Source organism: Schistocerca piceifrons, chromosome 7 (assembly GCF_021461385.2).
Source record: "Schistocerca piceifrons isolate TAMUIC-IGC-003096 chromosome 7, iqSchPice1.1, whole genome shotgun sequence".
In the NCBI taxonomy this organism is placed as follows: Eukaryota; Metazoa; Arthropoda; class Insecta; order Orthoptera; family Acrididae; genus Schistocerca; species Schistocerca piceifrons.
In genome coordinates this window covers 305,817,126-305,889,214 of record NC_060144.1, presented here as the reverse complement: position 1 = coordinate 305,889,214, position 72,089 = coordinate 305,817,126, and the positions used below count along the sequence as shown (strand labels likewise).

Genomic DNA, 72,089 nt, shown 5'->3' with positions numbered 1-72,089 from the left:
GTAACGTGAAGTGAAAAATTTTATATCAAAGACTAAGTTAAAAAACAGATTATCTCCCAATAAACGGTTTTACATGTGAAATGTGGTGCAATCCTTTACTCTTCCTAGTACGCAGAGTTTCAACTTCAACGCAAATATCATGTGGTATACCTCGGATTCTGTAAGGTCCACTGTAAATCAGAAAGAATTTGTGACTCAAGTGTTTCTTCTTATGTGACAATGAATGAGCTTTAGGGTCGCAATATGAAACGTCCCGTTAGAAAAAATTATGAATGACTGTGCTGATAAACCTCTTACGTTATTTGATTTTCAAACACCTGAGCAGAACTGAACGTACTCAGACATTTCTCTCTTTACTTATTCTGATCACCACTAAACTGACACACAATATTTTTAGCGCAACGCAATCTGACTTCTATTAATCCCTACAAAAGAATGGCACTGACTAACAATAACCTATACCTTTCATGAATCACTTACCTCACAAAAATCTTCGTTACCCGAACTACTGCAACACAGCGAGCGCCACTACTGCCAGCTAAATAAAAGATTCTAACTACTGAAGGCACTAATTGCTGATAGGCATAGTCAGCAACTGAAAGATTTTGATAGAGAACAAACAATGCATTTACCTTAATAATGTTCCAAAGTCATATATATATCAGTTCATGATATCCAATAATACAAATTTACTCTTTCTGGCGGACACACGTCCAGATCGTCCGCTCTTAAAATTCTGCCATCTCTCTCCCCACATCCACCACTGCTGGCGGCTCACCTCCAACTGCGCAACGCTACGCGCTGTTCACATCCAACTGCCCAACACTACAATGGCGAATATTCCAACAATGCCAACCAGCCGCAGACTGCGCACAGCACAGCCAGCGATTTTCATACAGAGCGCTAGGTGATGTTACCAACATAAAAACCTAAACAGCCTACTTAGATGGTCTGAAAGTGTGAGTAGGTGTTCACTTGTGTGTCCAGTGATATTTCAAATTACGTGTTAAAACTGACTTTAACAGCCTCGTACGTGTAGCTGAGTAGTAGTTGCGTTTTTGAAGGGGGAGGGGTGGGCCTACTGCGATAAAAGATATTTTCATGGTATAATTTTCCTAGCATGAGCCGGGGTAAACTGCATTTTGTGGAATTGTGTAAGTGGTAATAGAGTTTGTCAAATACGCCGGAGTACAGCTTGGCTATGTTATTACAGCTGTAGGCAGTATTCGTTAGTCCTGAGGGCTTAAAGTCTGTGCATGTTGTTAAACATAGCGCATAAGTAACACGTGTTAAGTGAATACGTAGCCACGTGATATTACAGTTTCATTTATTACACTTTTGTTACAATTTTTATTAATCTAAATCGTTGTTAAGACAACTCATGTTAAACCACGACACATCTGGCATGAATTATTCTATTTTAGTAATTGCTGGTCGGCTAACGACTATTAATGTTAAATGTGATTTATGCAAATTGATGCGGATATGTGCAAGAGGCACACACTATATCATTAAGGGTTAAATAACTTTTGGGTAAGTAAAGTTGTTGTATGAACTTCTAGCTTTCAACGATGAAATTCCATGCATGAGCCATAGACAATAAGTCAAATTTGTTATTTCCTTGAGTTTTCTTGTCATTGATGTGCCTTTTTTATACAACAATTTTTTGTGAAAAAAATTTGTTCAGAACAATTGTAAAGTTTTCATTATATTTTCTGCCATCGTAAGTAATTCCTGTTTACCGTACTGGGACAAAGAGGGATGAGCGCGCTGCAGGAGTAGTGAATAAGATCCTCGAGCGTATTTGTAAGTTTATATGTGGTTAGCTTGCGCACCTGTCAGTCATGCAGCTCTGGGACATTCATATTTGAGGCACAGTAGCCAGTAGTTGAGATTTTACAAAAGTAGATTTGATACTTGTGAACCTGAGAGAAATTATGTGGGATACTTTGCTATGCAGATGTAAACTTGTTTGTAAACATGTGTTTTTGATTTTATTAACGGAAAAGATTTATGGAGTTTTTCGAGGTAACCAGTGATGGTGCAAGAATGAAATGTTGATTTGTCAGAACCATTAAATGAAGAAATCTTTGTCCCTCAGGTAACAAATGACAGTCATGATTGGCGTTAATTTTATCCCTTTGTTTTCATTATTTCATAAGTGACACATTTGGTTTGAATGTCTGTAATTTTTATATCCAGAAAATTTCGTAATCATTAGGATCTTCTTATGCTGTACAGCCTTTTTTGTCAGTAAAAAGTGTTTAATTTTTCTAGAAAGACTTTCCTTAATGTAAAATCCGCCTCCACCATTCTTAGCAAGGTAATGAATATTTTGTCAGATATGCATTGCACCTTACGCCGCACGAAGCCACAGATTGTATTCTGACGAGCAAAAAACAAATTTTATAGTGACTAGTTTATTTTTCCTTTAGCTTGCATTCTGATGAGGAAATAGTTCGCAGTCAAAATTATCAGATGCTGTGTTAAGCAAGCACATTAATTAGCAGTGAACACTGTAGGTAATCTCAAACAATTATTTTTTTTCTTCTGAGTAGAGCAGGTTGTGGACATTTCAGGTCAGTAACTCTACGAGAGTAAATCAATTATTATCCTCAACGTAGTTACAAAATTTTATTGTAATCAAATAGGAAACTTACAAGAATATCATTTTTCGACATAGTCTCCTTGCGTTTCAACGCACTTGGTCCATCGTCGAACAAGCTTCCTGATGCCCTCATAAAAATGGTTCAAATGGCTCTGAGCACTATGGGACTTAACATCCCAGGTCATCAGTCCCCTAAAACTTAGAACTACTTAAACCTAACTAACCTAAGGACATCACACACATCCATGCCCGAGGCAGGATTCGAACCTGCGACCGTAGCGGTCACGCGGTTCCAGACTGAAGCGCCTAGAACCGCACGGCCACACCGGCCGGCCCCTCATAAAAGAAGTTTCGCAGTTGAGCTGTGAGCCAAGAATGCACCGCTTCTTTCACCGCTTCGTCCGAAGCAAATCGACGGTCCCTTAATGCCTATTTGAGTAGACCAAACAAGTGATAATCAGAAGTGGCAAGATCGGGACTATATGGAGGAAGATAAATTATTTCCAATTTGAGTTTCTGGAGCGTTTCAGCAGTGTGGGCAGCAGTATGTGAACGGGCATTGTTGTGCAACAACACAACACTTTTTGGCACCAATCCTCGGTGTATGCTTAGAAGTGCAGGCTTTAGCCTGGCAGTAAGCATCTCACTGGAACGTACACGGTTTATTGTTGTGTCCCTAAATTCAAATAGCTCTGAGCACAATGGGACTTAACATCTCAGGTCATCAGTCCCCTAGAACTTAGAACTACTTAAACCTAACTAACCTAAGGACATCACACACATCCATGCCCGAGGCAGGATTCGAACCTGCGACCGTAGCAGTCCCGCGGTTCCGGACTGCAGCGCCTAGAACCGCACGGCCACGGCGGCCGGCTGTTGTGTCCCTTTCCCCATAATGTTCCAGTACTGGACCCTGTGCGTCCCAAAAAACCATAAGCATCAGTGTTCCTGTGAACGGTTGGGTTTTGAACTTTTTCTTGCACGGCGAATTTGGATGTTTCCATTCCGTACTCCGCCGTTTACTCTCCGGCTCGTTATGATGGATCCATGTTTCGTCACCAGTAATGATCCTGTCTATGAAGTTGTCCCCTTCGTTACCATAGCGATCCAAATGTTTTTTGCAGATGTCCAAGCGCGTTTGTTTATGCAACTGTGTGAGTTGTTTTGGGAACCATCTTGCACATACTTTATGTAACCGAAGTCTGTTGTGGATGATTTGGTAGGCAGAACCGTGACTAATTTGTAGATGATGTGCCACTTCGTCAATAGTTAATCGTCTGTCTAAGAGAATCATTTCACGTGAACGCTCAATGGTTTCTTCATTTGTGGCAGTAAACGGTCGTCCGGCTCCTTCATCGTGCGTAACACTTGTGCGACCGTTTCGGATTTCTTCAATCCATTTGTAGACACTCCGTTGTGGCAAAACACTGTTCCCGTACTATACCGAAAGTCTTAGATGAATTTCGGCCCCTGATGCGCCTTCCGACCACAAAAAATGGATCTTCTTTGGTGCAAATAGCGGAGCAGCCATGATTAACAGCACGGCAGCGATAGCGAAAGTAACCTAGCAGCTTGAAAATTGCAAAGATGTAACAACAAATAAACAAATCGTGCGTCATCAACGTACAAAGGCAGTACTACCAAAATAAACAAAAATATAACTAAATTGCGGATAATAATGGACTTACCCTCGTAATTCATCTCATCCAACTTTCATAATGTACTTCAGAACTGAGTTTCAGTAAAATAATTTTCACTCACAACACCGTTACTTCGGCATTTAATCAGATTAGATTTCATCATTTCAAAATTCATGTACTTCACTAAGTTTAAAGCTTTGTTTCATGACACTACTCACATGCGCAGCACAGGGCCAACCAACAACATGGCTCTAAGCATTATGGGACTTAACATCTGAGGTCATCAGTCCCCTTGACTTAGAACTACTTAAACCTAACTAACCTAGGACATCATCCACATCCATACATCCATGCCTGAGGCAAGATTGGAACCTGCGACCGTAGCAGGTTCAGGACTGAAGCGTCTAGAACCGCTCGGCCACAGCGGCCGGTTGGCCAAGCAACAGTCAGTACTGCTCAGCAGCTAAATACGACATCTAAAGCACACGTATCGCGGGAAAAAAAGTAGTCAGTATTTTCATTTACAGATAAATTTTTGTAGAGAGCTTACACAGTGTTCACTCACGGCTCAACCCATCATTATCACTCCCAAGCTTTATACTAGATTTTAGTTAAGTATTATGCAATTTTCCATTCATAAACTATTGGTAAGTTAATATCCAGACTAAAGAGACGAATGAAAATTTGTACCAGGTGGTGGAGTCGAACCCGTTACGCCCTGTTCACAAGGCAAATACGCTGACCACTACGCCACCCTGGCACAGTGGCTTTGCGCAACTGCAAGGGGCTACCCGCACGCGCCTCCGGCCTCAGTCCAATTTCCATTCACGCCTCAGCCCACGTCTTATTCCCTGTAAACTTGAACAGCACTGGAGAGCCGTCCAGCTTTATTGGGATAGCACCTGAGCATCGAGTGAAATCCTGCCTGAAGCCCAGGTAGAGGTGCTTTAATCCAATGAAACTAAATTATCTAGGGACCATTTCCAGACTCAGACATGTACAACGTTTAGATGCAGACTAAAGCGTCGAATGAAAATTTGTACCAAGACCAAGATTCGAATCCCAGCCTTGGTACAAATTTTCATTCGTCGCTTTAGTCTGCGCATATACATCATAGCTGTTTGAGACTTGAAAAGGTCTCTGGAACCACGTAGTTTTATTTGCTCATAAGTGTTTCTGACGGGTGTTGCCTTCCATAATCTGTCCAAAGCTATCTGACCCTGTGACGACGCTGTTTAGTTGCTGCGTTCTAGCAAGCCACTTCAATAACAGCAACTACTTTTGGTGGCAGGGAACTCTACTTCCGCCACATTTATGTTGGAACACCACAAACAAATATAACTATCACAGGCGTCTGCCACTGGATTCAGGGGGAGGGATGGAGGGGGATGAGGGAGAAAATTACATTTTTCTCCTGCTTGAATTGGGTCCGCAAATACAGACGAGCTCGCGATTGACTGGCTACAGAGGGCATTCCAGCCAGGAAAACGCGCCCTTCCACAGGCTGAATCTATTTGCTGCCAACAAATAAACCGATACGATGCGTGAGGCCAAAGGCAGGACAGGCAAACCACAGGCAGTTTAATGAGGTAAGACATAAAGGGAAAGTCACCCCACTAAGAAAAAAATAACAGAAAAACTGACTTACCTGAGCCGGCCAGTGTGGCCGAGCGGTTCTAGGCGCTTCAGTCTGGTACCGCGTGACCGCAACGGTCGCAGGTTCGAATCCTGCCTCGGGTATGGATGTGTGTGATGTCCTTAGGTTAGTTGGGTTTAAGTAGTTCTGAGTTCTAGGGGACTGATGACCTCAGATGTTAACTCCCATAGTGCTCAGAGCCATTTGAACCATTTGTGACTTACCTGACCACAGTCGGAGACCACTGAGACAATTATCATTCCTTTCAGTTATACGTTCGCATAGCCATAGGCTACAAACCTAAGTGATCTATTGATAATGCTGAGTGCCTACTTGGCTTTTAAATCGTGTAAATTAACATTCGTGCAAGCTATTTTAAAGTGGTGTTTAAGTACTCTGTCCAGTCACATAAAAATTATCATTCGTCAAAAGCATGAATAATCATTGTTTGCAGCGCGGACCGTTGCAAGGCGTACATGCAGAGATTCAGTGAAGTTCTGGAAGGTACTGGCAGGGATGTGGAGCCATGCAGCTCCAATGCCACGTCCAGATACACTAGGTTTCTCAGTTGAGGATCCATGGTAAGAACAGTCCGATCGATGTGGTTTCAAAGATTGTCGAGCGTGTTTAAAGCTGCGGACTCGGTGACCAGGTTAGTATGGTAAGCTCGTCCTGGCGCCCTTCGAACCACGCACTTTCACTGCGAGCTGTGTGGCATGTTGCATTGTCCTGCTGGTAAGTGCCATCGTGCCGAGGGAAAACAAGCTACATGTAGGGGTGGATATGATCCCCAAGAATAGGTGCATTCTTGTTTTGATCTACTGTGCCTTCCAGAATGAGGAGATCACTCAGGGAATGCCACGAAAACATTCCCGAGCCCATAACACTCCCTTCTCCGGCCTGGAAGCTTCCGACGGTTGTTGCAGGGTGTTTGCTTTCAGACGGTTGACGCCGCACACACCAATGGCCATCAGTCTGATGGAATAAGTGGACGTCCAGTTATGATATTTGCGTACAACTTCCAGCCTTTGTCACCGATGAAAAACAGTTAGCAAGGATGCATGAACCAGGACCCTGCTGCGGAGACCCATATGGCGCAATGTTCGCTGAACGGTCGTTGAGGAGACACTGTTGGTAGCCAGTTGGTACATTAGAGAAGCCAGTTGCTCAACAACTGCACATCTACTCGCTGTCGTTCATCCTTGTGTTCTATGGCCCGAAAGCCAATGGCCATGACTTTTTGTAAGCCAAATAAACCGCTCCATTTCCGCGTTACGACAACTGCATTGGTTTCCGTGTTGTTGTTATCTGTACGCAGTACCTTGGAAGCACCACAGGGCTTTGCCGTCTAACTTCCACAGCATCTTGATGAGTTTTAAAATTGAGTTTTTAAATTGAGGTATTTTCCTCTGAGAATCGAGGATTTTTCCAAGCTTGCCAGGCAGCGCTGGAAAGTTGAGGAGATCGATAGTTAGATGACGGAAGGTCAGGAATAACGGCCGGACTGGTGAAAGAGAGGGCAAGGTCTACTGCTCAGGATCGTTTAAGGTGTCTATCATCTGCGGGAGTTAGACGTAGCTCATAATCAGGAGCAGGATATAGGATGCTTCGTTGTACCAGTCATCTTTAGAGATGTACTGAGACAATAAATCGAGTTTTCTGATCTTCTCATCGCCGACCTGTGTGGCCGTGCGGTTCTAGGCGCTTCAGTCTGGAACCGCGTGACCGCTACGGTCGCAGGTTCGAATCCTGCCTCGGGCATGGATGTGTGTGATGTCCTTAGGTTAGTTAGGTTTCAGTAGTTCTAAGTTCTAGGGGACTGGTGACCACAGATGTTAAGTCCCATAGTGCTCAGAGCCATTTGAACCATTTTTTTGATCTTCTCATCGATTTCTCGTAACTCCTATCTAGTATTGGCGACCTGTAGACAAGTTGTCTGGGTGCCCGCATCGTAGACTTCCCATTCTTCTTCGGCTCTCTCAGTTTAATCGACACCATCGGTTATCTCCGGCGTCTCAGTAGCGACGGCGACGGGGACGGAACTGGTTGGTCAGTCTGTCCACTATTTTCCGTGTACCTTCGACACTCTCTTTGCCCTCCACTGACATTGCTGCCACCCGCCGTCTGTGAGAGGTTATTGCACGTTGACGTCGAACATAAGTGGTGGTCACATTAATGTGACTCGGTCGTTTATTAATGTAAACAAGTTGTTGCTATACACTGAAGAGCCAAAGAAACTGGTACACCTGTCTAATTTCGTGTAGGGACCCAGCGAGCACGCAGAAGTGCCGCAACACGACGTGGCATGGACTCGACTAATGTCTGAAGTAGTGCTGGAGGGAATCGACATCATGAATCCTACGGGACTCCCCATAAATCCGAAAGAGTACGAGAGGGTGGAGATCTCTTGTGAATAGCATATTGCAAGGCATCCAAGGCATTCCAGATATGCTTAATAATGTTCATGTCTGGGAAGTTTGGTAGCCAGCGGAAGTGTTTAAACTTTGAAGAGTGTTCCTGCAGCCACTCTGTGGCAATTCTGGACGTGTGGGATGTCGCATTGTTCTACTGAAGTGCCCAAGTCTGTTGGAATGCACAATGAACATTAATGGATGCAGATGATCAGACAGCATGACTATGTACGTGTCACCTGTCAGAATCGTATCTAGACGTATCAGGGGTCCCATATCAGTTCAACTGAACACGCCCCACACCATTACAGCGCCTCCACCAGCGGCAACATTCCCCTGCTGACACGCAGAGTCCATGGATTCATGAGGTTGTCTCCAAAGTCATTCGGTACAATTTGAAACGAGACTCGTCCGATCAGGTAACGTGTTTCCATTCAAAAGCAGTCCAATGTTGGTGTTGACGGGTCCAGGAGAGGCATAAAGCTTTCTGTCATGCAGACATCATGGGTACACGAATGGGCCTTCGGCTCCGAAAGCCCATATCAATTATGTTTCGTTGAATGGTTAGCACGCTGACACTTGTTGGTGGCCCAGCACTGAAATCTCTTCAGTCGCCGTTCTTGCAGGATCTTTTCCCGGCCGGAGAGATGTTGGAGATATGATGTTTTACCGGATTCCTGATATTCACGGTCCACTCTTGAAATGGTCCTACGGGAAAATCCCCACTTGATCGCTACCTCTGAGATGCCGAATCCCATTACTCGTGCGCCGACTATAACACCACGTTCAAACTCACTTAAATCTTGATACCCTGCCATTGTAGCAGTAGTAACCGATCTAACAATAACGACACTTCTATCTCCTACTGATGTAGTAACAATATGGTGTGTTTTAAGAAAAAATAGCAACAAACTTATTACCAACAGACCGAATTCGCCAGACTTTACTAGGCTTTGGGAGAAACCCACTGAGTCGCTTGACATTTCTTTCCAGGGTCATAACAACTAGAATCCAAGAATCATCAGCTGTAGCAGTATTCCAAAGTTTGAGGTGCCGCCTTGGAATTTTTCCAAAGTTTTTCTGCACCGATCAGAGCGCCGCTGTTTTTGATCGGACGTCAGGTTATGTTGAATCAATCGACAACAAACTTTTCTCACATCTAACCTTAGATGTAAAATGTTTTGGACTGTATTCATACCAATGCCTAATGTCGCCCAAATAAATTCATAGGATGTCCATCTGTTTTCTTCAGAAATTGCCTGAACAGCGGTAATATTTTCATTAAGTAACAACAGTTCCAAGGCGCCCTTCACAAGATTCGTCATTAAGAGGACACCGATCTCTTTTGAATGCTCTGTACCAACTATAATTGTTGGTTTAGACGGTGTTTCTTCACCAAATGCATTTCCAAGCTGATCTTTTCGTGTTGTTTATGTGTTAATGCGATTTAAAATCGAAAAACTTAATAGCCCAGAAATGTTCTCTAATCAGATTCTTTTGTCTGTGCACATAAAAACTTTAAGGGGTGATTATTAATGAACTACTAGAGCAAACTTGACAAACCATACAGCCATCAACTCACAAACGGTTGTAAGTGATGTCAAATATAAACAAATTTCATTTGTTTTTAGAACCATGGCATTCTAAATACGGTATTTTGAGGGTATCCCTCGTAATGTCTGTTCATAAATGAACTACCACAATATCTAATCCCGCAATGAGTTAACGATGAAATATGTTTAATAGATAATTTTATCAATCGAAGAGTTACAATGGCTCGGCACATATAGGCGTGAGTGGTGGCAGGGAGTGGGGGTGGGTGTGGGTTGGGTGTATAACTAGAGACACTTTCCCTACTGGGATCTGGAGTACAGAATTATCATACGCATCTAGGTGGTTTCTCGTGGCTCTGTTAAACCCATTTACTTCAAACACGGCAGTTTTAGAATCTTGCCTCTCCACTTGCATAAATTTCTACCGACGTCCACGTCGGCATATATTAGGATTTAAGGGATGATTTAAGAAAAAATCGCAGGAGAGGGCACAGATATGCATACATATGTGCAAATCGTTGATGATGAAGAGCACAGCTGACGGGCTACGCTAAACCAATCTTAGGGTTGATGAGCAAAATGCCAGCAGAACATCACTGAAAGAAAATAAACATAGTATCTTAATTTACGGATTTGTTTCTCTGTAAGCCTTGCAGTGGTGCAAAGTGAAAAAGAGCTCACTCACGATGTACAAGAAATCTGACAATTTGTTGTCTTTTGTCATTTAAATCATCAGTGTGTTAGCACGAAACTTCTGAAATTGTGCCATAATCTGTTCTTGTCCTCTTGTATTATCTTTGTTTCCAACTCTGGACGAAGCAGGGAGTGCCCTGGAGTTCTGCCGTTAACTCCGGAGAGTCCTATATACAGGTAACGGTATCTTTCAAAACCTTTAAACACAGTTACTGCAGTAAGAATGACATCGCTAAAAGACACATAAAATCCTTTATTAGTGTTTCGTAGTATCTGGCATTCCGTGACTGGGAAGTTAGGTGATGAGCTAGCAGGAAAGACAAATGATTTACACAAACTTACCTTAAAAATTACACCTACCTATTTATGGTACATCAAATCAATCTTCCGGTATTTTAAGGCTGCAAACTTGTCGGTCATGTCTCCATAGAATGACGTGTTTTTATTAACTGCATCAGAAGTTGTTTCTCAGTTGAGATATTCGCTAAAGAAGAAAGTCTCTCTCCTGAAACAGCAGTCCTCAAATACGTTTTTATATGCTTCAGGCAAGTAAAGCTTTGTTCCACAGATGCTGTAGTAGAAGAGATGGACAGAGTAAGGGAGAACAGTTTATAAGTATCTGTAAAAATATCATTTTCCTCACTTTCTGTACTTCTCATCGGCATACAAAATAGAGAGTTCGATTCTTAAGCGCCGTGTCTTGGAGAACACTGGCTCAAACAAAACTTGTAAATTTTCTGATGCACCAGAAAGAAAAGATGTGTGGTATTCTTCAGATTTTGTGGTATCGGCAAGGCAAATAAACAATTTTTCACTGTCACGAAATCTTTCATTCATTTACATCAAAACGTGATCCAAAATTTCGTAATACAAGGGTCGATACAACGCGAAAACACACCCTGTTTCATCAGTAGCATTCATATTTACAACATACAGCACAATACGCACTCCTGATGGGAGTGTGCTCCAAGCACACAACAACCAGCGCATTGCAGTGTGGAACTGGAAGCAGACGGGAATAAAATTTCCATTCGTCTCACTGCATGCCTCCTCCACAGGAAAAATTACGCGGATGACGTCATCTCACTGCATGCCTCCTCCACAGGAAAAATTACGCGGATAACGTCATCTCACTGCATGCCTCCTCCACAGGAAAAATTACGCGGATGACGTCACGTTGCTATAGCAACCATACTGTTATGCTCGGCCTGTGGCACCGTCAATGAGGTTGAGCTTCCAGAAAGAGGAAAGATACGTCACTTCCCTGGTCAGAATTGCGCACTTGCCGCTACAAAAAAGTTCCGAGCACTAAAAAACAGAGACATCCATTTGGTGTGAAGCCAGCATATGTTGTGGGACAAATAAACTTTTAAAGCATGGCAAGATAAGCCAAACTGCATGTCTGAGGAAACAGAATAACTGGAACGACGAAATCAAGAGCTTCAGGACTACGATGTATCGTGGTACTTTGACTAAAATTTATAAGTTCCCAGTGTGCCAGTTGAATCTGTATTTGAATTGTCCTATTTCAGAGCCGAGCATCCAGCTAACGTCTGAACCTAAGCTTTTACTTGTTTCGTGAGAGCTAGTGTGTTGGTCAGAAGATAACAGAGCTATTACAAAGCACCTGTATTAACACAAATAACAAGCTCTTCTCGGAGGCAGGAAGGACGTAAAGCTACTGACGTAACTTTCTGACTTGTGTGCTAATTAGGCAGAAATAGTGTTTATATCTATCGTTCCAGTTAGCCTGAAGTCTCGCTTTACTTAAGGAGAGTTGCTGAAGTCCACCAACGCAGAAAAATGATACGCATACTTTGGAACTATATTGTTGTTGTTGTTGCGTTCTTCAGTCCTGAGACTGGTTTGATGCAGCTCTCCATGCTACTCTATCCTGTGCAAGCTTCTTCATCTCCCAGTACCTACTGCAACCTACATCCTTCTGAATCTGCTTGGTGTACTCATCTCTTGGTCTCCCTCTACGATTTTACCCTCCACGCTGCCCTCCAATACTAAATTGGTGATCCCTTGATGCTTCAGAACATGTCCTACCAACCGATCCCTTCTTCTAGTCAAGTTGTGCCACAAACTTCTCTTCTCCCCAACCCTATTCAACACCTCCTTATTAGTTATGTGATCTACCCATCTAATCTTCAGCATTCTTCTGTAGCACCACGTTTCGAAAGCTTCTATTCTCTTCTTGTCTAAACTATTTATCGTCCATGTTTCACTTCCATACATGGCTACACTCTATACAAATACTTTCAGAAACGACTTCCTGACACTTAAATCTATACTCGATGTTAACAAATTTCTCTTCTTCAGAAACGCTTTCCTTGCCATTGCCGGTCTACATTTTATATCCTCTCTACTTCGACCATCATCAGTTATATTGCTCCCCAAATATCAAAACTCCTTTAGTACTTTAAGTGTCTCATTTCCTAATCTAATACCCTCAACATCACCCGACTTAATTCGACTACATTCCATTATCCTCGTTTTGCTTTTGTTGATGTTTATCTTATATCCTCCCTTCAAGACACTATCCATTCCGTTCAACTGCCATTTGGTTTCTATACAAATTGTAAATAGCCTTTCGCTCCCTGTATTTTACCCCTGCCACCTTCAGAATTAACGTAGGTTTGCCTTTCCTTAATCTAGCTTCTAAGATAAGCCGTAGGGTCAGTATTGCCTCACGTGTTCCAGTATTTCTTCGGAATCCAAACTGATCTTCCCCAAGGTCGGCTTCTACTAGTTTTTCCATTCGTCTGTAAAGAATTCGCGTTAGTATTTTGCAGCCGTGACTTATTAAACTGATTGTTCGGTAATTTTCACATCTGTCAACGCTTGCTCTCATTGGGATTGGAATTATTATATTCTTCTTAAAGTCTGAGGGTATTTCACCTGTCTCATACATCTTGCTCACCAGATGGAAGAGTTTTGTTAGGACTGGCTCTCCCAAGGCCGTCAGTAGTTCTAATGGAATGTTGTCTACTCCCGGGGCCTTGTTTCGACTCAGGTCTTTCAGTGCTCTGTCAAACTCTTCACGCAGTATCATATCTCCCGTTTCATCTTCATCTACATCCTCTTCCATTTCCATAATATTGTCCTCAAGTACATCGCCCTTGTACAGACCCTCTATATACTCCTTCCACCTTTCTGCTTTCCCTTCTTTGCTTAGAACTGGTTTTCTATCTGAGCTCTTGATATTTATACAAGTGGTTCTCTTTTCTCCAAAGGTCTCTTTAATTTACCTGTAGGCAGTATCTATCTTACCCCTAGTGAGATAAGCCTCTACATCCTTACATTTATCCTGTAGCCATGCCTGCTTAGCCATTTTGCACTTCCTGTCGATCTCATTTTTGAGACGTTAGTATTCCTTTTTGCCTGCTTCATTTACTGAATTTTTATATTTTCTCCTTTCATCGATTAAATTCAATATTTCTTCTGTTACCCAAGGATTTTTACTAGCCCTCGTCTTTTAACCTACTTGATCCTCTGCTGCCGTCACTACTTCATCCCTCAAAGCTACCCATTCTTCTTTTACTGTATTTCTTTCCCCCATTCCTGCCATTTGTTCCCTTACGCTCTCCCTGAAACTCTGTACAGCCTCTGGTTTAGTCAGTTTATCCAGGTCCCATCGCCTTAAATTCCCACCTTTTTGCAGTTTCTTCAGTTTTAATCTACAGTTCATAACCAACAGATTGTGGTCAGAGTCCACGTCTACCGCTGGAAATGTCTTGTAATTTAAAACCCGGTTCCTAAATCTTTGTCTTACCATTGTATAATCTATCTGATACCTTTTAGTATCTCCAGGGTTCTTCCATGTATACAACCTTCTTTCATGATTCTTGAACCAAGTGTTAGCTATGATTAAGTTGTGCTCTGTGCGAAATTCTACCAGGCGGCTTCCTCTTTCATTTCTTAGCCCCAATCCATATTCACCTACTACGTTTCCTTCTCTCCCTTTTCCTACCACCGAATTCCAGTCACCCATGACTATTAAATTTCCGTCTCCCTTCACTATCTGAATAATTTATTTTATTTCATCATACATGTCTTCAATTTCTTCGTCATCTGCACGGTATTAATGTGGCCAAATTTTGTCTCAGTTGCGAATATTTTTGACATCAGCTGAAGTAGGTATAGTGACACATGAAACTTGTACCGGACCGGGTCTAGAATACGGATTTCCTGCTTATGGTGAGCGGTCGCCTTAATCATCTCGACTGTCCACGCACGCTACTAGGACCGATCCAAACCTCCATATGCCACTGCTCTCAGCTTACCTGAATTCCCACAACAGGATTAATAAGACAAATATGTTCCACGTCAGTACTATAGTCTTTTTGCCCTTCTAGGCTGTAATACTCATTTTTACAATATCTGATCCTTCAGACAAGGCTAATGAACAACGGACACTTACTAAGGAACAAGTGCTACGGAACAACCTGCAATTGCTAAGGAACACCATAACAATGATAGCAAAAGTCATTGTAGAGAGCGTGACATATTAACTGCAGCGAAGCCTGTGCAGGAGCGCTTCGTACACATTCGGCAGTCCATGCAGCACCGGGGACGAAGGTTGTTGTATGTGATACGGCAACATGTCTGCAAGACGTCATTTGAGTGCTTACGACCGTGGACGAGCGGTTGAAAGGCTCGAAGCCGGTAACGCCACAGCAATCGCCATTTAAAAAAGGCCGCTGGAAGTGGTAATGCTATGCGAAAGCATGCCGGTGGTCATAAACAGACAACCACACCACAAGAGACTCGATATGTGGGGCGAAAGGGAAAAGACATCTCACACCTAGGCAGATCGCTGCAGATATTGCAGCCGATACCGGTACATACGTCTTGCCAGACCATTTCGCGGCGATTAAATTGGGCTATTTTGTATGCTCGGAAGCCTGTTAAATGCATCTCAGTGCAACCGAGCCACCATCAAGAAAGAGTTTGTTGATGTAGGCAGCACTGCGGTTGGGGTCGACAAAAGTGGTCCAGGGCGATTTTCTCCGACGAACTCTGCTTCACTTTGGCAAGTGATTCTGGCCACCAATTAGTGTGGAGAGTGGGAGAATCACGTTACACCACAAAATAGCCATGAACGTCATCGGTATTGCCTAGGCGTTATGTACCGTGTTCCATGTCGTCCATCGTTGCCTGTGATTATATCTGTACAACAATGCAACTGCTCTTAGCAATTGTCAAGCAGTGTATGTTAAAAGGTTTCCAATTAAAAACAAGGAGGTATTGTCGATAGAGAAGTCTATAGAATCGGAACTGCTCTACTGGAGAAAAACACTGCGTTCGTGTCGGACGAACCACTCCGTCTAAAGTGATTTAGCAGATGGGAAAGTTCGTTTGAATATTCCCGCTGCCAGCCATCGGATCCAAGCTGCAAGCAGGCACGTAGTTCCCGGTTACACCGCTAGATGACAGCACGGTACGAGCGTAGCCTACCGCTGCGACTACAAGCACAGGCGCTTGGTTACAGTTCTTACCAATGTTGGGACAATAAGCCACAGGCATCGCAAAATGGAACACACACACACACACACACACACACACACACACACACACTCTAAAAGGTTTCCCATTATTTACAGCTGACTGCTTCTTCTCGGTTTTCCTGACGTGTTTTAATACACAGAACGCTAACGGAAATCCAAATCAGTTAGTTTCATGGCAAAAAGATTGATTGATTAGTGCACAAAAGACAATAATTAAAAATGAAATCAGAGTTTTCGGATGAGTGACAGTTTAGGCATACGTAAACCTGGCTATTTACAGAAGGTAACTGGCATGTCGGTTCGGCATAATAAATTGTGACTATCACCGGTGTACAATTTAGAGGTCGTTTTCCACAGCAGATTTATAATGCGTACGTCCTTTTAAGGTAAATAAATGATCTGGAATCAGTAGAACAGAAAGTCAACAAAATTAAATCAGCATATATTCAACTTCAGGTGAAAGCAAGACAAAATCTGTTATTTACAACCAAAACGCCTGACATTTCAGCTTGGAAAATATGTTTCTTTTAAACGGTTCATCCACACCGGACTAAGTTTGTAACGCTATCTGTACGATAAACTGTCAGAACAACAAATGAAAAATAACGAGTCATTAGATTTTACCTTTACTAATAAAGATGCGTTTCGGAGCTCTGAGTGACTTACAGAACCCAAAATTATTGTAGCAAATTATACGACTTTATAAACTAAAATATACAAATTGCCAAGATCCCAAAACGCGACGTGACAGAAGTGTGGTGAATCGTGCTTTCGTTGCTCAAACAGGCTGTTCATTTATTTTCTAGATACATACTGCTCAGAAGAGAATAATATTTGCAACTGGTATGATCACTGTTAACGGAGGATATTCGCAGAGAAATGACAGACGGGCACATATGCTCCGCCCGATTGCTCGTCACCGCTCGCTGTCCTCCGTCACGCGCTCTTCTGCGTGGTTTCTTTCTGTGCAGCAAAGCTGTGCGGGTGACTTGTGACGTCAACTTTCCCCTCCACGCCGCGTCTTCCCCACCACAGCACTGTGGCGACCACTTCGCAGCCACTCTATTGGTCAACTCGAAAATACGATGAAGCAAGACGCTGCTGCTGCTGCCGTCCCCCCCTCCCCCCTGCCGCACGAGCGTTCGCCGCACTACGAACGCACACGGTTGTGCTCTGATTGCGTAGTAGCAGCGGCGCGAGGGGAAGCAGAGATACAGCACTGCCTCCACCGAGGCGGCGGAGAGGCGATCGCTGGGAAGGCGTGGTGGGGGAAGTGCTGCTCGCCCGCTATCACGCAGGCGCGCTGAGCGGGAAAGCAGTCGGCGTGTCGGTCCCCATGAGGTGAGTGCTTGGGACGCGGGAGTGGGCGGAGGCGCAGAGTTTGGCGGAGCGGACTGCAGCAGAACGTGTGCGGCGTGGCGTGTGTGTGTGTGTGTCGAAACGAACAGAAGCTTGACCCGACTGCTCCTTCTGCGCTGTGACCGACAAAGTTTACTGACAGAGAAGTACCGCCTGCTACCGAGGAGGCGTGCCGGCTTTTTCTTAAGTTTTTGGGAACTTGTGTGATAAACGCTGGAAGTGCCGAGTGGCAAGAAGAGGAAAGTTGCGAGGAGGCGGAGTGTGCGTCGCCAGACAGCATTACTGCCACAGAAGAAGAGAGGCGCGATAACGCAAAAGAAGTGCAAGTACTGTTGGCGTGCCCCCGTGCGGTGTAGTCGAGCGATGAGTGCCCGCGTGTACAATCCGTTGTTCCTGTCCGAGATGCGGAGGATGCTCAGGGGCGGCGGAGTAGCCGGCGGCGCCGGCAGCGCGGCGTCGGCAGCGGCCACGGCGGGCTGCGGCGGCGAGGCGGCGGCGGCGTCCTCCGGAGGAGGCGGCGGCGGCTATTCGCCCCCGCCGCCCCCGGTAGCCGGCCTGGACCGCGTGCGCCGGCAGCTGTTCGGCCCCGTGGACCACGAGGAGACGCGGCGCTTCGTGCAGGACGAGCTGCAGGCGATGCGCCGTCGCGACACCGAGCACTACGGCTTCGACTTCGAGCGCGAGGCACCCTTGCCCGGCAGCCGGCTGGTGTGGGAGAAGGTGCAGCCGGAGGCGGCGGTGCCCGCGTCCTACGCGCTGCGCCGCCTCCCGTACCTGGCGACGCACGCCGACGCGGCGACAGCCGTAGCGGCGGCGTCGGTGGCGGAGGCTGCGGCGGACGGAGACGACGCCCCCAGGGGGACGGAGGAGAAGGCCGTGCAGACGGCGTCTCCAGCGCCGTTCGCCGTCAGCGCGACGTCGGCCGAAACGACGCCTGTCGCCGCCGCACCGGCGCTTGCCAAAGCGTCGAACAACAACAACAACAACAACAGCGTCAGCACCCCAAAGCAGACTTGCATTTCTGGTGAGTATCGCTTCTGCATCTTTTCGAGTTACATTGCTGTGATCTCGGTACTACTCACAGACCACGAATACCGCACAAGCACCCCATTACTTAGACACGTATAAAATTAATGTAGTGACAGCCTTATGCATAAACAAATAAAATAGTCTCGAATTGCGTAACCACTTCTTCGTTCCCTCTTCAACACTCAATGATTCAATTCCACTGCTAGATTGTGATTCTCGGGATTTCCAGAATATGTTCCGTTTCGAACATCTAATTACGTCAAATTTACTGAAAGGACGCGATTCGAAGGCAGCGAATCTGATATGCCAAACAAAGCCTGTGGTAATAGATTAGTCTGCAGCTTTGCTTAATGTTTCCCTCGCGCAATATTTAACTCATATTTCGACGTAAAAATGCAACCGCGAGGTAAATTCGGAAAACATGTATTAGGTAATGGTCGAGTCTGCGATGAGTATTTTGTTGCATTTAGAACCACATATCGTGTATGAACTGCGTAACTTTTATTCTATACTTGAAGCACCACGCATCCAGTCCTACAGCCCCTGTATTGGTAATCCAGATATGTTTCCGCAGCCGTGTAATACTTTTTATAGATATCTATTGTCAAAGTCCATCATTTTTACCGGTATGTCCTCATGGGCCTTTAGCTGATGGTACGAGTCAATTTTCTTTCGTAAGGAAGTTACGTGTGTTCTGCAAATACTACTTTTGTACGTTTTTTTCCAGACGGATGTTGATTCAGTATCTCGATTTATCATAAATCAACGGAAAATCACTATACAACCGAGATTGTCTATTGGCGTGATTAGTGAAACACTTACTATAGCTCAATTGCGTACGACTGTATACCGGCTCATTAGGAATGTCATGCAGCAGCTGTGTAGACTAAGTCGAATACTTAGCAACCCTCGCTAATTTGGCTTGCAGACTTGACAGCATTTTGTCCGTTCAAAGTATTTCTGTTCGTAGCTTCATTGCAGCAAAGTACCTCATGCAGTTAAAAGAAAATGTACATGTCAGAGTGTATTTCATACCCGCGTCTCCTGGGCCTCGCTTCGCGTTTTATACGTTACGGCGTTGTCGCTTAGCAATCCCGGCTCAGATGTCCTTCGTGCGTCTGCAATAGCGAGCGGCACGCCTCTGCTTGTTGTGTGAAGTTATTTGGCGCGAAAAATGCGAGCCAAGGTCGGCTTCCACGCGCGTCGTGTGTGTGTGTCTGTGTGTGTGTGTGGCGATCTGAGAGACACACTCGCTACCTGCATTGGAAGCAAGTCTGGACTTGAAGAGACACGCTACTCGTCCATCGCGCAATTTTCATAGTTTAATGCGCCTCACCGGTGCAGTTTTCTCTCTAGATTGTGCAGTCGTCGTTCTATAAAGTCGAATATTGCCACTCGTGCTGAGTAGGTAGCTGGTTCGTGCTCATTGGCGCAGTATATTCCTGATTAAGTGCTAGCAGATAATAAAAGTGATTATCGAATTTAATACTGGCGGTTTCAGGTAAATAGCGCTTTTTTGTGGGAAGAAACGACTTTGGACGATTGATTTTGTCTACCATATTTACGTCAGTACCTTTAATTTCATTTTATCTAGCAAGGTTATCTGACACTCGAAAGTTCGCTAGCAAAATGTTGAATTCATAGGCGAATGACGTTGTTGTGGTACCCTTACGTTGGTTGTAATGGGCTGCTTTACTGATGACCCTCGATTTAAAGAGCATTTACGTTTTCAGCACCAATCCTTAAAATAACTCCGCCTGTCATGTTAAAAGGACTGACCAACGCAAAAAGTTAAACTGGTATTCTTCCATTTGAAAAACTGTGGTGAAAGCAATTTCTGTTTGACGTTTTTTCTGTGGAATATTTTACCTATCAATATTTTTTGACATGCAAAAAGCTAGGAGCTTCATTTACTCATCTCTTGGTAGTTTTTGCGTATAATGTAATTCGCTTTCATTTGTTTGTTTCCCACTGAGAACGGCTGTTGGCATTCTATTCGATTTCCAACAGTGGAATAATTTTGCGTTTTCTTGTCGTCAGTGATTGCGATTTTAAACCCATTCCGCTATAAACTGCCTTATTCCCCACCGTTTGTAGTGTAAGGCCAAATCACAACAATGGGAGAAATTAACGGACGAGTGTGACCGCTGAACAATAGCTGCTTGAAGAATTGTGTTGCCGTATTGTTATAAATCGCAAGTCGCTCACCCGGTATGGCTGGCCTGTTTGCTACGTAATTTCGCGCGCATGAGGTGATGAGCGCCTCACGAACTATCGGGCTCGGTTGGCTAGGTGTCCACCACGGAAGGCTGTTGCTTTGCTCGCCTGTGCCTGTGCTAGGCGAGCTGCCTCCGAGCTCGGCGGCCGAGATGGTGCCAAACCTCTGCCAGCGAGCAGCAGCACAGCCTCGCTGGAGCCCTGTTGCCACATCTCTGAGCCACAATTATCAAGGCGCGCTGTTACGAAACGGCTGCGCGCCACGGCGTCGCGAAACTGCCACCGCAGTTCCCCGATCTCCTCTGCAATCACTGTAACTGTATCTGCACTAACGAATTCTCGAGAGCCTCTCCGACATGAATGCATATTATAAGCGCGCCGTCGACGGCTTGTTATGCAGTTGCGTAAATTTTGTTATTACAATCTACGGTGATTTAATAATATAGTCATTGTCTTCCGGTATATAGAAACTATCTCTGCCTGTGATATATGTCATCGCGGTGTGCTTCGCGATTCTCGGAGATCTCGTACTATGCGTTAAAATGTCAAAATATCACGTTGCCGCTAAAAAAAAGTGAAACCGATCGAGAGAGCTGTAATGTGTCATTTCCTTGTGTATTCTTTGAACCGGGCTTCATTAAAATAAAACAACTCTTAGGTGCTGTACGAATTCGCATTTAAAGGTACCAGAATCAATTTTTCAGTCTTCCCAGCTCCAGACTTAAAACCTTTTGGTTTGCTGTGTAAATAAACTGTACGTTAATAAATTAAAGCCTCGTAAGTGAAAACCCTTTCATCCGATTAAAATTCTGTGATGTTTTTGTTTGGACATTGTATCGAAGCTGTATGGAAATCACGTATTCGTTCTACTTTTATTAACAGTTAGTTCTAAAAGCATCTGCGTACTCCTGATGATGTCACCACAAATCAAATGCTTAAACTGAAGCAAATCCTTGTTAGGAAGATTGATCGAGATTTTGCTGGTTAAGCTCTTAGCTGCGCTAGCAAACTGGATATTGAAATACCAGAAATACAAAAGTAAAGAACAGAAACTCCCTTTCAACAAAATGGTTCAAATAGCTCTGAGCGTTACGGGGCATAACCTCTAAGGTCATCAGCCCACTAGAACTTAGAACTACTTAAATCTAACTAACCTAAGGACATCACACACATCCATGCCCGAGGCAGGATTCGAACCTGCGGCCGTAGCGGTCGCGCGGTTCCAGACTGTAGCGCTTAGAACCGCTCTTGAACCCCGGCCGGCTCCCGTTCAACAGAATTGTAGGTCAATCTGTAACAGTACTTTTTTTTCGTAGTTAATGTTTTACTGCAGTTGTAGTTGACCAATCACAACCCATACTGATTGTACTTCGAAATACTGTTCGTATAAAGGATACAGTTAAGATTCAGTCGTCGTAAGAAGAAGGAAATGATACATTTACGAACTCAATTTGACAGAAACATTATTTACTGATGATAATAGCCTGCTTAACATAAGTTTAATTAAGGACTGCCCTTGACAGGAACTTGTAAGGTTAGGAATATATATTTTTAGTAATGCTGCCTCTTGTCACAATACTTTTTTCCTGTTTTAGTCCAATGCGTTTCGAAGCTACAACTCCAGTTTCAGGGACTGCATCTGTTTCAGTTTATCATTTTCATGTGGCCACAAAATGTTCTTAACACTTCGAATACACTAACATTATTATAGTCGTACTACATTCTAATATACAACCTAAGTAGTACACCAAATGAAGTGAGTACAGTGCGACTTCCATTTCCGACATGCGTTGGGCTACAACAAAATAATGTGATCGAACGCAAAGAATCACTAACATTCCTAACCAGTAATGTATTTGTGTGCGGATAACTGCAGCGCCAACTAGCCTTCGGGCTGATGACTAATGTTCGTGCAAATGACTGCAGCAAGTTTGTAACGATGACTGTCTTCATTGTTCTTCCTGCATTTATTACTGACTGGTTATTAGTATTTTGCGGAATCACTCTAAGGGTAGGACGCTCTGATGTAAACTGCTCGGGGAATGAAAGTTTAAAAGGTCCATCACATGCCTCCTTGTTTTGTTAATCGATAAAATGATTGAGCACAGCTTAGTCGTTGTCTCAAAAGATTATCTCCACTGTTTCGTAAGACTGATAACGGTCAAAGCTGGGACTGCAAGAAAATAAAAAATAAAGCATCTGCGCTCGTGGCTCATTCCTTTTAACTAAGACAAGAGTGTGGACCATCGTTAAATATTGTCTTTGCGAGGACGAGCGCCTCGTGTCCTCGGCAGGGAGCGGTTATCTTATCAAGAGAAAGAGAGTTAGTCTCCAAATAACTTGGTGGAGGACAAACTTTGCGGCGTGACTGTCTCAAGAAAGGCCGGTAGCACACATACAAAGCTAACGTTTCGTAATAAAGATGGCCAGGCTTCTTGTCTCAAACTTAGGGTCGTCGGGAGATCAGTGTAGGGGGCCAAGCCAAATTTCGGTTGCGAAGGGGCGAAGTGGCTACTATTAAGGATGTAATTAGATGATTTCAGGGTTGTATTTGATCGCGGGGAATTGCCTAGCTTTCCCATCCACACCAGGCTCTTCGTTCTGCGCGCGAAAGTGTAGACAGATGTAGGGAAGCGCACAAATTGTGTCATTAATTGACACTACGCTACACGTGCTACAGCAGTCGAAAAACGAATGCAGCGTCGCATTGGGCGCTATTGTGCTGTCTGCAAACAAGCCTGTATTGTTTATACGTTTATGTGACGCGTGTTTCTTGTATAACAAATCAAACAGGTCATGGCAACATTTTCTGCTTCCATGGCGTTCCAAGGCAATTTCTGGATTATGTTTTTCCTCTCTGGTTTTCTTCCAAAAGGATAAACAGAGTTTCATATTCTTCAAATTCCCAGCCAACGATGCTGTGTTACAAAGTGTTCCGCTAGGCGAGTGATAAGATCTGTGGTAGGAGTCCGTGCATATCAGACTGGTTGCGGGATGCTACATGTAACGTTGTCTAATCACTGTACTGGTTGAACTAGTCCTTCTCGTATTTCCTCACAATTTCTTTGATTTATTTTATTATACCAACCTAATCTTGCAGTTTGATTTCTCATTAAGATATAACCTCAGAGTTTTTAGTTGTGTGCAAATATTTTGTGACCATTTCATTAGCAGTATTGCTGTTCTAGCTCTCCAGTTTGTATCACAGTTTCATGCTACCTGCGGGACAACCTTTTTTTGGGGAAGTTTGCGAGACTAAATTCAGAATGCCATTATTTTTACCCCGCTACGATTCTTTCTGCGGTTTTCTCACGTTGATTTGCGAACTTTTTCCTTCCCTCCACCCCCCCTGTCTAGATATAAAAAAATCGAAAAAAATGGGAGCTTGGCTTAGAATCATAGTGCTTCGCTTGAAATAATGGGGACGAGGTTTGCTTGTTCAAGGATTACAGCCATGAAAGAAAGCTGTGTCGAATCCATGAACGTCGTTATTCTTAGTTTCTCATAGAGAGCCAAGGCACGCCATGTAACCGTTAAAACGCTATCATGAAACATCCCTAGTGGGTGATGTACGTTGTGATTTCGGTTAACGGTGTTTTTTAATCTCGTCTGTGAGCGGGACGTTCGCACGGGGAAGGGGAAAAGAATTCAAAAATGGTGCAGCCGCGCGTCGGTTAGATTTAAAGGGGCGGAGCAACCCCCATGTGCAGGGTGTGTGCGCCGTTACGTGGGCCCATTGTGTGCCACGGGGTGAGTTGCGCTCACACATGTGGTCGCGACCCTCCCCGCCGTGGGTCCTCACGAAAGCCCGCCACCAGCCGTAACGGTCGTTTCCCCATAGACTTCGGTGCGCCAGTTGGCAAGACCTCTATCACGGTAACCAAGTTTCCCTTCGTGTTCCGAAATTTTGTTTTGCCGCCTTTCATTCTTTTAATAATATACCAGTGTACTCATACAGCGGTCCTTCCGTTGGTAAGAGTAATTAGAGCGGGAAGTGTCCGCACACATTTTACTCTTTAGTGACTGTGTCTTAAGGTCCTCACACAAACTGCCACCGAGCGAGGTGGCGCAGTGGTTAGCACACTGGACTCGCATTCGGGAGGACGACGGTTCAATCCCGCGTCCGGCCATCCTGATTTAGGTTTTCCGTGATTTCCCTAAATCACTCGAGGCAAATGCCGGGATGGTTCCTCTGAAAGGGCACGGCCGACTTCCTTCCACATCCTTCCCCATTCCGATGAGACCGATGACCACGCTGTCTGGTCTCCTTCCCCAAAAACAACCAACCAACCAACAAACTGCCGCATCGTTTTTTTGTATCACAGCTTAGTTAAATAAACAATAACTACAAAATAATTTTCCAGACAGGAGGGATAAAACTACGCTACGGCGGCCGAGTAAGTGATTGTTAGATAATATGAAAATGATCTAATTTTTTTTTGCAAATTGACGGTTGGGGAGATCGGTGTAAAGCCAGGAATTTTTCGTAAAATATTGTCACATCAGAAGCAGACATCTGTTTTTCGCCCCCTCCTACTCATCTTCCCTCCTATTCCCCCCCCCCCCCCCCCCCCAACTCCAGTATTTCGTGTCTTCCGTAAAAAAATAAATAAATATGAAATAGTGGCTATATGACGAGTGAGGAACACATCAAATGCGCATCAAACTCTAGTGACTGACAATACGACAGAGACGTTGTGCATCACGATGTGTTCTACTGTTAAAATTGTTAGAAGAGTCAACGAATGTATTGCTTCTCCTCCAGCACCGAGCGAGGTGGCGCAGTGGTTTAGCACGCTGGACTCGCATTCGGGAGGACGACGGTTCAATCCCGTCTCCAGCCATCCTGATTTAGGTTTTCCGTGATTTCCCTAAATCGTTTCAGGCAAATGCCGGGATGGTTCCTTTGAAGGGGCACGGCCGATTTCCTTCCCCATCCTTCCCTAACCCGAGCTTGCGCTCCATCTCTAATGACCTCGTTGTCGACGGGACGTTAAAACCCACTAACCTAACCTAACCTTCTCCTCCAGCGCATTCCTCGCGAAATGACCATGACGTTAAAATAAGAAAGATTCGAGGTAGCACAGAGGCTGTCCAAACAATCTTCCTTGCCGCACAACTTTCGCAACTGGGTGAAGTCACAGTGTCACAAGAAGTATCCTCTAGCACACACCATAAGGTGGCTTGTGGGATACAGGTTTAAACGTAAATTAGGATAGTTCGCACTCCCTGGCTGTTCATTTCAGGGTCATCCGGTGTGAATCACCGCTCCCGGCGTCCTAGGAACGAAGAAGAACCACAAACAGCTGCAGTTGGTCGCCTACTGGTCTCAGTGGCTATCGGAAAAGATGCAATTATATTGTGCGCAGAGACAAGTAGGCGAGCTGCCGCTTTATCAGCACCTGAGGAAATCTCTTTTACATCGCTAACGTTAACTAATATCACCTTAATCTCCCCTATGATAATATTATTTCGTAATATGTCATAGCTCTCTCGAGTGTGTACTTTGCTTCATCTGGTGTCTTTTCCTCGATTAAACCGGATAAGATACTTGCTCTTTCACTGTTTTACACGTAACATACACACACACATTCACACACATATACGGCAGGCAGCATAGAATCTAATGAAGCATTTGAGAGAGTACTGGCGAACGAATTCATGTTATACACGGAGTTTTGGGTGCCTCAGGTTAAATAAACACAATGGTTACATTAAGCATCTGACAGCCGAACAGTTAGAAATGCCCCATTGCACTGCCTCTCAACTGCCTTATTGCGGGTTGATTGGCTTTTGTGGACCAATAACGGAATGTATGTGGAATACACTACTCCACGAAAAGACGATACCTGTAACAAGACTTATGTTCAAGTTCGTTACTTTCTTCAACTCTGTGCAGTCGGGCGAATAGTTTCTCGTATTTCGCCCAAGTGCTTGGGAACCTGCTTGGCGTAAAAGACGTATATATACAGTGTCGCAAGAGGAATGGTCAATATTCAGGTATATGACAGGAACGATAATTTGAAGCAAAACATCTGGTAAACATGGGCTCTAAAATGCATACCGTAAGTGCTATGAGCAATTCATCTTCGATATTGCGAAGCATAATCTCTCCTACAGCAATTTCCTTGCGTTCCATATTTTGAGATGTGACTGTACGGACCAAATGAAGAAACAAAAGTTCAGTAACCATGGACACTTTGAAGTGCATACATCAAGAGCCATGAGCACCTATTCAGCTTCGCTACTGTGAAGCGGTTCTACTGAAGAAGGGCTCATTGCTCTTAAGACATGCATTTTGAGTGTATGTTTACAAAATACAATTTTTTTGTTTTGTTTTCAGCCGTACTACTTCCTTCCACAATATGAAAAGCAAAGAGATTGCAGTAGAAGAGATTACTTTCACAATACCAAAGTTCGAGAAGTGCTCATAGGTCTTAAGGCACACAGTTTAGAGCCCATGTTTGCTAGACTTTTTTTTCCCGAATGATCTTACCTGTCATATCCTGCGACGCCCTGTATAATGATAGGTTCGAAACGTTGTTGTGTTCTCATAGACAAAACTGTTTATTCCTGTTAGTTATTGCTCGGTTCTCGTCGTAGGTAATCGTGAAATACAGTCACTATGTGAACGCATTAAGTATAGCCGCCTAGGTTACATCTGCATAATTTTGGTAGCATGTGTTTGCATATCACTGTGGACTGAAGACACACTGTATTCACGCCCGACACTTGGCCGGCGGCTACTGGCGCAGCGAAGTACACACACACACACACAGCAGCCATGACCACATATGCAGACCTGCTAATTGGTCGGACCGACCTGAGTCACAACATGGCGGCACAGTTTACAGAAGCGAGCGAGGGACAACTTCCAGCAGCGCAGATGGAATAGCCCTGTTACGGTACCGCAAGCTCGCAGCGCGCGCGAATGAAGTTCGCACGAGGATGGCGCGCGACTCGACTTAATGCTTACTGGGAAGCGGCGGGTTGTGAGGAGGGGAAAGGTGACAAAACAGCAGCGAGCAGTCACGAGTCGCGTATTGCGCTTTTGAGTTGGGGTGCTATTTTGAGGCCGTTTCCAGCATTCGTTTGAGCCAGTTAAGACTCGATTCTAACATCGCGAACTTTGGTGAAGACTACTGAGGCTCCGTCAAAATTACCTGCCTTGCCAATCCCTTATCTCGATTTATTCTTTTCACAGAAACTATAACACCGAGTATACCTAGGCTACTTCATTACAAACCTTCGAAGAAACAAAACGTTGCACGTATCTGTTTCAGCACTGGCAGTTAAGTATTCGTCCACTAGAGAGCAACCAGTCCTACATACCTGTATGTAGCCTGGCTGTCGTGTTTTGGTTGAGGTGGTTGCCATCAGACATCGCCTTTACTGTGTGCAGCTTTGGATATTCTGCAACAAAATATCGGCTTTCGGCATCTGTCCTGTACTGTCAGTTTGACACTGAATTTAGCGGCTCAGAAAGTTAAAGAAGAATGTGATAGTCCTTCACGGGATACTGATATTGATGACAATTTGGGACCAATGCTCGCCTGTTATAGAATATAAAACGTCTACTGTGCTCCAGCAAACTCCTCCAAGATTTCTGTTCACAGGAAACGATTGTGAAATACATGATCCGACTTTATACCCTGATAAAAATTTAAAAAAAAGTGTAATTTCAGGATACTTTTGTCAAAGTACGATGCATGAATATATTCGGAATTTTGTTGTTGGTGATCTTAAAAAAAATTAACTCATAATTTAAGCTTTAAAAGGCATATTTATATACCTATATGCAATTTTAGTCATTAAAGTACGGTTTTCATAAATAAAAATTCTGTTGTTTTGGAACAGAATTTGTAATAAAGAAATCAGTACCATATGTTTAGGGGTCAGGCCTGCTGTTAATTTCTGGTCGTTGTGTGGAGTGGTAGATGAAACACTGGCTTCATGTTGAAATCTGTTCATTTTACCCAGTAGCCAAGAAAATGAGCTAAAACACTACACTGAATTTTTTTACTTTCAGAAAACTGTATCCAACCTTATATTTAGTCTTACACTACTTTTATTCGCACTTTCAACATTTCCTTTCTTCAGTGCAATTGAGAGTGAGAAGTGTTTTGTGTTGGGGTAAGAACTTGTTTGTTTCTGCTTCCCCTGAGTAGCAGTTCAACACCCTACGCAGGATGTGCTGAAACTGCTTTGGCTAGTGGACTGAGTTTCGTCAGTCTTCTACAGTGAACTGCTTTATTTCTCTTATTATTTCATATACTTTTGCATCAGCAAGCAGCTAGCACATCAGTCCATCTTTTATTGTTCCATAAGCGGTTATAAAATACTTTACCATGTTTTCCTCAACAGCACAGTGCGAAACTACAAGTTGAGTGAAATTTTAGTTCCATAGCGTGGCGTGTCGCCTGATCTTCACTCAAGCGACGTTCAGAAAAAGAAGTTTAAACCTTTCAAAAGGAAAGGTTATCGCATCGGAGATTTTGCGTGCGATTGTTCTTATCTTGTGGAGTAAGGTATCGATAACGTAAAACATGGTCGGTGATAAAAACAGTATTACCTTCCAGTGAACAAACGTGTTTTGTACGCGAATGTTGATTAAGGGTCTATATATAAAAAAATTATAAATATACTGAAAAACGTTTTCCCCTGTTTGGTAGTGGAGTTGCGGTTCGGTGTAGATTAAGCTGTGTATAAAGAGACGAGGAAGGACAGGATACTTTACGTATTCTTCAAGCAGACTTAACAGCGTCGTACGCTGTTTACGCGATACAGAAGAGTCGTTGGCTCTCGGGTCGCGGCAGCAGCTGCCACCTATCGGCACAGTGGCAAACTACTAGGAAGTGCTCGGTAGCCGGTAGAGTCAACGTGGCACTGCGCTCTGCAATGAAGCACTGCTGACGACATAAGTGCGCGATCGGAAACCGAAGTTGTTGACATAAAATCCAGTCGCGGAAAGTCCTTGAAGAAGCACGTGACAGTTTCAGGTCACACTGTCTGGAAGCAAGATGACCTACAGTGAACAGTTTGGCATCTATCAACCTGCAGTGATTAAACTCTCGTATCATGTAATATCGCACCCAATACAGTGCACATTTGAGCAGTAATTTTCCAAAGCAGCAATGAACACTTCGCTTTCGCCTGATTGCCGTTGATAGCAGCCGCTTCCTGTGCAGACTTATCGATGCTTCCTCATTATCGCGGGCATTCCCTTTTAGCCAGCGTTGTGTGTACTCGTACGCTCCTTCCGGTCTGCGCCATCTTCCGGGAAGCGACTGGCGACGTCAGCATGCGATAAACAATCAGAGAGGCGCAGGGACCGGAGGCTATTTAAAGCATCCGCGCGTACTGCGTACCGATTTCCCAAGATGCTTCCGCATCCAGCTGAATAGTATTACCCGTGGATTCTATTGGTCCACAAGTATAGGAAAACTGAAATTTACTGACAGAGTAATTAACTATCACATCGTTCCTTCATAATTCACGTGCAGTGTAAACAACCGAGCAACAAACTAAGCGGACTACCTTAATTCGAGAAATGTGCCACATTCACGTTGGACCAAGTCTCAGATGCGAATACTCGAAAGTGGGGTTTAGGTTGTCCTTTATATTTGGTTTATTTTCTGCCAAATAACAACCAAAGTGCTAAAACTCTTTCCAAACAAGGCCCCGGAAGGCCCAACGGTACCGACGACCGCCATTTATCCTCAGCCGATAGTAATCTCTGGATGCTGAAATGGAGGGCATGTGGTCAGCACACAGCTTTCTCGGCCATTGTCAGCTTTCGTGATCGGAGCCGATATGTCTCAGTCAAATAGCTCCTCAGTTTGCCTCACAAGGGCTGAGTGCAGCGCTTAGCTTCCGTTGACTTAAATAACAACCTGCATTATTGTTATTCTTCAGCAGAGCTGAATTTTAACGGTTCAAATAATTTTCATACATACACATGATTTGTGTTCTCATTTATGCTCAGATATTTAGCACACCTTTTGCAAAAAATTTCTTTGTAAAAATAGCAAAGCAGGCAAAAGCACAAAATCCAAAGGCATAACAAGAATGAGCACGATTATAACTTTTCTATGCATGCGCAACCTTCAGCACACTCAGGACTTTAGAACTCGACACTGTGCAATCGATTGATCACTGCCGCACTAGCGATGTCGTCGGCTCATGATTTACTAGCAGGCAAATGATGCGCACCCACCACGTGTGTTCTGTTTTGATTAGGAAGTCGCTCGTGTAAATTGGGTTTTAGAAAGCTCAAGACTGTAACGGGCCTCTGTTTTCTTGCGTAAACTGCGGCGTGGTCTTTTATCGGCGCAGCTCGTTCAGAAGGCAACGGGCAGCCTTGAACCTGACGTTACTGATAGCGTTTGGTCACGTAGCTCGCAAGCGCCTAGGAGGCCCCGTATCAGCAGCCGGCAAGTAACTGCAAACGTTTGTATGTGCAGCTGTGAGAGCCTGCAGCTGACCCAGCGATAAACTGCAGCGGCTGCCTTTCCCTTCCCCACACCTGTTGCACAAATTTGTCCGCTGGGGCCAGTGGTGTGCGCAGGCTGATGCTTGTATTGTGTTGTGTGTTCACCTGTTGACGCCCACACGGCCAGACGTTCGTCATGGGGAAATGAATTTCCCTTCTCGTATCATAATGAAGGTATTTTAGCCTTTCCATCACAATTGTGCTCGAGCGGTTAAAGCACTGGGCTCCTGCTTTGGAGGTCTCTGCTCCAGTCTGGGATAGAGGTGGGGATTTTCCTAGCTCCTCCTGGACAGCCCCTGATCCACTCAGCCTGCTAGCAGACGAGTACTGGGGATATTTCCCGGGAGTAAAAGGCGGCCAGTGCGATGGGCCTGTCACGCCCTCCCTCCTAGTGCCGTGGCGAAGGAGTCAGGCCAGTAGCCCAGTCATGGGATCGCCACCAGAGACCTTTTTACTAGATACCATTGGGACGTATGTGACCAACTATAGGTCCAGAGAACCAGTGCGGATTTCTGCATATTATTGCTATGTATCATATGCGATATTGTTTTGCGCAAAAAGTATCACACCGTATCGAAATTGACAGTCATATGATACACTCGAACTCGCATGTAATGATAAAGTGATAGGGGTTTGGAATAATCTCCAATAATGTCAAATATCTTCGATCATAAATACAATACAAGTGCTTTTCTGAAAATATACTGAGTGATTCAAAATTTCTGTTACACGCTTTTAGGGGTTGATAAAGAACCCATGTCCGGAAATGAACCGTTTGAATGTAAAATCGGTTTGAGGATCGGATCACTTTCAGATCTCCCTTTTCACGATGCGCGCACAGGGGCCGAAGATAAGGGCAATGTTTCGAAAAATGGTTCAAATGGCTCTGAGCACTATGGGACTTAACTGCTGAGGTCATCAGTCCCCTAGAACTTAGAACTACTTAAACCTAACTAACCTAAGGACATCACACACATCCATGCCCTAGGCAGGATTCGAACCTGCGACCGTAGCGGTCGCGCGGTTCCAGACTGTAGCGCCTAGAACCGCTCGGCCACTCCGGCCGGCAACAATGTTTCGAATTCTTGTTTCAGGTTCTCTTGAAAATCGAGAGTGCAGTACGTCCGTGGAACATCATCCAGCTCGCCTAGTTTCGAAGGTAGCAATTTCTCTTAGCCGTTGCACTCGGACGAAGGTGTTACGTGATGCCATAATTTGCAACAAGGACTGACAACAGAGTTTTCGCAGCTTTTGTGTGTACCGTGAAGTGAGAGATTTGAAAGTGGTCCGATTTTCAAACTTTTTTTTAATCCAAAAAGTACATTTCCGGACATAGGGTTCTTACCAAAACTTAATCTGCCAAGTCCCCTCTACAGCCCCAAAAGTCTGTAAAAGGAATTTTGAATCACCCTGCATGACGTAAATGATATTGCAGGGTGATCATTCATTTCATTAACACATTATACTGTAGGCCCCACGTCAAAACACCAGTCTGACAAATTGTGCCACCCCTCCCTGAGTTGGAAAAGGAAACGGTGGGAAATAGTTAATGATATAATTTCTGACGACAACATTAATCAGAATAACCATACATTAATGTCTTTCATTCCGACAAAAATGCCACTGAAAGGGTTAAACTTTTGTCCGATTTTGTTTTGCAATCTGCAGAACTTTTTTCATTAGTATTCCATCATTCGGTATGCATGGTGGCTGGGTTTTAAGGAGCTTCTTAATCCCATTGTTTCGGCGCCACATACACGTGACAGCGTGCACACACTGAATGAGAAAACGATAGGTCAATAGTTAAGGATACGTTCTTGAAACAGAGAAAAAGAAAACAATATGTTGCATGGGCGGCACGGAAACTATTTCGATGTTAGATCTCAATTCCTCGAGGTGGCTGGGTGTTTGTGTTGTCCTCATCATTTCATCATTCATGGAAGTGGCGTGATTGGACTGAGCAAAGGTTGGGAATTTGTATGGGCGCTGATAACCGCACAGTTGAGCGCCCCACGAACCAAACATCGTCATTATCTTCATCATCTCAATTCCTACGGGGAGAGGAGGAAAAAGGAGACAGGTCTTCCTAGTTGGTCTACAGCAATCGTGGGAAACTTACGGGAACAGAACCCACCAGAAAACATCATTAAACTCTTTCTGACATGTTCAAAGTACCCTGTTGTTTACGCCTGTTGAAATTGTAATTCTCAGGTTCACCGCAAGTGCTTTCACGCCACTGCTTGTGTTCACACTTGACTCACTTCAATGCTTGTGAGCACATGTGTGTTTAGTAGTGCTCATCATAGGACAACAGGCAAAGGTGGACCCGGCCGTTGTGGCCGAGCGGTTCTAGGCACTTCAGTCCGGAACCGCGCTGCTGCTACGGTCGCAGGTTCGAATGCTGCCTCGGGCATGGATATGTGTGATGTCCCTCGGTTAGCTAGGTTTAAGTAGTTCTAAGTCTAGGGGACTGATGACTTCAGATGTTAAGTCTCATAGTGCTCAGAGCCATTTTTTGCAAAGGTGGACCTATAACCCGATCTCCACGTTCTCTGCGCCTGAATACACTGCACTTAACTTTGTGCGGGCATTTGAAATCTCGTGTGCATAAGATACAGGGCATCTTCTTGTCTGTAATGAGGAACGTTGCGAAATCATACACAATGCTGCAGAAATACATCAGCTCATTCATTACTCAGCATTACGGTGGGTTGATGCAATGGAGGGCAATATGAACATTTCATGTGAGGGAGAGTTTCATGTGATAAGCTGGTACGTTCTCGATCTAGCGTGCTTACCATGGCTAATGAGCTAAGAAGAGTAGTAGAAAATGAGTTCTGGCATGGAAAGCGTTTCCAGACACAGGTTCCTGTAACGTATTTTGTTATTCTGTGTGTGGCCAATGTTGCTAAGCGATGAAGTGCAAAGCTGTGGACGCAGAATCCCTCGATTCGATCCTCATCCAACCCTAAACCATTTGTTTTCCGTGTATTATCAGTTATTTAACCAATGACAACGTTTGTTGTTGTGAAAAATGCTGATTTGCGCTGTGGTTCGAATTCCACGTTAAAGTGTAGGTCTGCTCGTAACTGGATGGATGGGAAGAACACTACGGTATACTGTATCGCAACAGAACGGCACTTCGTGAAGCAGTGTCATGTTCAAACCAACCTTCGGTTTATGACAGCCTTACCTAATTTTATGTGTGAATAATGTGTCCTGAATGTTCTACCACGCCTGTTAGTTGTACAACATGTATGATGCGGGCTGTACAGCCTGGTACCCTAAAATGCTCGATCGTTTCTGTAAGTATTGGCGTTGCTATGGTACAAATCGTCAGTAAAATTTTCTTTATTCCGTAGTCTCGTGGCGATAAAAGGTTTGCATGTGCCTGTCTAGTAGTATTCTCTTTGCTGCTGTTGCACATAGGTCAAAGTCTTTTTTGAAGTGTTGGCAGAACAGCCAACACCGTGTTGCTAGAGGAGGCCGAAATGTACGCTTTTAAGCTCACGCAGATTGGCGTGAGGTCTGGAACAAGGTAAAGTAATTATCCTATAAAGAAAAGAACGTAGTTCTTGGAATACTTAACTTTTATCCATAAGTGGTGTACATCGGTCTGACGGTACAGGCATCACAAGTTAAATATCTATTGATAATGGCGCCTTGCTAGGTCGTAGCAAATGACGTAGCTGAAGGCTATGCTAACTATCGTCTCGGCAAATGAGAGCGTATTTGTCAGTGAACCTTTCCTAGCAAAGTCGGCTGTACAACTGGGGGGAGTGCTAGGAAGTCTCTCTAAACCTGCCGTGTGGTGGCGCTCGGTCTGCAATCACTGACAGTGGCGACACACGGGTCCGACGTATACTAACGGACCGCGGCCGATTTAAAGGCTACCACCTAGCAAGTGTGGTGTCTGGCGGTGACACCACATTTTTTATATGCGAGGTTGTGGGAAGACTGGAAAATAGACTCATGGAGTAAGTAGACCGAAAACCGGATATATTATATGAACGTCAAAGCACAATCCTTGTGCTGAAAGTCGATCGACGTTCTGACTACTGGAGTATGTGGGAATGTTATTGTTTGGCGACTCTGTTGTTTGTTTACACCTGACTGCGCGATGCACGCTGCTGTTGACATATCGGTGTCGCCGTCCTTGATTCAGAGTACGAGGGAAAGTGAGAATGTGCTGTGGAGGACTGCATAACACCCGCGCCGCGCCTCTGTGTATATCGATACGTGGCTAGCTGCAGTGGAAACTTTCCAAGAGTCGGTATCGCTGGCTGCGGAGACAGCGTGTACCTGCTGTGCACTGTGCGCTGCAGTACTGTTATAGCTTCGTGTTACTGTCACTTTTCATTGACTACGGGAAATGAGACTTCGCGTATCTCGCCTTGCTAGCAGCCCTGCGCCCCAGGCATTTGTCTGAACCAGTAGTTGCCAGCCTGGGGGTAATTACTCTTTGAGGGGTAAAATGAAATTATATGATGGGGTACAAACTAAAAGATTCGATTCTGTTGCAGTCACTAAACTAGATTATTTTCAAAAGATTATTACTTTTATCACAAATTTGTAAGGCTCTAATATTGAATATGTAAGTTATCAGTCACTACTCTCTTTCAATTGTAGTCCGATCCACGAACGACGGCAGTTCGCGCATGTCGAAGCACGGACGCGGATTGTCTTGTTGACGATTCCCCCACTACACATACATGTTGTGCTTCGTCGATAGACCGCTGATGATGAAAGTAAGACTATATGTAACAAAAACGAAACATCTCAAGAAAATGTCTTTTCCAAGTCGTAGAGCCGGCCGGAGTGGCCGTGCGGTTCTAGGCGCTCCAGTCTGGAACTGAGCGACCGCTACGGTCGCAGGTTCGAATCCTGCCGCGGGCATGGATGCGTGTGATGTCCTTAGGTTAGTTAGGTTTAATTAGTTCTAATTTCTAGGCGACTGATGACCTCAGATGTTAAGTCGCATATTGCTCAGAGCCATTTGAACCATTTTTGAAGTCGTAGACAATACCTGCAGTAGTCCAGAAAGTGTTCCATTACTAGCTTCGAAACAGATACATGAATTAATTGACAGTACGATACAGAAATAACCACATAAAGGCTACTATACTGCTCTACACAATATTATTATTATTATTATTTACTATTACTACTACTATTATTATCAATAGCTGTGGTCAGACACAAAGCATTAACAGCCTGAAGTCTTCCAATTTCTGTCAGTTCAGAAGTAAGGAGTGCAGCAATCAATTGATATGTGAACAGTAAATATAGTGCACACAATCTAACTTGGCTGATTTTAAATGGGGTTGCAAGGTGCAGGTCAAGCAAGCGCCTCAGTGGAGAGCAGTAATGCTGGGGAAGTTGTTTCGTAACAAGTGTCTACCCTCACAGTGGATGGTTAGCTTTCTTAGCTGAGAAGGAGTTGTGGGTAGCACCTGAGATGCACCATGAATTCCTTTGTGATTCATTCTAAATTACACACAAACTAAATATCATTCATCTTTCATTATTTAACAAATAAAAGTGATCCAAGAAAAGTCTTTCATTATGTGCTAAATATGTGATGGAGGGGGGATACAGCTAATGTCCAATTGCCCTCACGGGTAATTGTCTATCAAAGGTTGGGAACCACTGGTCTAAAATATTCCAAAATAACGAAAAACGGGACTCAACAGTCCAGGGTTGCTGAACTCAAGTGTCGGAATTATGACATGAAACGCACGCAGCGTTGCTTTATCGTGCTTCGTGTCGTCTTCGTTGTTGCTGTTAAAAGTATTCCATCAGTAAACAGTTCCAGCGTACGCTGTAGCTTGTCAAAGATGTCAACATAAAAACTTCTGTGCGGAAGTGATTGCACGACAAACTCTTAACAACAAGCTTTTGGCCAAAAATATTTTATTATTTTACGAATAATGCCGTCTTGATCGCGTACTGTATTGCGTTTACTACGCCGTTTCTGCCACTGCATTCACTGGCCTCTGTGGTCTTGTGGCTAGGACGCGGAGGTCTCGGGTTCGATTCTTGGTGAGCATTTAACGTCTTTCTGCGATGGAAAGGCCTGGAACAGGAGCACTCGGCCTTGCGAGACCAAGTGATGAGCTGCGTGATTAAATTAGCAGTGAAATCTACACGCAAACCGCTGAACGAGTGTCGAATCGAATGACTTTCGCCAGACTGTCCACGTTACACTGTAGGTCACCTTTCACCTATGTATCAGATTAGAACTTGGTACTCATAAAAGCAGAGTTAAGTGACAGTTGCAATAAAATCTATACCTAACCGTAGCGTCTGAGAAGGATACGCCTTTGTAAGCTGGATAAGGTTAAATAATAAATAGCTGCCTGCCACCTCAATGTTGGTGGAGCTTTCTAATAAATAAAGCACAGTCGTCCATGACGTGCCGAATGTCAAGTAACCACTGGTTACAGTTCATAGCTGGTTGTCCGATATGAAAATTTAACGTGTTACAGGAACTAGCAGAGATGCAGTTTTAACGTACTCTGCAGTAGGATCGCAAAGAATATTTGTTCTACATTACTATGCAATTACATGAGGTGGTTGGTGTAAAAAACCGCAGGGGAAAGAAACTGCAAGTTCGGAAATTCCCCTTACCAACTTCTAGCACTTGTAGAGGGAAGTGAGTACATTATATTATCTTAAAGAGGAATCCCCATGTCTGGAAACGTACCGTCTCCGGTTTCATTTCCAGTTCTGCTTGAGGAATTCAGTGACGCAGTCTAGTTATTAGCAGTTTGAAAGGAAACAGAACGAAACATGGTTTATCACTTAAGCACATTTGTTTAACACTTAAACATTACGTGTTAACATTATTCCAGATCGAAAAAGAACCCAACATACTGTACAGAACAGTACTGATGCATTACAACCGCGCCTCGAAGTGGCAACCACCAACGTCATATTGTACCTTCGAAGTACAGTCTCCATCCCACCGGATGTGTCTACAGTTTCTTGTGCTACGGCCAGAACTCCTGCTAGCAGAGCTCCCTCCGTCCCTACAATTGTTTCGTAAATTGAAATTTGCATACGACTCCTATGCTATTGCGTACCAGGACAAGCAACTGTGAGACGTTTCTCTTTCGCTCAGCAGACGTGGACACATTACACATCTGAACTGAAAGCGTTGTAGAACGGAAACGATACGTTCCCGGACATGGTTCGTATTCAAAATATTACGTATTCAGTCCCATCTATAAATCCCAGAAGACTGTAACGGGAATTTCCGAACACGCTGCGTACATATCCACTTTCTTCTAGTAATTCCTTGTTTGTGGGTTCTAAACCTTGTGTATAATTTTGACCCAGACGTTTCTGACATTGAGTTCAATGGTGGGTCACGTTATATGGGATTCGAAACTTGTTTCGTCAGTGGGAGATACGCACTCTTTATTTGACAGTTACATTGATTCTCATTTCCATTCTGCTTTAAAGAAATACGCCCTTTTGACATGTTTACAGGTATTTTGTCGGGTGGCGTCGTCCAAATAGTGGAGGATGTCTTGAATGGATAAAGATGAAAAAAATTCAAACATCCACCAGTGTTATTAATTGTTGATCTCGATCCATTTACACATCGTGATTTTTACAGGTATATATATATATATATATATATATATATATATATATATATATATATATATATATATATATATATATATATATATGGCGTGTGACGAGGGCTTCCCGTCGGGTAGACCGCTCGCCTGGTGCAAGTCTATCGATTTGACGCCACTTCGGCTACTTGCGCTTCGATGGGGATGAAATGATGATGATTATGATGACACAACACCCAGTCCCTGAGCGGAGAAAATCTCCGACCCAGCCGGGAATCCAACCCGGGCCCTTAGGATTGACAGTCTGTCGTGCTGACCACTCAGCTACCGGCGGCGGACATTGTTACAGGTGTTCAGGACGTTTGATAAAGTTTACTTCGAGGAAGAAACTGAAATGTTCAGTTAAGCTTCATGTGGAGAAAATGACGAAATTGTAAATACAATGACAAGACTATGTGAAGAGACCGATACCCATCGCAATCTCACAGCCCAAAATTCGTTACAATGTACAGTCGTGTATATCACAGCCTCCACAGATATTTAGGAGGAGAAGCAAAGAGCGAATGCCCTACTCAGGCACACTCTGTGGGACTCGCACCCGCGACCTTTTAGTACTCTCAGACATAACACTGTCGGATTTTAGTAGAAACAGTTGTGATAGCATTTCGTGTCGGCGTCAGGTGGGACGGCCGGCCTTGCTCCGTAGCTGCCACGGCTGGCACCGGGCACTGCTGCATAATGAGTGGCTCGCTGTGCCCCCGCCGGCGTTAGTCGGATGCATCGGCGGAGGCGGCGGCGGCGGGGGAGCGACGTGGCAACCCCGAGTCGGAATCAGCAAGTGTACACAAAGCGCCTGGCGCGTCCTTGGCGGCTAATCTCGCCCGTGGAGCCAGCGGTGCAGTGTGCCGCGCCGGGGTTGGATGGAGGGGGCTTTTCATCCAACCTGTCCTGCCCCGTGGAAAAATATCGGCGGCGGGTGCGGCGCAGCTGCGCGCCGAGCCACAATGCAACGACCCCAGAACCCCGCAGCTCCCACACTGCCACCGGCCGCTACCGTCTCCCGGGGCACACTAAAGCTGAAACCAGTCCTCAGCCCCAAGGTTGGTTTCAACCCCGCAGTGCCGGACTAGGCACGAACTAGTCAGTTTTGTTGCAGGTGCTATGTCGAACGAAAGCATATTTCTCTGTTATCGATATATCGACTCTTCCATAAATCACGTAATTCTTGTTGGTGCTAACGATATATACACTGTTGGCCATTAAAATTGCTGCACCATGAAGATGACGTGCTACAGACGCGAAATTTAACCGACAGGAAGAAGATGCTGTGATATCCAAATAATTAGCTTTTCAGAGCATTCACACAAGGTTGACGCCTGTGGCGACACCTACAACGTGCTGACATGAGAACAGTTTCCAACCGATTTTTCATACACAAACAGCAGTTGACCGGCGTTGCCTGGTGAAACGTTGTGATGCCTCGCGTAAGGAGCAGAAATGTGTATCATCACGTTTCCGACTTTGATAAAGGTCGGATTGTAGCCTATCGCGATTGCAGCTTATCGTATCGCGACATTGCTGCTCGCGTTGGTCGAGAACCAATTACTGTTAGCAGAATCCACTTTGAATGTTATTAATTGTTGATCTGGGTCCATTTAAATTTCTAGTTTTTATATATCGTGATTGTTACAGGTGTTCAGATCGTCAGATAAAACTTACTTCGAGGAAGAAACTGAAATGGCTCTGAGCACTATGGGACTCAACTGCTGAGGTGATCAGTCCCCTAGAACTTAGAGCTACTTAAGCCTAACTAATCTAAGGACATCACACACATCCATGCCCGAGGCAGGATTCGAACCTGCAACCGTAGCGGTCGCGCGGTTCCAGACTGTAGCGCCTAGAACCACTCGGCCACCCCGGCCGGCCCAGCCCTTCAAACGAAAATGTTTAAAAATAACAGCACAAAACTCGATTTTCTCCATTTTCAATTGACCAATTCAAACAGCTGTCAACAGTAAACTAGACGCTATACGTTGTTGAAATTCTTTATATGATCCTGGGAATAATCAAACTTACCAACCATGAAGGCACAACAAAAATGGAAATTTACGAGAGTTATCAGATCACCCTCGTAACGTCACGCAACATGCGAAGTCTTCTTCTCCCTCTCTTTCCTGCATTCTTTTTTCAGTGAGTCTTCGTCGCAGGCAGTGTCTTCGGAGTAGGCCAATTTGTCATAGCCAAGTTGTTTTCGTGTAAATTCGACTAGTTTTCTCTCCTGCCCTATTCTTAGAAGAATTTCTTAATGTTGTCATTCTGTCAGGCCATCCACAGTCTTTTTGACTGTCCGTGATTCGCTACTATACAGTACTACACCCCAGGTAAAGTATTTGGCGAATCTCTTTCTTAATTTAGTCAGAAATCTTGTAGCTATCTACAAACCTTTCACTTTTTCATAAGCTCTTTTAGCCATTTCCTTCACACACCTTCTATTTTCTGTCACCAAGGTTCCTAACTACCTGGAAGGTTGTACTTGTTCCAAATTCTTTCCTTCCAGTGATGTTTAGACGGAACATACGTGTTGGCTGCGATCACTTTGGCCCTTATCCCATATTTTCATGGGGTCGCCATGTTAATTATTGGATTTGGGAATGTTAGATGTAGAGGGGGGCCGATGTCCTCCTTTCGCCCCTCTGCCCCCATCCCCCCCGCCCCTCCCACACCTCTCGGAACAAAATTTGCATACACCCCAAATGTCTGCTTTTAGTGGTTACCCTATGTGAAATGCGTGAAGGTTTTCGAAATATTTGAGAATTATATAACTGAGGTGGGATGTAGGTACCAGCCAGGTTTCACCTAGTTCGATGTGGGAACTCCCTAAAAACCACACCCGGGCAGCCCGGCACAGGGATTCTCGTGTTTAGTCCGCTGGGCGGAACCGATTCGTGGCAGGCGCATCTCCATGAATCCCGTAAGCAGTGTGCTAGCGCATATTTCTATCTAGATGGATTATTCCAGTCACGTCTGCATTCAGTCCTCATTCCTTACTCTTTATTCCAGTTATACGATCCTCTAAATCATAAATTCTAGTCCATGCTCTGGATCAGCCAACACTGCTTGAACATCTGCATACTTAATTGTCTTTACCCTTCCTCCTACAAGAATTATCCCTCGTGCTTTTCCAAGTGCTTGATCTGTTAGATTCGCAGCGTAAATATTGAAAAACGTTAACAACATCCTGTTCCCAAAGCTCTTCCGATACCTGCCTCATCTGTTTCACTGCCAATCCTTACTACGACTCTCTGTCTTGTGTAGAGTTCCTTTATAAGTCTTCTGCCCTTCCAGTCTCGACCAACATCCATAAAGAACTTCAGGATGTTATCCTTATTTTATTAAGTTTTCAGTGAATGCTGATCCATCAGAAGCGAGTCTTTCTTCCTAATGTAACGACCGGAGCATTACCGGCCATCTTAGGAACAGTGCTGCTTTTCCGACGATTGATGACTTGTTTTATCGCTGTACGGGCATCACTGTTTTTCGCGAACAGTCTTTCCTATACATGTGCACGTCGGTAACGGATTCAGAAGTTTCAGCTTATCACTTGTTTCTGCGTATGACAATTCGTCTCAGAAGACCCAATAATGCTCTAGGCGTAACTTCAGGAATGAGACCCAGGCGAGCTGGAAAAGGAGAAAAATACTGTCCAACAGCTGTATAATATTACATACGATCACTGCAGAACGTTGATAACTGTAACGCATGACTGCACTCGTCTCACATTTGCGAGTTCTGACTTACCCTCACTAGGTCACTTGCGGCCGCACATGATTCATCATCGTTTATTATCGGACAGCATAAGAAACGTGGAAAATCAGTTTGTTTAAGGGAGGTCTTGCTGTCTGTTGGAGTATTAGGTGCTTGCAAAGTAATGGAAAGATATGTGCGTTTTGTAAGTAAGTGAGGTAACAAGGAATAGATTAAGTCTTAACTGTAATCGTGTAATCGTACAAGGCTAACACGGAATTACAAAATTAATTCTTGATCCTAGCTGTGGCCAGCCAAGCGCTGGTTTTAGAGAAAGTTGAATTGTTCTATGCAGTCTTTTTTGAAATCCTCAACGGAGCGGCTCCTGTTCTGTTGAAAATAACCTGCTGCTGGGCCTTATTCTAATTTTTTACAGTGAAAATACCGTTGTAAGTCATTTGAAACATCAGCTCCTGTTCTCGTTATTTTTACATCGTCCTTGTATAGTTTACGTTTCTGTATAGCATTGGGTGCCGCCATTTGTTCAACGTGTAGGTGAAACAATAACTGGCTCGAGAAATGTGTACCTGAAGATGGGTTCATGCCCGAAATTAATTACGGCGAAATAAATCATTCATTCGTTAAAATTGTGACTGATGGAAAGGCCCGAAATTAATTACGGCGAAATAAATCATTCATTCGTTAAAATTGTGACTGATGGAAAGGTTCTTTTTTACGGTGCTATAAATCAAAAATTGTAATGCTTTGCTTTTATTTCGTAATGTTGAAAGGGAGTCTTAGCGAGTGTTTTCTTTGGCTTTCCTCTTTACAACGGCAGAAACATGACATCAATGTCTGGTATTTAAAGCGAAGACAGTTGGAGAAGCGAGACTCGCAATAATCGAGACGTTATCACTGGGCAGCCAATAGGCTTGAAAACAACTCCGAATCTAGGTCGGGCTACGCGAAAGGGCATTTAACTGTTGACACACTTCGGAGAAAGATTAGCAGAAAAGAAAACCGCTGCCATCTTCAGACGTGGGTCGACCTCTTCCCCTCCCTCCTCCCCCCTCCCCCCCCCCCCCGCCTAACTAGGTCCCTTCCCCTACCCCCTCCCCTCCCTCGCCCCTACTGTCACGTTGTTATCCCGCATGCTAAGCGACACCAATTTGGTTCCGCGCTGGCGGTCAAAGACCCTTCGCGACCCAGTTACCCCACTTAGAGCGGTTAGGCACGCTCTGAGACACTCTAGAAGCCTTCCGTCTCCCGACACGCCTGCTGAACTTGGCACACGGTGTGTATATTAATGCGGGCCGAACTGTAACTTTTCCGTCCGTCAGCGGTGCTGGGAATTTCTCCAGTCTAAACGCTTCTTAATTATCCATAATTTACACCATCCGAATCCCCTTCGACTGTTTCTCGAGACATACCTGAATACTTTCTTTGTGCTCGTTGTAAGTTAACTTATGAATTCGTTACCAAGTCTTTGCTTTTCTGTGATTACTCACATTGATTAATTGCCTTCTGATAGCATAATGCTTAACTCGTTGTAGCGGGAGTTAATCAGTATTAAAAGAATATCCCATAACAATTTCATTGCAGCGCGGGCAACAGTGTAATCCTTAACCTTTTTACTTTATCATAATCAAACGACCCACTTCACGTCGTTCTGCACGGTTACTGCCAGATAAGACTCAACACGACTACGTGGTCTGATGTAAGTGTCTTATCACGTAATCGCTTAAGCACATTTCAACTATTTTAGAAACTTCCTTCTCGGCTTAAGGTGGCAGTTTTTAAAGGCACAGAAGTTGTTCTTTACACATCCTTTGTGAACGTTTGGATGCTTTTTCGTGGTCGATCGTGTGTAAGCCTATTATGATGCTTGAAACATTCACTGTGTCATTCAAACTGTCCCGTGAATGAATAATTAACCGCGACCTAAAGAATTTACAATCACATGTTACAAATAATAGTCTACAGGGCTGGAAATAGGCTACACGTTAATAAAATAACAGTCGTAGCTGAAGGCTGTTTTTATTACTATTGAAATTCTTGGAAGTCGCTGTGCAAGTTGGTACCTTGTTAGAGCGTCGGTTTCTTATTTAGAAACGATCGGGAATATAACAAAGAGAAGTCATTACTTCGAATGAAAGCCCTCAATTTGTAAAGAAGAAACAAAACATTAAAACTACTAAATTTCTTTCTCAGCTTTCCCATTACGCAAACCCTGCCCTATATGCAAACACAGATTTTCTTCTCTAAATTTGCTGATGCACTCTCCTCTGATTATAATTTTCATACGTCGCGTAAGCCAAATGTTGCGATGGTTTCTTTGAAAAGGACACCGATGATTTTCTTCCGCAATACGAGTGTGCGGTCCGACTAGTTGCAGGCGGAATGTTAAATCATATTCGCCTTCGGAGTCCCAAGCGAGCAACTACGCCCAGTCTGCGCAACGTTTCGACTAGTTTCCGAGTCTTGATCCTCAGGTGAAGGAGTGTCATCGAAATTTTGAATGTAGGCCACTCTACCAGAGAAATTTTCATCGGATATTAACCCATGCGTCTAATGTAATATTTTATTCTGGACGTGCATAATGGTTTTTAGTAATCCTGTGCATTCAAATGAATGCGTATATTAGTTCAGTCCATGAATGTAGGCTTTTACTGCGAGAACAGCAAAGAAGCAAAAATTATTGTGCGTCAGGAAAATTATGGTGTAAGAGATGAAGTACATTTTCGGATAGGACAAGGATGCAGACGTACATTCGCCTGAGGTCTATTCAGAGGAATATGAGTTGAGTTTTCCTTGATACTTGTTCATCTGTTTTTCATGAGCCTTCGCGGTCGTGCGTAATACGTTCTGTTCTGCATGTTAAGAACTTTCCTCACCGGCGTCACCTCATCAACTCGACGATGCCTCACCCGTGGTTCGTTGCTCAAAAGGCGGATGCGAATAGAGCCTCATTTGTTTTGATGTGCGTCGTTAGTATACTTTTTCTTCGCTTGCCATGAAGAGTGAGGACACAAACACACAAGAGAGAAAGTGGGGAGAGAGAGAGAGAGAGAGAAGCAAATAGCGGATGACGTCAGTGGAGAGAGGCGGTGACAAACGCGTCGTGGCGTGAGTCACTGGAGGGGTGTTACGTTACGTAAGCAGCCTCTGTTGTTAATGGAACGGCGTGATTTTCATCTGCCCGCACCTCGACCGCAGTGCTGGTAATTTACGGGCGTGTCCCGTGCCGGTCACGCCAGAAAAACTACGCCTGTTTCAACACTGAGCTGCGCGGCTCCAGTTTCGGCTGGAAAAGGGGCCGTCAGATGTTATCGACAGTTGAAGAACACCAAGACGGAAGGTACCCAGGGAATGGAGAACGCTGTGGGAGTACGTTGGTTCACCGACCACCACTTCCCAGAAGAAATTCTCCTTCTCTCTCAGTTTTTTGATTGAGCAGGTACTGTTATCCACGTTACGCTTACAGTGGTTCTATATCGCCGTTCATATCCACTCTTCTTACGCCAATCTTTTCATACCTATGTAATTATACTACACACATCATTAATACAGTATTTCTCCTATTGTAATCCTTCCATTGCCAACTAAGCAATCCTGGGTGCCTTAGCCTGACCTCTCTTGTTCCTTCTAGTGACTCGCGTTTTCTTATTTTACTTTTCAACAGCACCCTCAACATCCTCCAGTACTATTAGTACTCCGTTTCTACATGTTCTAATCTTCATCCGCTCCTATAATCCCCCTCCCCCCTATTCTGATTTTTCCGTTGCAAGAATGAAGAATTCCGGAATGCATTAGCCTGAGCAATTTTGTGCCAGTGATTTTATGTATACTTACATCCTCTCTCGTTCGTTCTAGCGACTCGTTGTTTCTTACTGTACAGTTCTGCAATAAGTTCTACCGCTTTCAGTAATATATTTCAAATGCATTTTGAGAAACGTCATACTGAGCCCGTGGATACCTCTCTCTGTCGATCGAGCTTTCTCTAAGGTTAACGGTATTTTCTGTATTTCTTTACCTACGCCATTGTTCAAATGGTTCAAATGGCTCTGAGCACTATGGGACTTAACAGCTGTGGTCATCAGCCCCCTAGAACTTGGAACTACTTAAACCTAACTAACCTAAGGACATCACACACATCCATGCCCGAGGCAGGATTTGAACCTGCGACCGTAGCAGTCGCGCGGTTCCGGACTGAGCGCCTTAACCGCGAGACCACCGCGGACGGCACACGCCATTGTTGATTTTATTTATTCCATTGCCCCTTTTTACCCACAGTTACTCCTTTACTACAGCTGTTAGTCACTAAACCTGTACGTAAAGTCTGCTGTGTTCTAACGTTAAGCGCAGGGCGTTATTTCATGTGTTTCTTCTCTGCAAGCAAGTTACCATAAATTTCATATCAAGGAGCATATATATTCCAAAAAATTTATTATACGTAAATCGTCACCCGTGAAAAGGTAGCAGTGAAAGTATTGACGGAATTTGCCGAGGCTGTGGAGTAAGGAAGGACGAGAATTGTAAAGGAATTGCATATTGGGACTATTTAACGTGGCAATGACGATTATGGGCCTGTCGCAGTAAAAATGTTGACAGCATTTTAGACGTGTAGTTCGTGAAATTCGTATGACGCGGCACATCGTAACATTCAGGAACAGCAGTATTTCGAATGCAAGGTCGTTCCCTACATTTGTTCTTCAGTGTGGATGTCACGCTTTAGTAATTGCTGTGGTACCGAGTGGTTATAATTAAGGCGCAGATACTCATGATGGTCCAGTGTGGGCTGTACTTATTGTATGGCGTGAAACTTTGTAGATATGCGATAATGCGGTGCCGATTCATGCTGTAAAAAAATTATTTCCAATTTTGGCCACCAGGTGCAAACGTGCCGCTGTACATTTGGTCGACGCCTCCAGTGCTCATAATTGAACAAATAGTCTAAACGGGAATTAATAGTAAGATCAACGTTATGCCTTTCTCACTCGTTTGGCCTTTACTGCCCACGTTCCATTACATATGGAAATATTTCTATACGTCTTTACTGCATTTACAGCGCCAGATGTGCACCTGGTGGCCAAAATTGGAACTAATTTTTTTTCATCGTAAATCGGTACCGCTTTAACACAGTTCGCTGCCATACGATAATTACAACCCACACTGGACCCGGTGAGTAACTGCACTTTTAGTTATAACCAACCAAAATACCTCCCTCTACTTGATCCTGTAGTCACCTATATCATAAGTATCCATGTGCAACTATCACGTCTTCGACGGCATTTTTTATCCTAAACAGAAAAACTGGCTGTGTGCCCCCTCTGCTGAACGACTTCGGTTGTGTTTTAGCTAGAGAAATGTCTAGCGATTAATCTTGCAGAAGGCATCGCGATAGAGAGACAGAGTGAAACCTTTACTGTAGCGATGTTCTTTTCTTGTTGCGGTTGACAGTTTCATCGCACGCGCAAGAGCCACAGAGATACAGTTCTTTCCAAGACAATTAAGCTTCTGCAGTCGTCGCCCGCTTGGTAACTAAGAGCGCGTCCCATTTACGTTGCACACACGACTGGCTGGCATGCTTTAACTTCAGTGCTGCACAGTCACCGCCTTACAGTTTTTGTGACCGCTCTGGGCCTGCTCAGGATTTATCGGTGCTGGTCTGTGTGCGTGCGACGGTCCCTCTTTATGCAGCCTGTCGCCGTAAATCATGTCGGTCGTCCAGACCACGAAGCGTGCCTCGTAATCTCCCCTCTACTTCGCGGTTCCCTCGGGGAAAGACTCATGTACTCAATTTGAGATTTCGCCAAAGCTTGCGAACTGGGTGTGTAGTGGGACATGAACGTATCCTTCAGCAGCGTTCTAGGATGATTAGAACTACCACAGTCACGCCCATTTTTCGGATGTATTTTTCTGTTACTCACTGATGTACTCAGCTACTGTGGCAGATGTAACAGTAATACGTCATGCTCTAAATAAATTACCCATATTTTCCTAAATTAAAAAAAGTGGTACAGTTTAATTGGAAGAGTTCATGTGCTCCAAATCTGTAAATCGTAAATAGACTAGCAGACCAATAGTATCACGCTATGCTGCCAACGATGCCATCGAACATCACCAGTTGATGTCAGGCAGTCGCACACGTCCTTGCCGGCCTTTGATGTCTGCTTTTGGAATATGAGTCATTACGGTTGCTTCAGGTAGCTTCTCAGTTGTCCTCAGGTGGCCGAGTGAATCCCGTTCCGCTTCTCCCACTAAGGAAATATGTTTACCAGTTCCGAGAAACGAATCCGGTTCCTCCATGTGGCAGACAGACACGTTTCTTGTCAACTACAGAGGCGAATCTTCCTGATCGTGTGGGACGCGAATTCCCAACTCGTGTATATGCAACATGTTTCGAAGGGAACTTTGTTATATTCCAGATATATCATGTTTTCAGAGTACAATTAAATCACATTTGAAAGCAACCTGGGAACAGCATTTTCTTTTACATACTGTATATACATACCATGTAGTTTCGTGAGTTTTATTGGATGTGTTGTCAGTTGATTGAAACAGAAACTGTGAAGCTGCCAGTAATTTTATATACACTGCAATTTCTATGTTCGTGTCACCACTTCCTTGTAGGTAGTTTGTCGGGTACAGTTTTTAGACGTGAAAGAACCGTGGTTGCCAGACAAGTTGCACCGTGTTGTACGAACGGCTGGGAGTTGTATAACCTCATGGCACATTGTTAATATCTCTCCTGCAGACAACTTACTTCCGTAGTGGCATGCCCGGATAACAGCGTGAGACGTTCCGCATCGATATCATGGTGAGTGACAAATTGGGGTCAGTGTTAAGTTGAAGCTTATTTTGTTCGTATTAAATACTTCACTAAAAAATCAACCATTGCCATTGTCTACTGCCTCTGTGATGTGGTGACGTTGACTACTGTGTCCCCTTCGGATTTCTGAGGTGGGAAAGGTCTGGAACGGGAGCCAAATGGAAACATGGACGAACAAAGGAACGACAAAACTGTTTCCTATGACGCTACAGTGACGAAGAATCGAAATGCCTGCACCATGCTGGAAGGCACGGAATGTATGTTACTAGTCATAATTAGCAGACTTTCGGTCTAGGGCAATCAGTGACTAACTTAGGGTAGTAGTATTGTTGTTAATATAACGCGTGTGAAGGCAATATTTTATTACGTTGTGTTACTCTAATGGGTTTCGAGCTGCAGAATGTTTTGGGCGGTAAATCTGCTTCATTGTACCAACTTGCTTTGGCTACGAAATATTACATCATCTGTGTCGATGAAACGCAGGATGCTTGCCAGTTACGCACGAATTGTTGCCCGCCATGAGCAGATACAACGATAAATAGATAAACATGTAGTAATTAGATAATAAAGAAATAACAAATAAGCTAATTCAAATTCGTACTGACAGTACAAAACGTAGTCGCAACAGCTTCGAAACAATAGATGTTAATTGACAGGCGTCAGTGAGCAGTGTAGTATTCGGGGTCAGTTTTTCGTTCGCTACAATGCACTTCCTCATTTGCAGTTACACTTTAAGCAATGTACATCTTTATGGCTGTAATGCATTAGCATTTGAACATTGTAAAACAACCATAAACATGCTACTTTACTTACAGTATCATTGCAAATGAGGAAGTGTTCCACTGACGCAGATCATTTCGTGGCTAACCGATGGTAAGTGAAGCATTTGTACTAGTAATCCCCCTTGCCTTTAGCATACAATTACAGCTCCGAAAAAAAATCAACAAAGTGAAATATTGTGCCTGAAGACGGAGTTTTACTAAAAAAAATTTCTGAAGCCTTGTTGCTGTTGTTGTCGGATGTAGTACGCAACTTACGAACGGGTCAGACAGAGGATCAAGAGGAGTAGGGCCCCCGTAAAGAGAACAGGGCGGCCAAGTTAGGAGTCTGTGCTTCGAGTGGATGCCATTCCTCCCACCAACCAGCTCGTACAAAATTTGGTTGTAAGAGAGTGGCGTCTCAAAGTTGAACGCACAGTTTCAAGGTGAGCCGGTGAGGCGCGTCGGCGCTGCAGGCCGCCGCAGCATTTTTTTCTCTCTTCCTCGTGTCGCCTCTCCCTCCTCCTCATCCTCATCCTTTTTGTGTCCGCCGGGCACAGAGCGGGCAGTCAGCCACTGTGCGCCCCGGCCGGCCGTCCGGCCGCTGCTGCTTCTCTTCTTTTCTGCTCCTTCGCCTCTCTCTCTCTCTCTCTTTCTGTCTGTCTCCTCCTCCTCCTCCTACGACGTCCACCGGACTCGCCCGCGGCGCAAGCCGTCCCGAAACGCAGATTAGAGCGAGTGGGCGGCGCGGCCAGCTACCAGCTCGCCCGCCGGCCATTGTGCGTCGGGACCCGGCGCTGCGCTCGGGGGCCATTTAAATGTAACGAGCTGCGCGGCCCACCGCCCTAGATGGACGGCGATAATTATTGCAGCGGCTACTGCTGTACTCCGGGCATATCCTCTCCCCACCCCTCTCCTGCTCCTACACCTCCTTTTTTCCTTTCTCTTTCTTTCTCTCATCCAGCCGTCGTATCCTTTTTCTTTTAAAGAACGGCAGTTGTATATTAGAGCAACTGGAGCAGTAAATAAACCAGAAAGAAGATGACACAGGGAGAGGGAAAAAACAGATAGCAGCTCCTCCGCGAGGCAGTGGCCAGTGGCCGGCAGCAATGGGTCGTTATTTTCTAGGCGCGCGTGACCATCAGCTTCTTGTTTTTACTGCGTCCCCCTTTCCGCTGCCACGGATTTCGCCCCGCGTGCGTGTTGCTCTCGTTTCCTCCCCGTTTTCCTTTTGGTTTCGAATTAAATGCGAGCTCCAAATGAGAGACACTGTGAGTTTTTCTTGCCGTCACACCGAACAGCCGTAATTTTAATGAACAATATGTGTTTGATGTTGGAGACATCTGCAGAAGTGACAGTCATGTGTTTCGTTCTCATTGGTTTCCCGAAATTGGCCATTTGTATCAGCGGCCATACGTTATCCGCTGCTGGATGAAAATTCTGCTACTGCGTGTCTTCTGATAGCATCGACCCATCTCCTCCAACGGTGTCCGACTTATTTGTTGAAGTCCCGCCAAGGAACGTACTTCGTCCATCTACCATACATTCGCCTGGCCTTAAACTGTGTATTTGTTACGCATTATGGTAAATACCGAGAACATTGGGAGAGAAAAAGAGAAAAGAACGGTGTCTTCCCAAGGGAAATGTTCGATGCTGAATAGGTACCGATACTTTGCCGCACTTCTCTTCAGCAAGTACCAGGTGGCTATAATCAAAAAGTACAATACTCACAGAAGTCCAATATGAGTTGTAAGTATCGCATTGCAGCGAAATTTGGTAGATGTTGTAATGCGTTAATATGGAACCGATTTACGTAGGAAAAATTAAGTTTCATTTTTGGCCACCAGCTGCAAATCTGGCGCTGTGAATGCAAAAAAAAAAGACGTATAGAAATGTTTCCACATGTAACGGACTGGGAACGAGAAAAAGTCACAAGTGATAAAGGTATAATGTTGATTTTATTATTAACAGATACTCGCACAATTCGTTCAGTATGAGCAACGGAGACGTCGACAGCGCCAAACTTGTACCTGGTGGCCAAAATCTGAACTTTACTTTTTTTTTCTAGGCTAAATCGGTTCCGCATTGACGCATTGACCATGCCTTTCGGTAGTTAAAGCCCCGTTGGACCAGGACCTTAAAAGTCAAATGCCAACTAATTTAAACCAGGCTATAGCTCAGGGATACTGCAAACGAAACGTCGTGAGGTGCAGAGTAAACGATACAAACTCTGCGTGTGTTCCCGTAGCAACTCTGCAGGCACTAACGTCATCATCTGTTCATGTAGCGTGTGAGAACCTTCCTGTATAACAATCCACCTCCCCCCTCCGCCACCTCGCGTGGTTTGCAGTTTTGTTTAAAAGTTTGTTGTAAGTCGCTAAGTGCTCTCATTAACAACGACTGAACGACTGAATGATTATAGCATGGATAATTTGCGCCGAGTTTTAAGCAAAGGACAGTTTTCCACGCATTGCAATGTTTTATGTCCTAACTCCTGACTGGCGTACAATGATATATAATTCTGCAGCTACATTCAATGGTATGTGTGGATACTGTCTCCAGAATCTATTGCGAATAGGTTGTAGTAAACAATTGATGAATCAGAACGGCATGCCCGCTGCATAAGTTTCTTTGCATGAACAGCGAAAATTTATTAAGCGACATTTTTTTCCCCTTCCGTCATTTAGTGGGGAGTGTGAGCGAGAGAAAGCTTCATAAATGTTTGAAATTGCTAAGTGCTCTCATTCTTAACTGCTGGATTAATACAGTCTGGCCGGCCGGGGTGGCCGAGCGGTTCTAGGCGCTACAGTCTGGAACCGCACGACCGCTACGGTCGCAGGTTCGAATCCTGCCTCGGGCATGGATGTGTGTGATGTCCTCAGTTTGGTTAGGTTTAAGTCGTTCTGAGTTCTAGAGGACTGATGACCTCAGATGTTGAGTCCCATAGTGCTCAGAGCCATTTGAACCAATACATTCTGGGTACATTGCGCGCCCTGACTTACCCTGTCTCAAGACATATACACAATTTCTAACTTTATTAAGTGTTGTGTTAAACGCGGAATATAACATTATATTTCTTAATGAGCAGATTGTGACAGAAATGTAATATACTTTTATTATACCGGTATTTATAGGAAATAATGAAAATCCATAGCTGTTAGAACGCACCCGGTATGTGGGACTTGGCCCCGCGATGTTCGTTTAGTAACAGATACGGGAGTGTAAGTAGTCTCTCTCTTGCCGTAGCCGCATTTGACCTTGTCGGCTCATGGTCGGATGAGGACTGCAGAGGCCGCGGGCTACAAAACAAGGGGTAGAGGCGCCAGTGTAGTGAGCGTTGCACGTGCCAGCTGCGCGAGTGACGCAGTGCAGCAGGGTGCTGTGGCGGGCGTGTCGCGCTGTGTCGTGGCGTTGATGCGGGCGCGGTCGTTGGCTCGGCCAGAGCGTTGACCCGCGTCCCCAAACAGCAGCGCGGAAGCTTCACTCCCCGCGGACTCCGCCGACAGGCGGCTGCGCTGGCTGCTGGCTGCCAAATTTTTTCCCTCTGCCGGTGTCAGCACGCCGGCGCGGCTTCTTGTCGCAATAAAGCGCAGCGAGGCGTGAATATCACCCCGGAAATACCCCGCGTCTTCTGCGGTGAAACACTAAACGGAAGTTTTGCTGACGTATGCTGTTTTGCATCCGCGTGACAGTTACGCAGAAATGTTTACTTAGATATATGTCAGATGAATTAAGACTGCCGTGCATAAGACGGTCGTGGATCGAATTTCAGCAGAATCGCCGCTCTAGATAGTGTGTCTAAAAAAAGGGGCGCATATTCATAAAGGACAACTTCTCAAAACTACACGATCCAGTGACGTTCCAAAAGCCCGATTAACCTCCTTTTGCAGTGCGGACGTCCAGAAAGAGATCACTGACGTTCTCGAAGGTACTGACAGATATATGGAGCCATGCCGATTCCACTGCCTTCGCCAACTGCGATAGGTTCCTCGGTTGAGGATCCATGGCGCGAACAGGTCCCGTGGGTTCTCGATTGGGTTTAAATCCGGAGTGTTTGACGCCCTGGGGAGTACGGTAAACTTATACTGGTACTCTTCGAACCACTGACGTACACAGCGAGCTAGGGACGCGTTGCGTTGTCCTGCTGGTAGATGCCAACATGCCAGTGAAAAAGCAAACTGCATGTATCGATGTGCAAGGTCCCCAAGGATAGATACATATTTGTGTTGATGCATTGTACCGTCCAGAATGACGAGATCACTCACGGTATGCCACGAAAACATTATCCAGACCGTAATGTCCCCTCCTCCAGCCTAGAACCATTCGACGATTGTTGCAGGGCCGTACAGGTCAAGGACCTTCTGCTCGATGGAGAACGAAACGTGATTCATCTGAAAAGAATACTGAGTGAGTGGACGTCCGGGTGCGGCATTGGCCAGCAAATTCCAGCCCTCGTCGCCGATGAATAGCAGTCAGCATGGCAACGCGAAACTCGTTCCCCCGGTCTGTGGAGGCCATTCACAGCATCGCTCGCCGAACGGTGATTGAGGACACACTGTTGGTAGCCCCTTGATTATCTATATAGGCAGTCAGCTGCTCAAGCTCAACAGTTTCACATCTGTTCGTCCGTAAACATCTCCCATTTTGTCATGCATGGTATACTTTAACCGCCGTTAGACGTTTCGGAAATGGTTCGTTCCTAGGTTGGAAAGGCAATGATTGTGTCCTTTTGGACGTCAGATAAATCGCATCATTTCCTCAGTGCAACGACGACTCCACTGTTTTCGGCCCCCCTCCCCACGACACGCTTTATATATCCTGCACTGCTAGTGCTACCGTTCATGAGCCGTTCTTGCACGCTGACATCGAATATAAGCGGTGATCACATTAATGTAAATGGACAATTTAGAAGAAAAGTTCCTACAATCAGACAGGACGTTGAAAAATATTTCTTATTTTAAGAGGTGGCAGTGTACACATTAGCTCTGCTGTTTCACAGTAACAAAGTAATGGGTTCTCGCGTGTTTACTGCATTCTGTAAGTCGTACGTAATAGCAAGGAACTTGCAGTAGAAGATATTTCACGGCAGCTACGATGAACAAGTGTACTGTAGCTGAGTGTTCATTTTAGAGGCCATGTTCACTTGTTTTGTTTCATACAGCCGTCTTTGGAAATATTAAATACTTTTATTGGATCATTTTGTTGTCCTTCTCTCTGTCTCTTGGTTTGTTAAGACCCCTTTTTCTCAGGAAGGGGAAGAAATACTTTATTGAAATTTATGTCGCATAGTAAAGTCTACAATTCCCTGGCGGTGTGAAAAATTTAAGCTTGTAAGTCAGTGCATTTATTTAACATATTTTGATAATCGCAAAATCACTTCTGAAAACCTACAGGTGTAATACCTATACACATAATTTAGTTGATACGAAATCGTCAGCGGGCGAGTTCTACAGGCACTTGTCCGGTTTTTTTATTTTATTTATTTGTTAATATTCTGTAAGTCCGGAAACCAGCAACATTTGAGATTTGGCCCATTTTATTTGTGAAGAAAAAAGTGTAGTATTCGGTGACGCAGTTCAGTGCGATTGGTCTCACATTTGGTCCCGAAGTACGATTGGCAGCTGTTAGTGCAATCTCAGTGTTTGAGAAGACGCCGGATGGTTTGACTTAACACGCACGTTCTAACAGAATGAGCAAGGTATACACTGGAAGAGCTGTGCAAATGGGCCAGCTATGCTTTTTTTTTTTTTTTTCGGCGGTCATCCCGACTTCTACGAACTTAATCCGAACACTGTAGCACATGCGGGTGGGGATGTCCGCTTTCACGCCGAATGCGAACCAGGGCGCGAACACACTGTGTTTTATTTTCAATGGTGAAAGCTGGCTCCAAGCCTTGGTGTGAACCAGATTTGCTTAGCCAACAGCTCACGATAGCGTTTGCGCATAATTTCCAACACATCACCGTGGTTGCATGTAGGGTCTTGCGTACCAACCACTTTAGTCCGCGGAAGTGTAATAAGAAGTACTGACGAAAGACCTTTTTTTCATTTTCGTCGTCTATCTTTTATCAGTGACATGTCTTACACTCTACCTCTGTCTAAGCTAGGGAGCTTCGATTTCAGGGCCCTCAAAAATAAATGTCGGTGAGTACCTCCCGTCGGGTAGATCGTTAGCCGGGTGCAAGTCTTTCGATTTGATACCACTTCAGCGACTTGCGCGTCGATGGGGATGAAATGATGATGATTAGGACAACAAAACACCCAGTCCCTGAGCGGAGAAAATCTCCGATCCAGTCGGGAATCGAACCCGGACCCTTAGGATTGACATTCTGTCGCGCTGACCACTCACCTACCGGGGTCAGACAGGGCTCCTAATTGGGCCTAAGAAAGAGAAGAGGCTCCCACACTTTTGCTGTCTCACACAGTCCTGAAACGTGCAGCTGAAGGGGAATAACAGTCGACAGCTCTGAGCGGCTATCGATCTTGTGTCTTCCGGCAACACGGGAGAAAGATAAAGATAAAACTTCTGAAAAAACGTTGTTGCAAGTTAAGACTTCATTAGGGTCTATAGCGGGTCTGGATGCGAATGCAAAACCTTACATTTTAAGTACAGCGCTCATACTGAATTATCCGGGCATGACTAACGACATTCCATCGCAGCCTCACTCCTTCCAGGGCCTCTCTAAAACTTTCGAAACGCCACGAATTCTCTCCTCTTTACCATGTTGGATTAGTACTCATAGCTTTTCCAAATCAGGGCAGTTCTCCAGTTTTCCTCAGGAGTTCGATCTAGGCCATGCCAGTGCTCTCTCGCTGAGGAAAACGTTGTTGACATCCCAGAATTCGAACCGGGAATTCTGCTTTGGCCTCAGATAGGCTTGGATAGTCACAGGTCCGGACAAGAGTGTCTTATTTGTACTACGGTAAAAACCAAACAACTGTTCGTGGCAGGAACTTTCAGTAGAGCACACTCTCCGCTACAGAGTAAAAGATTTGTCCTGTACACAGAATGGATTACCAGAGATGCGCAACCAGCTATTTAGTGACGCTCCAGGTATAGGAGTTCGTACACAGTGGACACTACATCTTTGCATAACGATAAAAGAAGTAACTCCTATCGCATAGTACGTTGTCCGTTACCGCTGGTCGATTGCCGGGAACCGAGGCGACGCCTTGTCTACGGGAGGGGCAGGAACTGTTTGCGGAGAAAGTGTCCCAGACAATAATAGCTGAATATTTATACGGCGAGGAGGGCGCCTGCAAATCAGAACATTAGAATAGAAAAGAGGAGGGCAAGGATTGGACGTCACTCAGCTCGGCCATTTGCACACAAAGGGCAGCGGCGGGTGTGAACGGATTGGCCCCAAATTAAACGGTGCTCCAGTCGTGTTCCCCACTGTTATTATCGGGCGCGAGCGGAGGACATAATGAGCTAACGAGCCGGCGGAAACAAGAAACGCTTTCAAGCCTTTCCTGACTCTAGCGACATGCAGACGCCAAAGGCGTTCTGCCAGTCTCTGATGAATTCCACGGCCGCGTTGGAGTTAAAATAATTAGGATTTGTGTGTTTGGCACGTAGATAATTCGGCGAAAGGCCTGTTTAAGGAACTGCCCAGCAAACGATTGTTTGTTAAGACCTGAACAGCCATCCAATTCACTCTCATTTGAATGTACGTTGGTGGGGCAGAGAGTGTCGAGCTTGCAGCTAGCTACAACTTAAAACTCTGCAGTGGATCGTCACCTTACACGTATTGACTCAACCGCTAACAACATTACTTAAGGAAGAAGTACGTCCGGTTTCGTGTCTCGACCGGCAGTTTTAAAGTGTCGCAACAAGTCCTCTACACGTTGCTACCTGTGGAATATTCGCATTTTGGCGTGTGGAAAATCCAACGACTGCTCGAGAGTATGAAAAAAAGTAAACAACTAACGATAAAATTCCCCGCAAGAGATTTCATAATGTGCATTATAGCTATTTGTTGAAGGGTGCCACTGTGCTTAACAGACACCAGATGCCTTTGGGAATGAGTAGGAATGACACCGTTTGACTTCCCTAAATATGATGCTAATTCCCATGTTAGGATGCAAGGCATTTTGGTCTATAGTCATCCTGCTGTGATTGTAATCACCTTTTTCCGCATTTCTGCCTTTGCGACTTAAATTTGGGTCTTAAAACTCGCCTTCCGTTAAAAAATCGTCGTGCTGTATTCAAACATATTTCGACAACTGCTTGTCATCGTCGGTGGGTCTCGTTTGATCCTTGAAGCTGCATCAGCTTTAAAGAGGGGATTGTATTGGTTGATGTGCTTGTATGCTTTTTGTTTTGACAGATGTTTTTTTCGTCGTACTAGATAAACGTCTTTGGTATGTTTCTTCGCGAATTGTTATTACATGCCATGGTTTTCACACATTTTTTTCACTTAACTTTCTACTGGTATAGCGAATTTTCGTGTTCAAAAACGAGCTGTGAATGTGGCGACATAGATTTCATAAGACCTGTAGCGTCAAGTGATGTTGCGATTCTTCTTTCCTCAACGAATATGGAGCATAAATTATTTTAACTGCAGTCCTAGCAGCAGGGGACGCATCAGTAGAACACCATCTCTCAGTCCTTGCGACTCCTCCGGGGTAGTAAAAGTTAGAAACTCTCCGTGAAATAGATGGATAGTTCAGTTCTTGGAACGTTTGAGGATGGCGCCAGAAATAAGAACGGTTCAGGCTCGTTTGAGTCACCAATCTGATGAATGATGAGGTAGGCTCGGAGGTCGTTTAGCGGCAGACTGCCTCATTTTGCTAGGAAGTGACGAAGGCTGCTGTCACAACGCGCATGCGCAGAATGAGATGGAAAAAGGAGAACGTATGTACTTTGCGTTGAACCAGGTGCTGACAAATGTCAACGCTACACCTCGGCGGCGACACGCCCCGCCGCCGTGAATCAGTTGCCTGGAAATGTAGCCAGGCCGGAAGAGATAGCGCGTGCTGAAGACAGCACAGCCGTGGCTTTGTCCCCAGGCCCACCGATGCGTCACCGACCGGACGGTGATTTCCGCGTGAGTGGCTACCGGTTAACACTGCGCCGACTCCGCCTGAGTCAGCGGGTATCACCATGTGACCTCGCCTGTTGGCTGCGGGCACTTCTGATGAAAGTCCCGAATTAGCTTCGAAACATGTCAGTGAAGAGTTTGGTATTAAGAAGATGAAGGAAGCCTTAAATTAGCTGGCTGACTCAATGTCTGGTGCACATGAATCCACCCGTTTCATGTTCCAGTGGCAACATGTGAAACTGATTTGAATAATTCTTCATAATTGAAATTTCCGCCACAGTTGTACAAAATTTTGATTACTGAAATCTTACACAACCTGATTTCGGGGTCTTAGCCCAATCTCCTTTAAGTTAAAAGGCAGCACATCTGCCGTGCATGGCTCATCAGAGATAGTATGGAAATTGGACATGTACACTTCGTACTGATTTTGGGTACACTTGAAGATGGGTCCCAGACTCCGAAACCGGGTCGTGTAAGACGTCAGACAACACATATTTTGCACAGTTGTAGCGCAAGTTTCAATAATGAACAATTTACATAACAGTTGTGGATGTCCCATTAACAGAAATTTATGATTTGGATAAATTGAGTTCCTCAGCTTAGTGTCACCAGCTATAAAGGTCAGGGGTTCGATCATCAATGAACAGTAGGATTTTTTTGGCTATCGCTCCTTTCACGACAATGATTTATTAATACGAAAAATCCAGAGTTTCACTATTGTTCAGAATCCACGTTAAACTATAGGTCCCACATAACTATCTGGGTCGGAAGAAGGAAGTGTATACCATCACCAAAAGGACCTTGCCTTGTAAAGCTTTGTGGAGATCAAACCAAGCTTTTGGTTGAAGACGGCTTTGCCAAATTTTTTTAGCCGTATATATTACAAGACGCTCGAAGTATGGATAAGTTCACAGTTCTCACCACGTTGCTTTAGTTGAAATGGAAGCTAATTTCTCAAAGTAATTCTTTATTCGTGTAATATTTAAGTAGCGTGTAATTAAGCACTGTTAAATTGTTACCTACATACACTGAAGAGTCCTTCTTTTGAAAGTACAGCCGGTATAGTCGCACAATGACGGAGCTTTCGAGCGGCACGTTTTTCTCCCGCCAAAATACAAGCAAATACAAGGATTTTCGTGATTGCTGACCGAAGCTTACCGTGAAACCTTCCGGTTAAACAGAGCATGCTCCCCGCCCCCTACATTCGCGAGGTCACTACACTTCGTATCGCTTGGCATAGTAACCCGTAGCAATATGATTGACGTTGCTGTGATAGCGGCGTCTCAGTGATGTACTCAACAAGTAGCAGTTTTTTCCTCTGTTCTCGTAGATGGTTCATAAGGAATAACTTGTGTCATATAAACATTAGGAGCACCGCCACCCTCCTCTTCCTTGGTTAATTTTCTCATTCTGTTCGCAACTTGCGAATTTGCTATCGTAGATTTCATAAGATACTAGACTCCTATCTGTGCTTTATACTCATTATTCCCAGAATTCAGAATGCCTTGTACTACCTCAGATACGCATAGTCCAAGGCATTTCCTCAAAAGAAGGACCCTGGGTAGGTCTCTCTGACGCAGACGATTCCAGAATTAATATGTTTTTCATTTTTAATTACTGCTAATACTAAAAGTTGTGTAATATTTGTGATGATAAAATCTGTTCCTGATAAGATTTGAAATACTTATATCTTTTGTCAATAATTCCATAGTATTTCACGGCATCACAACAATTATTAATGTCACAACTCCCGCAACAACAAAAGATTAAAATAACGTAAGATTGTATTTGAAAACTGGATGCAGAAAATCGAAATGGTTCAAATGGCTCTAAGCACTATGGGACAACATCTGAGGTCATCAGTCTCCTAGACTTAGAAATACGTAAACCTAACTAACCTAAGGACATCACACACATCCATGCCCGAGACAGGATTCGAACCTGCGACCGTAGCAGCAGCGCGGTTCCGGACTGAGCGCCTAGAACCGCTCGGTCACAGTGGCCGACCAGAAAATCGAAAATGTGCTCTTAACCACTGCGCTACACAGCGGCTTACCGCTACAATGCGCGAGCAGATTGATAAAATCTCTCGAGACTTCTCGGTAACACCTAAGCTAAAATAGGTGTCATTTTATTTTGAGTCTACAAAGTTTCGCCTGTGTCAGAGAGCGGCCTGTGGAGGGTCAACAAATGCCATGTGGATATCATTGTGTTTCTGTGTCCTTAATTACATTACTAATTTCTTAACCATGTAGATATACTTTCTGACTGGGCATGGAGTAATATCGCTGAACGCAGTGAAAGGCAATAGAAGCTCATCGAACTATCAGGCACGATATGCATGAAACATCGTAGCAGAGTATTAGCGAGTGTGCAAAATCGCGGTGTTTCGGTACGGATACGTACCGTGGCAGGGTGGAGACGTACTAGGACACGAACAGGGAGAGTCCAGAACTGCTCCCCGCGTTGGGTTTTGCGCATCTAGCACAAGTGTTATCGGGTGACAACGGTGCGACCTCGCGCGTGCAGATATCTCCATCCGGCCACAGTCGTACAGATGTGTGCTTTGCCCGTTGCGGCCATCTGGCGGTCGGAATATGGGTCACGCGCGACCCCACGGCTCGCTCTGCCACCGACCGGAAAGCTAATCTGGTCGTGGCATCCCACCACAGTCGAGCGCTGTACTTTTCCACGTCGGTTAGCTTTGTCTGCGCTGTCCGCAGTATTGATCTGTTGAAGAAGCAGGTTCTGACTTTCTGATTCGGTCGTTCCCGAACCAGGGTCCCCTACCTCAACTCGACACATTTGCGCATCTCCATCCATCCATGAAATTTTGCAACATCGTCACGGAATTATCCTGTAAATGAAATCACCGAATCGCCCTGTAGATGACACGAATATCGCGCTAGACTAATATGAGACCACCCAATCCAATGAACACGTAAAATTCTGACATAAAAAATTGTGTTGTTTGCCACGGGAAACAAACCGACGCTTTCCGTCGACTCTGCGCATCGCATGATATATGTGATGAGCTGTATTTGTTAGGACTGACACCAGCTACACACTCCAAAAACTAAATTGCAACTCATAGGAGAGACATCCCATGTGCTGGGTGAGTGGCATAAACATAAAACATGATTTATTTAGAGAAGGAGTCAGGAGTTTTTCAGCAACTGATAGTGTGTAGTGGGGCACGTATTTCTGTAAGTCCTACCTCTTTTATCAACTGAGACATTGAAGGAAGAGAGAGAGAGAGAGAGAGTGAGTGTATGTGTGTGTTCAACTATGTATAAACTTTGTAACTGCATTCGAAGCTGCTAAATAGGCGACTACTGTGATATAAGCTTATTACTGTTATTATGTTATGTGACTCGTCCTGTGTACACAGATAAACATTAAGGAAGATACTTCGACATATTGGAAGCATGGGAGTTGTTATTTCGTACCCAATAAAATGTCATCTTTGGTACTGAGAGTATGCACAAACACTTTTCATTTTTGGTTATCACTTGTGAAGCTTTTACGTGTTGAGCTCTTGAACTCACATTGTTTCTGAATGAATGCGTATTTGAAGTCCCCTTCTCCAGAATATGAGTCCAATGCCATAGCCACAGTGCCATCTCTCTTGGCCAGGGGATGTAAGTTTCTCTGTGCCTTTGCTTTAAGTGTAGCAGATGTAGAGGAGTTTCTCACAAAGCCATAGGAAATTCCTTCCTTCCTCCCTTCCTTCATTCTTACTCATCTGATGTTTCACCTGTAGTTACCAGTAGATATTGATGACTTCAACAAGAAACAAAAAAAAAAAAAAAAAAAAAAAAAGATGTAGCTAGTTTATAACCATCAGGATACTTATTCACAAACTTACAGCATGTTACAAAATTGTCATAATGATGCAGAAGAGATACTATTCTTTTTATATTTCTTTAATTATGGATGAAAATGGGGGTTTTCAGTTTGTTTGTTGGCTGCAGTGCTGTATTCCAGTTTTGACAGAGATAGGATACTTACTTCTAAAATGTCAGTGCTAAATACATTATTATGAAAGTAATGATGCAGACAACCATTTTCTCAATTAAACAGAGCTAGAATTGTAGTGAACTAAAGTTTTGCAATTGTTTATATTTGCAGTCCCTGCTGCAAACTTTGCTACTTCGCTCATTTCATCACTTTCTCCAACTATCGCTTATATTGCATATTGTTTCTGTGTTGTCTAAATACTTACTTAGAACATTTTTCCTCTTCCTGAACATACATATGATAATTAATGTCCCAGTAAGGCCTTTTATCTCTTTTGCTGTGGTTTTGGTATTTTCTGGCAAAAATGTGGAAGCAGACAGATAAGCACTAATGCCTGTAATAGGCACAATGTGCTAGCATCTTAAAGGTGTTAGTCTGCTTATCATTCAGCTAGACTGGTACACATTTTTGTTACTGAAATGCTAAAACTGATGCAGAGTGGAATTTTTGCTACCTTGTCTGTGAGTGAGAACAAAGTGATAATCTGAAATGATTTATCATGTAATTTATGTAACTTAAGTGTTTCCGCTATGTTTTCATGTCATCTTACACTTTCTCGTGTACTTTGCGAATGTTCCTGGCAGTTCTCTAGTTCATCTGACTTCAACACACTTTTACATGTGTCATTTCTCTTGTTTCAGATTTCATGAAGAGCAGAAAGAGGACAAGTGGCCCCACTGGCAGCAAACCAAACAAGATAGCTCAGGAGGGGCCATCTGTAAAACAAGCAAAGAAGACACACAGTTAAGAACATCACTATTCCAGTAACAATACTTTCTACGATCTCGTAAAGTTTATTACAATTAAAATGTACAATTATTTGCTGGTAACTTAGTTTATCATTTGAGCTACATGTGAGTATATTTGTGCAGTTGTTACTGCAGATGTATAGCATTGTAAATTATTTTTATTTTGTTTTAAATTTTTATTATTAGATGTTTTTGAATAAAGCAAGGGATGGTGCTGGATTAGAGTGCAAAACCACTCTTTGGCTGGTCTTATCATATTGAGAAGGAAGATGTGGTAAACTGACAATGCGTGTAACACCTTTCATCTAAGAAAGCAATAATGTGTGCTCTTGCACTGTCACTCTTCCTCTTCCCCTATTTTATCTTTGTAGATAGAACAGATGCAGTGTAAATACAAGTGGTTACAGCTTAGATGTTTCTGAAACCTTCTGTAACAATGAACAGTTGAATACTTCCTTAACATTTCAGCTCTTACACTTTCTTTAGACAGAATCCCACTTATATATTGGTGTCTTAAGTTTGCACTGCTGTGATGCTTCTGAAACAGTTGTTTCAGAAACTTCATTGGTATTGTCAAAACTTATGCATCAGTTGCAAACAACCATTTTCACATTATTATGATTTCAATGGTTCAGTTTCTTGTTGCTAAAGAGAACTCTACTATGGTGCTTTTGGAATACTAATTCCAGAAACTTCATAGTAATGTTATTTTAGTTTTAGATTCCGAGAAAATTGGTGTATTAACATTTGAAATATTACAACTTCTTTGTCATTTCTTCATCTGGAAGACACTTTTAATTTTCTGTAACAGAACAGCTATCATTCATGGAACTGATTTCTGTTCTCTGACAGAAAATGTGGGTAGGGTGCAGAAAAAAATAACAAAGTGGGCATTAGCCATACAATTTTTATTAAAGTGGACTTCTGTCACACAACATGAAACTGAATCATTTATATCATGGATAACTTTGAAAATACACATTGCAATGACTGTCCATACACCAATATTAAAACCACTTGGATATTATCTAGAATGTTTTGCACTAAGTCCATTCTCACACTTCCTTTTTTAAACCCAAGCAAGATTTCTGCGATGGGTTCAATACTGCAGTCATGTTTCACATCAATAGATGATTATAGCTGGGCAAGTTAAAGGCAAGTCTTGATCTCTTATAATCCTAGTTGCCATTGTTGAATATGCAGTAAATCTACCAAAGATAAAGCCCTGTTTGATTGACATCCCACCTATTACACCATGTCATATCTAGCACCACTCCCAGTTCTTTGATCTCCACATATTTTTACCCATAAGTATGTTTTTATGAATTTACAAACAGGTTTCTTTTGTGTGTTTATGCACTTTTGAAAATAGAAAAAGCTTATTAAGAGACCAAGTAATGGGCCATTATAGGAGAAATGTGTACTAGGACCATTCATCTAGAGTGAAGAAAGTTGATATCTCAGGGGTAATTACCTTTTTAATATGAACAAAATTCAATTATTCATATTTTTTTGATGTCTTTATTTGTGCTTATGGTATGTTGTGATATGTTATTCTGTAATGTGTAGGTTTTTCCAGAAGTGCACTCTGTGAGGTTTAGCTATAGATGATGTAATATCCTACACGCAGTAGTAAAAAAGAACTAAAACAAAAAATTATGTGCAGTATTTTGTGGGATTAGAAACTGTGCCTTTGTTTCAGACAAAAATTTCAATCAGTAACTTCAACCAAACAGGCACACTGTTGCTCATTTTTTGTGAATGTATTCTCATAATTTGTTTTATTTATAAAGATGCATTCTATGAAGTAATTTATTAGACACTCATCAAAATTATTTTGGTGCATTTTAACGAATTTCCTTCTCAAGTCAGGTTATAATAAAGAATTTTTAAAGTTAATATATGAATGTTGTATGATTTGTGTGCTCTGTGTGTCTGAAAAGTATTAGGTAAATTAGGTTTGCATTGTTTCATTGTAGGTAACTATAACAGATTTATGAATATTTTGTGTACAAAATTATCTATATTACTTCTGAGCTAGAAAACTGCCTGTTCTGAATTTGAGTAGCAATTGTAAAATATGTGTATTTGGCCCTCTTGTGACCATGAACAACTCTTTTGCATGATTGTGTATCACAAAGACAAGCATTGACACAGAAGAAGCTGATTTCTAATGTTGTTAATATTTTTGATACTATTACAGATTTCATAATGGATATTGTTAATATTATGTAAGAATGTGTTGGTTATGGCTGTCAAGGTTCCTCTTTAAAATTATTATTTTTGACAATATTCAGTTTTAGTATACAAACTCATCACACAGTACTCAAATATTATTCATCAGAACTCTGAATTTATTCTCAACTTGCATAGTGGTGACAGGCGACCAACACATTCCGTATGATGTAAGTTACTACTCACAGTTATCATTAAACACTTTGTGGTTATTGAATTTGCAGTTGCTCTGTACAGACTTTGGACTGTTATGTAATTGGAGGTTGGTTGTATGACAGCTTATAATTCAAACAGGTTTTTGACAATATGCAATTTATGTAGATATCTCTGTGGGTAGAATAAGGGTCTGGACACAAGTGACATGTTGTGTATGATTTTATTACAGGAATGCTTTGTCTCTTCACATTATTTAAAAAAGTAATGTAATGTATGTTTTGTGTATAGTGTCCAAAGAAATTTTGAGTACAAAATGATTTCAGTTACACAGATGTTAAAAATTTTCTTCAGACATTGTGGTAGTAGTATCAGAAGGTTTACTGTAGCAGTGGTATAACTGTGGCACTTCTGTTAATCAGCCCCACCATGCTGTAACAGTAGGCAGCTCTTATTCATCAATATTTGTTCATCATTACAGCTTGTACACATGTTTTTCATAGTAGGTAATTCATATTTGCAATATAATTGGTAGCATCATTCATGTGCAAAGATTCTATGTTCTGCATAGCCATATGATCTCTAAAAGAGAACTGCTTCAGTGTCCTTCAGTTTTGTTTTACCCTTATGAAAATACTAGGTGTTTTTTTGTTTGTTTTTGTTAACAGGTAGTGGTGTACCAGTAAACATGATCCATTATACATTTCCATAAATCTATTTTAACACCTGTGATTTAAAAATATGATCTCAAACTCTTACTTGTATGTCACCCTATAATGAAAGTGTCATGTGGCACATATTAAAATTGTAAAAAGTAATGATAATTGTAAATGATTGTTGTAGAGTTGTGCAGACTAAGAAAAATATATATTGAGAGTCGAGCAAATAAATGGCTTCCCTTGTTGGCATTAAAACATTACTTTGTATTATTACTGTACCTCTGGTTTATTCCCCGTTGATCATAAATCATCTTGCATAAAAGTTCCAAAAATACTGCTGGATATCTGTTTGTCCCTCAAAATATAGTTTTAATTGGAGACAGCATATTCTTACTTCTACAGAAGAAAACATTTAACCACGAAAACGGTTGGTATTCATCTGTAAACTCCCAGGTGTTTACCAGTTACACTGTGTATGAAGAGGTACGGATCTGTTGTTTATAATAAGGAAACACAAATCACAAATGGTATGTAAACTGTAAAATTATCAAACAATCCAATCAGAATATATTTACATTATATGGGAGCAATGCAGACTTCAGTAAAACAATATGTTAATAATGACAGAATTCCAGAGGAGAAAAATCAGCTGGCACAGGGACTGAACAGACTGAAGAGTTTTAAAGAGATGGTGTGAAACTGCAGAATTTTACAAGCAGGTCTTATGCTGTGTCCTGGTGCAAGTAATGAAATAACATAACCTTATAACCAAATTGTGCACACCCATAAGCCACCTGTACATGCTAGAAATATGTGCCTTAAGTGCACTTACTGTGTTTACATCAAATCAGATGAACAGTAAAAACAAGACAACATCAGTGGGACGAGGGGTTTGTCAACTGCTTGGAATTTATATGAAGAATGAATTAACCAGGTACATTTTGTGCATTATTACCATTTAACACTCTCCTGGCTGTTCACAGAAAAACACAAGTAACAACAAAAACATGATTGTCTGACACTGCTGTTTAACTTAAGTAGTCTCTTTTGTGTGACAAAATTATTCAGCCTTAAGGTATATTGTGGGTTTTCATTGTTGGCACCATATTCATTGCAGAAAGTGAAAGGTACTACAATGTAACTGTGAATGCCATATGATGAAGAGTTTCAAATTGTGGTGAATATTAATTACTGTTTTGTTGTCACAAGTAGGTTTCACGACACATGTTCGTAAGGTGAATGTTTATGAACATACATTTATAATAGCTGCTCTAACAGAGCTTCAGTTACATATGACAGTGTTTAATGAAAGTTATTGGAAATTAAGGCCTTTCACTTATATTCACAAAAGGACATAACCTCGAGTAACTGGCATATATATGTGCTCTATTAAACCTCTTTTAGGATAGAGCTATTTTTCAGTACTGTAGAGCAATATGCTACCAGTATTACTACTTATCTGTTTCAGTACAGAAGGCATACTTCTTCAATTTTCAGCCTTGGTAAGCCATTGGTTATTCAAGATATTTCTCCAGTGGAAGGACAGCAATCACTTGAATATGGTATGTCAAGCTGCTGAAATCAGTGACTAATACTGACTTAACACACTTGAGGAATTTGTTCTAGACATTTACTGGAAAAATTTTTTGGCTTCCTAAGTTTCAATACTTCTAACTGGCTCACAACATGAAACTATAGATGGTTATCTGCAGTAGTAATACACCATAGTCATTGCTAATATCCCGATGAATTGGAAAGACTGCATAACGACTGTTGTCTTTGCCTCAGATACTGGTGATGTACTAAGTTCAGATGGATGATGCCGAGGGGAAGATCTAGGCTGTGGCTTTGGGAAGTATCAGGCTCGTACATTGGATGACATAATGAAAATCAGCACACACTAACTAAGAATAAGTGACAGAGTTTTAAATGCAGTTTCTTCTCTATATTAGGTCATCCTGTGCTTCCTCACAGTAGCACAGTCCACGAGAGATGATCACTGCCAGCCATCAACTGTGAAGCGCATACAGCAACAGAGAAAAAAACCAGTTGTCTGAAGAGCAGTGAGAACACTGGTGTTACCATAGAGACACATACAAAATCACGTTACATGAATAGTTGAGATAGACACACCAAGCAGGTGTGCCAAGTCTGCTGCAACTGTTGGGGATCTCCTCTAGGCAAATTTACTGTAGGGTTTGTACATGTACAATGATGTCCTAGGAGAAACAGCTTCTGGTGACATTTCCCTAAAATTTAAATGGAGTAGAATACCAGTATGCACATAAAAATTAACAGTCAGAGAGTTGCTAATGAACAAATACCAAAGTCACCATTTGTGTTAATACTTTAACAATTATGAAGGGTAATTTGACTTGAGATTACGTGACCTTTTATATTGGTTTGAGATATTGTTAAGTTGTAGCTCTAATTGGGCAGAAATACTTCTGATATCCTCACAGTTATTCCAGTTAATACCACATTGTTTTCCAATATTCAGTGGTGTAATAAATATATTGCAACTTAATACACTTTAATTCTTGTTTTATCAACATCAAAATACCTTTATGTATACTTTATGGATTCGCTACCCATGCATAGGATTGAACTGTATGTTAATATTGTTCTTGTTGTTTATCTTTCTTATTGAACATATAATCAGATAATAATTGGTATATTAGAATCCATATCATTTTCAGTTAACATTGCACAATTATATTCTTCAAACTTATATAAAACAAAATAGTTCTGACACATGAAAATTGCAACAGAGCTCATTAAAAAAAGGAAAGAAGATTAGTGGTTAATGTCCCCTCAACAGTGTGGTCATTAGAGAGAGCACAAGCTCATATCATGAGAGGATGGAGAAGGAAATTGGCGTGACTTTTGAAAGGAACCATCCCAGCATTTGCATGAAGCATTTAGGGAAATTATGGAATACCTTAATTTGGATGGCTTGACAGGGATCTGAAGTGTTGTCTTCCCAAATGAGAGTTCATTGTGCTAACCAGACTTGATCATGTTCTCCTTTATGAGCACTTCTCTCTTTTTTTACAAAGCTCAGATTAAACAACCATTGTTATACACATAAGGAACGTAGGTATTAACATAAAATTCTGTGATGACTGTACAAAAGATCTGATTTATAATTTAGATATTGTTGTTTATAGAAGTTTAGTACTATGTCCTGGCAAAAGAAAAAACTGAATATACTTTATTAATCTGGATGTGAAGGTCACAAACCACTTACGATTTGAAGGAATCATAAACTTGTAAAGAACAAACAAATACGAATCCGCGAGGGACAGATTCATCGGGCAGGAAGTTGGACTCATAAGTACTCATGCAAACCATTAAAGATGTTTGAGGTATAAAAGAAATAAAGAGAAAAAAAATCTTAAATAGAACAAGAAGTGAAGACAAAAGGTTAAAGAGAAGGCAAAAGCTTCAAGCAAATTATTAAAATCATGGTAGAATGTGCTGCATTATTTCTCTGTGTCTAAGTGAGAAGATTCAATGATAATTTGGTGAGGAGAACAGTTGAAAACAATAGGAGTAAGAAAAGGGCAAAACAAATGAGCTGGGTTGGGAGGGGACAACATTTCATCATTTACGAACGTACTGAGATTTATAAAAGAATTATGAAATTTATTTACATGTATGCATAGTTCAATAGAACAGTTAGGTAAACTGATAATTAACCAAAGTAATGACACTCTGGCAGTTACACCAGATGATGTGTAATAACTATTGGAGATGAAAATAAAAGAAAGGTGTCAGGAGATGACATTTGTCTGTATATGGTTAAACCAGAAGGCAAAATAATGGAACAGGAACATACAAAATTGTCTACAAAATGTCTGTTCCCCCCCAAACTGGAACAAAGTTGTATCATTTTACTTCATAACAGAGAATGTGCAAGACATTCACAAAAAATATCACCAACTGCACAGAAGAAAACTTTTATTTTAATATGGTAAAAGAATGAGTTTGATTTAGAAGTATACATTGCATAATGCATCATTCACCAGTTATTAATTAAATAATATAGCTGAGTTCTGGGTATGATTTATTGCTATGTGTGAGGTTCTCAAATGACGAAAAATCTTTGTAGTCATTTTAAAAAAATCAGTACAAATACCACTTGAGAAACAAGGCATTAATTCAAGCCATGTTAGTACACTGTGGAATATATACATCATCCTACCAACTGAAGAAACCGTGGAAGAATGAGTAAGAAATTGGTACTGGAACAAACTGATTACAATAATTCTTGAATAAAGGTAATAAAAGTGAACATGTAAATTCTACAGCTCCCACTACACTTAATTAGGCTAATGTGAAATGCAGTGGCGAAACATGAACCTGCCAAGGAGATTCCACGCTAATAAAACGATCCTCAGCCATTCTAGATGAAGCTTTCAGACGCTTAAACTGGAATACTGAAGAATACGTGTGTTAATGCAAAATCTTGTAACCAAACTTTGTTTTCCACTATTTGCCTGTAGTTCAGATAAACTTCAACTGCTAATACAAGAGCAAACTGCAGGATTGAGAATTTAATCAGTTACAAGAAAGCTAAAATAATATGTTATCAACATCAGAAAGAATTTATACGAATTAATAAAGAAGTCTCCGAGTTTTTTATGTGTCGAAACTGAAGAAGTCTTCCCAGACAATAAAATAATTTAACTGAGTAAAAAGAAAAGCCTGCAGTGGTTCTAGTAAACTGTACAGGGTTTACGAAACAAAACTTCCCTTATTGGTATGGAAGATAACTCTCTCAATGTGCTACCAGTTCTGATTTATATTAGATACGTATTTTAATGTGAAAACCATTATAAAACTGGGAGCTACTCCACAAAAGTTTAGAGATGTACACTGGAAATTCCCAAGTGAGACATCGAAACAACAGAGGGATTAGGCAACTGACTGGAATGAAAGACATAATTACTACCATAATGAAAATGAATGGACAGTGTTCAAAGGACTGACATCCAAAAGATAAGAAAACGTGCAGTAGACTACCTATTGGAAGCAGGGTCCAGTCTATCAAATAAAGGAGCAACAAAGATGAGTATATTGAAAGCTGTGGTGTAAGGACGCATGTAAACAATGTCCTAACCAGCAGTGGATGTTAAATTGCCATTCCCACT

General features: G+C 43.2%; 1 protein-coding gene across 1 annotated transcript; it reads left to right on the top strand.

The window, feature by feature from the left end:
• The first annotated feature begins 17,261 nt into the window (after positions 1-17,261).
• Positions 17,262-67,193, top strand: LOC124804866 (cyclin-dependent kinase inhibitor 1-like). The gene is made up of 2 exons (XM_047265230.1): positions 17,262-18,437; positions 63,779-67,193. Exons 1-2 carry the CDS (start codon positions 17,777-17,779, stop codon positions 63,883-63,885), a joined length of 768 nt encoding a protein of 255 aa, XP_047121186.1. The 5' UTR covers positions 17,262-17,776; the 3' UTR covers positions 63,886-67,193.
• Positions 67,194-72,089: the final 4,896 nt, after the last annotated feature.

Coding starts and splice junctions, on each gene's coding strand:
- LOC124804866 (XM_047265230.1), top strand. CDS start 17,777: ATGAGTGCCCGCGTGTACAATCCGTTGTTCCTGTCCGAGATGCGGAGG. Junction 18,438..63,778: donor AAAGCAGACTTGCATTTCTG/GTGAGTATCGCT, acceptor CTCTTGTTTCAG/ATTTCATGAAGAGCAGAAAG.